Below are 72089 nucleotides of genomic sequence, written 5' to 3' on the forward strand. Positions count from 1 at the left end.
ATTATGAACAGGCCTGTAAAATAAGCTTCTCCCAAATCTACTCCTAACAGGTAAAAAACAAAAACCAAGTCAACGACCTGAAAGAAGGCTTTCAAATTTTTAAAAAAGTGTTTTCAAAATTTCAAACTGTACAAGTGATATTTATTTAAGCCATCAGAAGTAGCTCTGTCTTGCCCTTACTTTTATAGATAAGGAATAAGCCTGGGATGATATTTGCAAGAGAGAGAGCTAAGAATAAACACATGAATAATAGATAAAAAACAGAATTTGATATATTTCTCAGGCCACTTTCCAAATGGTGTTAAAAATTCAGAATCTGGTGTATTTATTAACACTTTGTCATTTATTTAAAAAGAAACTCTGTACCTGAAAATCTAATATGAATTACTTTACAACATTCTAAAATTACTTCACAATTTATACACTGCTTCAAAACATATTCTAACTCTTAATATTTTATTGAAAATGTTATATATTTAATCAGAAGTAGGTATCACATATTTTAGACACTTCTATTAGGAAATACAATTCATGCTAATAACATCTACAAAATACAAAAACTGTTATTCATGTTTTCCATTTCATTTATTCAACAAATATTTATTAAGTGACTAGTATGCGTCAGCCAGTGTTCTAGCCACTGAAGATACAGCAGTTAATAAAATGCCATAGCTAATAAAAAATTCTGCCTTCTTGGAAATTACATCCATGTCCTTTAGGCTCTTATTGAAATGTAACATGAAACGTGATTTTCCATTTATAAGAAAATTATTTTTATTTTACTGTGATTTGCATTAGGAGTATTACAAAAATAATGTAGTCTCACTCCTCAGTAATTCGTTTTTATATTCATCTTTTAGAGTGCATGAAAAGATAATAAAAACTATAAACAGAGACAAAACATTTTCCTTTGTCTTTTAGACTTCCTTTTGTTCTCCTTATTTTCACTGTTTTACAGCAAAGCCCTGGGGGCAGGGAACCATCCATGACTTACTTGTCTTTGTGTTCCAAGCATCCAGCCCTAAACCTGGCACATTCTTGATGCTCAACAAGCTGTACTGAATAAATGAGTAACTTCAATGTACAGGTATTTATAATAAAATCACACCAGGAGAAACCAAAACTATTGCATGGACGTTTAACAAAAGATATCCAAAGTGGTCTGAATGGGAACTATTTGTGTTACCACATTCTTACACCTGTCTGGGATGCCTCCAAGAACACACTAAAGCCTTGAAACTGTTTGATCTCTTCCAGAGGGCCTTCAGAGGATAATCAGACACCATAATTGTTACCTTCCAGGATGGAATGTGCATCTCTTTGCTTTCCTCTAACAAATCCTCAGGGCGTGGGAGTGGGAGAAGACTGTGTGTGTGCTGGAGTCCAGAGGAGGTATTAGGGATGGCATGAATGACAAAAACTGGTAAGGTAGAAAAAAAGAATCCATCGTCTGACTTGTCTCACATACAGGCGATGCTTCAGTTCTTTTTGAGCTACCATATTGACTACAGTGTTGTCATATAAATATATGGAATTGGATGCTTAAAAGCTTAAAATTTTATCTTTCCTTCATTTTCCTTCCTCCCACCACTTCCCCCAGCACCATAGGGCGTTTAAGGCAAAGTAAAGTGGGCCAAAAATGCCATTCTTAATGTGGGAAGAATACACTATCTAAATGTGCCCAGAAAACAAACAAGGATAGATTCCACTGTTTAACTGTAGAAATCAGTTACAAGTCAGAAGAAAAAGTTATCTGCCCTGACACATTTCCTTTTCAGCATCATGTTCAGCCAGACACAGACAAGCTTGGGAAGAGGATTTAATGTTGTTTCTTCCAACTCTGGAAACAATTCCACTTGAAGGCTCAATAGTTCAGGTAAGACTACTAATTTTGTAACTCATGAATCAGTGATTATACATCTTTATGGAAAAAAGTTCTTTTTCTCTAGCTGTTCAGAACCAACAATGTTTGCAAAACATCAAGATTCCAGAGAGGAATTAGAAGATAATTTTGCAGATTTCGTTGCCTGAACATTACCTTCCCCACCAGCCAAGAAATTGGCTCAATCTTCTTTAACATAACCACCTTTCTCTTTAGTAGAACAGGATCCACAGCTGCAAAAACCGCGACAATTAGGGAGACTAAGAGAAACTTCCAGCAGTGATTTCTGCAGTTGAAGAATTTCAGGAATTAAGCAGACTTACTCTTTTGAAATATCAACTCAACTACTCCAGACAAAACCTGTCACTAATATTGAAAAGATTTAACTTTAATTATATATATACCATTGTGGCATTACTCATTTCTATAACATGATTTCGCAAAAAAAAAAAAAGAGGTTCTGTACTTTATTAAAGTCTTTTTCTTTCAATATCATCATCATCCTATCCATTGCTGCAACATAAAGATGTGGTTTGAAGAATTTCCCATCTCAAAGAATGCCTTGTATCCCCATCAGCGAAGTAGGCACACTCTGGGAGGCCAGCCAGGATGTGGGAATGGCCTCCTATAAAACTGAATTTTTATGTGTATGTTAAAATGGGATTCTACCTGTGTTTGCAGTAGTTTTATATTAACGAATGCTCTCTAATCTTCAAGAACACAATGCTAAAATTCTTTAATTTTTCCATTTTTTGCAAAGAATGGAAATATCGATTTAAAAAATAGACTTCCAAAATTTTTTTGGCAATAGCTTAAGTACTTTTTTTTTTTTTTTTTTTTTTTTGAGACGGAGTTTCGCTCTTGTTGCCCAAGCTGGAGTGCAATGGCACAATCTCGGCTCACTGCAACCTCTGCCTCCCGGGTTCAAGCGATTCTCCTGCCTCAGCCTCCCGAGTAGCTGGGATTTCAGGCATGCGCCACCACGCCCGGCTAGTTTTGTATTTTTTGTAGAGAAGGGATTTCACCACGTTGGCCAGGCTGGTGTCGAACTCCTGACCTCAGGTGATCCGCCCGCCTCGGTCTCCCAAAGTGCTGGGATTACAGGCGTGAGCCCTGGCCAGCTTAAGTACATTTTTGAAGGTGCTTTAATACTCCAGTTAGCAAAGTTTATGCAAACCAAAAAATTCTATATTGTGCCTTGGGAACTCTAATTTAACACACACTAGCACTATACTAGCGCCGTAGTTTTTCTACACCGTGGACACAGAAAACATTAAACAATAAAATAAAAGGCAGATTTTCAGGAGGTTAAAAAGGCTGGAATTAAGTTACCCGGCTAGCTCGACAGTTGTCAAAGGTGTACTTCGGACTCCCTGGTTCTATTCCTCCCTCCTCCTCCGGTCCCAATGCCAGGGCGGAGGTGAGGAGGGGGCATGATGGGCGAGGCAGAGATGCTCTCCCAGCCGCCGGTTCTTCCAGCGCCGCGCACCTGCCGCCCCTTCCTCTGTGCGGTCGCTGCCACCCTCCCGCCGGATGCCTCGCCCCCGGGGCAGGGGCGCACCTGGACCACCTGCCTCCCCGCCTCCGCCCCGAGCTTGCGGGGGCGAGGGGAGCCCGGCGCGGTTTTTTTTTGTTTTTTTTTTTTTAAAGTCAGCCTCCTAGGGGATGTTGGATTTGGCGGGTGTGCTCTTTGAAATACTATATCGGGAACCTCACACATAATTTTTTTTTTTAATTGCAAATCTTCCCAGTTCACTCCGCAGCTGGAGAGCAGGCCCGAGGCGGCGTCCCCCACCCGTCTCCCTCCTGGTCGTCCCCTCCCGGCGCCCGGAGCGGGACTCGCGGGAGCCGCCCACTCCCGGCGCCCACTTGGTTCCTCCCAGCTGCCGTGTGAATGGGCCGCCCTCCGGATTCCGCGGAGGGGGCGGCGGGAAGGGGCCGAGCCCCGGGCCCAGCGGCCGCCCCCGCCCCCGCCCGGCGGCGGCCCACGCCGGGATCTGCGTCACTCGGCCGCGCGTGGGCGGGAGCCGGAGCGGCGAATGTAGCAAGAGCGGAATCTCCCAATGTGACAGCGCGGGGTGGGGGAGTGGAGGCGGCGGAGGCGGGCGGGGGAGGGGGAGGAGGGTGCAGCCCGCGCGGGGAAGGCAGGGTAGGGGAAAGCAGGGGAGGGGAGGGCAGGGCGCGGCGGGGGAGGCGCTGCCGCCGCCGCCGCCCGCGCGCCGCAGCCCGGAGGAGCCGCCGCCGCGGCCAAGCGAGCGCCGTCGGGGCGGGTGGGCGGGAAGAAGCGGCGGGCCCGAGCTAGCGGGGGGAGCAGAGAGAGCGCGCCCACCACCTTCCCTTCCCCCCTCGATGGGAGCGGGGGCGTCCCGGCTCCTGCAGCCGCCAGAGGAGGGACAGCCGGGGGCCGTCGCTTCGGAGTTGGGGCTGAGCAGTCCTCGGGGAGAGCGCGCCAAGACCGCTGCAGCCGCTGGCTGAGTACGTACCGAAGCGGACGGTCGCCACTCCCGGTCCGCCAAGTGCCGGACGCTTTCGCGGCAGAGCGGCCGCGGGCGAACTTGGGGCGGCGGAGTCGCGGGGCCGCGCGGGCACTTTGGGGGCGGTGTCCGGGGAGTGGGCTCCGCGCGGCCGCCGCCGGAAGGAGAGGGCGGCCCCGGGCTCGTGTGGGCGATTCCCGGAGACATTCGGTGTGCCAGGGCCGCGGGGAGCGCGGCCCTGACTCGTGCATTTTCACTCCGAGAAAGCTTGGGGTGCCGAGTCCGTTCTGCTAAGGGGGCTGGGGGCGTCTCGCGGCGCTCGGAGGAACCGTGGGGCGCTGTGGGGGTGTGCGATGTGGGTTGTGAGCGCCAGCCCTAGAGTTTTGCAGTCGCCTTTGTCAGGGCGGTCTTTTTGTTTGTTTACTTTATAAAAGTGCTGCACTTACCGTCTCGATTTTCTTCTTGGGTATCCTCCCCTTCCGAATGTAGTTTTCTTTTTAAAAGCGGAAGGAGAGTTTTGCATGGAAGAGGCTTACAGAAACTTGGCACTGAGGTGCAGGGAAGCGAGAAACTCTTTGTGCCTCTAAGGCCGATGAGGAATTTGCAAACATGTGGGACGTACAAGCCTTGGATGCAGAGGTGTGTGTGTGACCTTATCATGGAGAAACCCTGAAAATACTGTCCAATCTTTGTGGTCTGCAAGCTCAGAGTTTCCAAAGCTTGAGTTAGGAAACGACACTTCTGATGAGCCTGAGTGTTGAAGGATATTGGGGAAAGGGATAGTTGAGATGGAATATGCATTTGTAGATGCTGCAGACCAAGTTTTGCAGCAAGTGATCGGGAGGAATCGTAGAGTTGCATGTACTTACCCCTCGCTTCCTGAGATTCGGGAGGCACCGAAAATTTTGGGATGGCTGTTAATTTAAAATTTCATCTGAAAGAGTCGATTTGGAGTAACTTGTCACTACCAGTTGGTTTGCCAGTGACGTGTCTGCCAACTCAAGGAGTGCAAAGATCAGAAGCTGAAAGAGGAATTCTCAGATCTTGTTTAAAAATATTTTGGCAGTTTTAATAGATAATATGAGATTGCATAGGAACAGAGGAACCGAATTTAAAATAGATTAGTCACGTAGGAAATGCTTAGCTGTTGTTAAAGTATTCACGCAATGACTTACCTTCCTAGGTTTTCACTTTTTTGAAAATTTTTCCCTGAACAACATACTCAATTATGATATTTCATAATCTGTGTGTGTATTATGAGAAGTATGAGAAGAGAAGATGCATAGGATTTGCTTTTTCTGTTTTGGGTGGAGGTTGAGCTTTTCCTGAAGACCTGAAAGAGCTGCTTCTGATCTAATCTGAGTGCAAGTAAAAGTGGCTCTTAGATGAAAGGCTATCTTTTTCTCCTCCATATTTGTGTCCTTTAAGACATTTAATACTATCCTTTCATTTTTAAAAATATATTTTGTCATCGGTATTAACATACAAATAAGAATTTTCATGAGACTTTGTAGATGGCTGGCTAGGTCAGCCTTTTTTATCCCTGATTTGGTATTAGATATTGGAACATTAGGTCTTGAAAGAAAATTTCAAGGAACTTCTGGAAGAAGCGTTCTTGTTTCAATTTTATTATTTTTGCCATTTTGCACTAAAGTTAATATGCCATTTCGCTATTAAAAATTTTTTTTTTCTTGGCTCTGATGGTCTCTTGTTACTTGTGAAGGTATCAGTAATAATAGTAATAATGAAAACGTTGAGGCACTGTAGATTTTTATTTTATTCTGCCTGCTAATTATGAATGTAATTCAAATGACAAATTCTTAGGATTACTATGGCTGTTACAAGGACGTTTAGTAAGCTTATATGTCTAGTAAATAACTTGGTCTATCTAATAAATACTTTATCTCATTTCAAAATTATTAATTCATTTGAGTAATCTCTTTTTTGTAAGTGGCAAATAACATCCACTGTCGTATGAGAAAGTTAATAGATGTTTATTCTCCTTAGAGAAACAGTGAAAGCATTAGGTATTTTCATCACGCTATAGCTAAGAGCCTATTGGTTTATTAAATATTTGGGGGGTTTGCACCGTGGATGCTTCTTTGAAAGAAAAAAATTATAAAGTGGGGGACATCTTTGACGAATTTGTTAATGAACTTTAAATATTTAAAGTTCAGGTTGGATGAAAACAGAAGTATGTCAGTTTCTAAAGAAAATATAGACACGGGGTCTCCCTATGTTGCCCAGGTTGGCCTGAAACTCCTGGGCCAGGGGATTAGCCCACCTTAGCCTCCGAAGTTACGTCAGGTTTCATTGGCCTAAGACTTAGGACTCATTTCTTCCATTATAACAAGCCTGGAGCTGTTTTTTGTGAGTGCTATTTATGTGCATTTTGGGAAATGAAATCTTTGTAAAATTTACCTTTAAATACAAAGCTGTGTTTTGGATGGAAGTGACCATTTTATAATATGTTTTGAACAGTTTAAGATCATGCTAATGTGTAATCAACCCATCTATGCATATTTCATTGTGGAATTTGCTAAACATATTATAGCATAAATAATACCCACTTGAGCATAATAGAAGGTTACTAGCCCCTTTACTTCGAATTTATTTTTATCTTACCTGCTTGTTTTATCCTTTTCAACAATAGAATGGTACAGTTACTATATTAAATGCAAATTCCCTTTCTGATCTGACATGTTCAATAAGTCATACAACAGAATATACTCCTTAAACTTAATAATGGAACAAGTGGGAAATTTGAGAAGTTGATGCTTGGAAAAAATAGTGATCCTCGTCTTGTGAGAAATCGCAAAGCTAAAACATACCATTAAGCTTTCAAAGAGTTTGTCATTTCTCACTACATTGTATTTAGGGGGTGACCCATTAATTTGCATAGTATATTAATTTAATGATTTTTACAGAGAAACTTCTGAAAAGGTGAAAAAATTTATAAATATTGCCTGCATACTCTGTACTCAGTGGGTAATTAATGTTTGTTAAATGACTTGATGGTAGGTTGGTTGAGGATTTCCAGCCATTATATGAAATGCTAGTATTTGCTTATTGTTATTATAGTTAAATGAATACATAGTTATTTAGCAAAATAAATCTGGTTTAGTTTTTTCTAATTTTGGCAAGTAAATTTAATCTCACACTGAAAATTTTTATTAAAATTTTAAGGTGTCTCTAAAATTTTTTTTTTTTTTTTTTTTTTGAGACAGAGTCTCGCTCTGTCACCCCAGACTGGAGTGCAGTGGCCCGATCTCGGCTCGCTGCAAGCTCCGCCCCCCAGATTCACGCCATTCTCCTGCCTCAGCCTCCCGAGTAGCTGGGACTACAGGCGCCCGCCACCACGCCCGGCTAGTTTTTTGTATTTTTTAGTAGAGACGGGGTTTCACGGTGTTCGCCAGGATGGTCTCGATCTCTTGACCTCGTGATCCGCCCGTCTCGGCCTCCCAAAGTGCTGGGATTACAGGCTTGAGCCACTGCGCCCGGCTCTAAAATTTTTTTCCAACTTCATTCGGAGTTTAGAAACAAATCAGTAAGAGATGACATTTTAAGTTTCCCAAATTACCCTCAATTCACTAGAAGGTATATGTTTAATTCATAGCTAAGGTCCAAAAGTGTCTTGATTTATATGGTACACCGCTTACTAATATGTGCCTAGGTAAATCATTTGGAACTTGAAACACACATGGGAGTTAGTACTTAGGCCAACCTTGCAATCTTAAGTAACCCATAAAGTGTAGCTGAACTCCATTTAATCATTTTAGCTTGAGTTCTGGGTTCTAGGATGAGAATAAAAGCAAAAATAATTAATTGCATAGAGCAAGCTTGTCCAACCTGAGGCCTGTGGTTGCACGCAGCCCAGGAGGGCTTTGAATGCGGCCCAATGCAAATGCGTAAACTTTTTTAAAACATTATGAGGCTTTTTTGCCATTTTTTTTAAAAGCTCATCAGCTATCATTAGTGTATTTTTTGTGTGGCCCAAGACAATTCTTCCAGTGTGGCTCAGGGAAGCCAAAAGATTGGACACCCCTGACATAGAGGCTCATCCTTCCCTGAGTCAGATTCTTGCTTTTTATAAACCTTTTCAGTTTCAGCCTGTGGTGTACCCATTTCACCCTTCTCCTTCTCCCAGGCCCCTGTACGTTCAAGCTATACTCTCCTAAACTTGGACTACTTCAGAGGCTCTAAGTGTAGTCTTTCTGTCCTCAGATTTCCTATTTTCATTGTCCCCATTTCCCATCTCAATATTTCATTAACGTGCATCAGATCTTGTCTAGATGTTAAGAGGAAAACAATCTGGTGGAACTAATTTACCTTAATCTGTAAATGACTCATGAGCTCTTAACTCTTTCCAAGGTTTTTCACATTTTTTGTAAGTCTGTAAGAGGTTGCTATTGACTCAGATAATTTTAAAGTAAAAATTGCAGGCTGCGTTGGGGGAAGGAATTTCTAGTCTTCTGCATAAATAAGTCAAGCCTTACTAGGATTTTGCCCTTGGTTTCTTCCCACTCCTGGAGGCGTGTGCATATGTGTATTGCTATATATGTTTGTGTATGTGTATATAATAATGATTCCCATAGCATGGAGGGGAGAAGATGCAAGAACAGTGATTATAAATCCCTTTGACTATATGGATTATTAATGAGATAGATATTTGATGATGACTTACACCGTGTTTATAGGAACAGAGAAGCAAAGACCTAGGATCTCATGACTGAACTTGAATTCTTAAAAGGCAGGTGTTGGGGCCGGACTTGATCCATGATGTATAACACTAACCACTTGTAGTTCCTGTATTGGGAGAGCATCTTTTGCTTTCTTGGGAGAATAGCCATGTTATAGGAGTGCACCATATAGCTTTTTAAGAAAGAACAAGTATTAAGGATGAGAGAATGAAAAGGGTTGTAGCTAAAGTAACAGGATGCCCTGTTACTGGATTGGCAATTCATTGAGATACCGGTTTACACAGAAGGCCTCCGTTTTGGAATATGAAAGGTTGCTGATCAGATTCTGACTCAGACATTGGGTTTCATTGCACAGCAACCTTTCCAGAGATGTTATTTATCATAGAAACTTTGCTAGGAATAAAGGGGGACAAAAGAGTAATGAAACCTAATTCTGCCCTCGGGGTGCTTATAACCTAACAGTGACTTGTTCTGCAGAGCCAGGCAGGTTGCCTTCCTTGGGCCATGACTCCTTCACAGCTGCACAGCATTTACCACATCGTGTAAGTCTCTGCTGCTTGTCTTTCTCCTTGCTGTTAACTGACTCTCCATGAAGAGCTGTCTTTCCTCTGTTCCCCGGAACTGGCTTAGTTCATGGTGTATTTGAATAAGTTCAAAATATAAGAGAGAGAGACAAAGTGTTGTGGAGTTGGGAGAAGGGCGAGGACAGTGGCAGCCAGGGGTAGTGGGAAGGACATTTTGGGAAAGGCTGTGGAGGTTGGAGGGAGAGAGGATACCTGGCACAGGAGCAGGGAAGTGGAATGCATATTTGAGGAACGCCTAATGTATCTGCTTGGAACAAGTATATGGGCATGTTAAGAAACAGAGAAAGGCTGGAAAGAGATAGGCTTGGGTCTGGGATGCCTATATGAGTAGTTTGGATTTCTTTATGCACTAGTGGAGAAGTTTGCAACTTTGTAAACTTAGCATTGCAGTGCGGGATCTATTGAAGGTGAAGGAGCTTTTTTCAAAGTTGAATCTGGTGCTTTTGAGGCAGAGAAAGAAGTGGTGTAGCCTAAGGACATGTAGATTTGAGGAAGAAAGAACCAAAAGCAAAAACGGAATCCAAACTTACTTAAATCCTGGAAACTGAAAGACTCGCGGTGCAATTGAAAGAACTAAGAGAGTTGGAAAGAAGTGGACTTGGGAATCTGGAAGAGGGGAAGAAAATGAGAGAATGTACTTGCTTTCAGACACATCAGATTTGAGGTGTTGACAGTGCCCAGGTGGAACGCCAAATTACGGTTTAGAAGAACAATTTGGGCTGATGGTTCTGAACTTTTCAGGTGTGAGGATAGCTTTTTAAATAAATAATAGCAAATATTCATGACTACTCTTATTATTTGTTTTTTGAGAGTACATATAAAGACAAAACAAAACTTCAGTTACACTTTTAAGTGGGTTTTATTTTACTACATAACAGAAGTGTCTATTTACCTTCATTTGCAAAGTAGACGTGTGTGAGAGGCATCTTTTTCACTCAGCAGTCAGTGCTTTGTGTGCATTTGGATTTGAGAACACTTGGAGCCACTCCATGGCCCTGGTCCAAGCTACAAATACAGATTTGGAGGTCATCTGCCTATAGGGATAATTAAAGCCTGGAAATGGGTGAGATCATCAAAAGAAAATTATGGGCACACAATAGAAAAGAGATGCAATATTAAAATTTGGAGAATTCTTAGAATATAATGAGAGAAAGAAGGAAAAACAAATAATGCAGCATTACCAAAGTAAGGCGAAGAGCATCTCAAGGAGTGATACCATGTATCAGAGAGATTAATGAGAGAGAGAGGCCCAGAGTTTGGATAGAATGGTGAGTCCAGAAAACAAGCTGGCCAGAGTCAGGTTCGAAGGAATGGTTCTTCTTTTCCCTAGTGACAAAGGCCTCTGTCCTATCAAAAAATCCTCACATCTCAGCTTGGAGACTGTTAGGGAAATTTTGTTTTCCATAGCAAAATAGCAGTTGACCAGTACTTTGTGGGCCAGACTAGCTCCTTCCTTCACTTAGCACAGTTGGAATCTGGCAGGTGACTGATGCTACCCTGTAAGGAGCCAAAGTGAGTTTTTAAAAAAGTTTTGTAACAAATGATTACTGTGTAAAAGATCAGTGAATAACAACAACAAATGGTCTTAATGCATTGTTTAATTCCTCTTCCCCTGACATCATTGGGATTCTTTTCATTGGACTGAGCAGGGGGAGGAACATTTAAGCTAGTGGAAGTAGAAGTTTGCTGTACATTGGCAGCAAGGCCTCAGAGTTAACTTTTGAATGCAGTTAACTGGTTTCTCTTAACTGGAATTCGTTGAAAAATCAGACTCAGAGTGGTCGTTCCAGGATATCTTGAAAAGGTCAGGTAACAGTAGTTTTCAGCTGAGTAGATTTACAATACTATAAGCTACCTGTATGTAACATGTTAAGGACCCATTTTATATTTACTTCAGATTGGAGGGATACAGGTAGAAGCTTTCTTTTGACTTATTTGACCTTCATGTTGAAGCATTAATGGTTACAGATTTTGTGAAAACAGAAAATCTCTTAAAAGTTTTCTTTCAAATCACATCAAGTTAATGTATGAAGGGGTGGGTGTTTAAATTACCACAGCAGGCTTTGGAAGGAAACTGAAACATTCTCTTAAAGCAAAAGCTTAGTAGGAAAACTCCTTTCCCAGTAGTAAGTGTGGGCCTCTAGAAAGCCTCCAGGACCGAATCGGTTACTTAGTTATCTTGCATCTGTTATCTTGGCTTTGGAAATGTACACTTGGTCCTATCAGTCTTTATGGAGATATTATATTCATAACTACTTTCTTACCCATACAGAGGGCTTTCTCTTAAGAACTAGGGGGTTTCATTTTTTTTAAATCGGTAAAGATGAAAAAGGATAAAACTTGAAAATTGTTTTCTAAAATCATTGCCTTATCTCAGAAGGACAAAATATAAGCTTGGGTGTTTTCGTTCTTAAGTTTCTCTTTTGTATTTGTCTAACATAGATATTTTTTTCTTATTGCTCATAAAAAGATTAAAAAGTATTTTTCTAGATTTCCTCATGTAATCTCTTCTCTATTCCATAATGTGAGAAGTACATATGGTGAGTTAATTGATCACCGTGTAAACCTTGCAAAGTTACAGTCCTCTTATTTAAAAAAAAAAAAAAAAAAAAAAAAGGCTGTGTGTGTACTACTGGGAAGCCCCATGTCTTGGAACTTCTGTGTCTTACACAGTCTATTTTGATCATGTGTATGTATATACACGTCCTTTTTTTTTTTTTTTTTTTTTTTTGTATTCTTGCATCGAAAGCCTGTGGAGGAATTGCATGAGGTATATGATAGGAAAGTAAGTTTCCTTTCTTCCACTTCCAACACTTTATAGCAGGCCTTCTATTTGGTATAGTGTAGTTTAATATAGCCCTAAACTTGGGTCTGTAACTCCTGAAAGCTCTGTTGTTGTGAGTTAGTGCCCAGGTGGATGACAGACTCTCCCTGGAGTGGAAGGACACGCAGAGCCTCCTTTAGGTGATTAGAAGATGCAAGAACGTTTTTTTATCAAGAGTACTGAGGTGGCATGAATGTGAAGGTTGACCTAAAGAATTACCTGGATCATCACAGGACCTGTAGGAGTTTGTGGTGCCTGGAGGATTTATTAAGTAGGAATCTTGTGCAGTTTGTCAGATTTGCCTAATCATGGGAGTCTCCTGAGATGCATCTCAGGCACCTGGGAAACTGTATTTTTCAAAAGCACCCCAAGTGATTTCCTGGATGTTAGTAGAAGCTACTGGGCCCTAATTCAGCCTTTGTTGTCTTTTGGGAAGTCATCAGGTAACCTGGTTATGCCCATACTCGCCCTTGCAAAGAAAGAGACATAAAATTTGAGGAAGTCAAAACAGATTGTGGATGACACACAGGTTCCAGGAGATAGGGCTTCCAGTAGTCAGTGCTTAGAGTGGTAGGGACACCTATTCTCCTGGCTTGGAGTGGCTGAGACTAGAATTTTGTGTAGCATTCTGATTGGTGGCAAAAAACAAAAGTCCCAAGTTCGGTGACTTCTTGGCTTCCAGGGATGTCCCCGTTAACTGTTACTGCATACTGTCAGAGTTGAGAGTGGGCCTTCCATTTTTCTCTGATGCACATGTTCTTTTAGCCTTCTGTTATTTTCTCCATAGAGGGCTACAGGGTACTTTTAATCCTAAGGGTGCGTTTGATTACAAGTTTATTTGTTTCTCTTAAATGGAAGTACTTGGCCAACTCCTCTTTGTATGTGGGAGGTCTCCAGGCAACTGTGAACAACTTTTAAAGGCTGCTAAGAGGTCAAGAAGTACTTTGCTGAGTCTTGTTCTGTCTCTTTAAAAACAGACTTCTTTGTCTTGCTTGAGCTCTAAAAGTATGTTTCGTCTTTGACTCTGTCTTAGGCTTTCTGCTGCTGCTTTGGAGGGATCACCCACCCTCCTTATTTTATCCTACAGCCCTCTCCCTAATACATAGTTAGATTCTAGTCTATTATTTTGCATGCAGGGCCATTCTACATAAGCATTCTACCCTGTGCCATGTGCGAGTGCCATGTGTTTGAAAGGGAATCCCATCATCCTTATTTTTCTGTGTCCCTAATGCCTGTTAGATTTCTGAACTCTCAGATGTAATCTCATAGTCACCTGTAACTCTCCTTAAACCACAGAGTGCAAATAAATGGTAACTGTTTTCTTCATCAATAAATGTCAATAAAGGGAAACTTCCTTCCTCACTTAGATCTAAGTGATCACCACGTCTTGTCACTTACTTGTTTGACTTTTCTCTACCTCTTCTTTCTTGATTCCTAAATATACCACCTTCTATTTCTCACCTCCAATGCATACTGAAAGCTATCTTCCTCTGCCTGCCAGACTCATCTTGCTCATTTTTTCTCTATAAAATGGGAATAACTGGCCGGGTGCGGTGGCTCAAGCCTGTAATCCCAGCACTTTGGGAGGCCGAGACGGGCGGATCACGAGGTCAGGAGATCGAGACCATCCTGGCGAACACGGTGAAACCCCGTCTCTACTAAAAAATACAAAAAAACTAGCCGGGCGAGGTGGCGGGCGCCTGTAGTCCCAGCTACTCGGGAGGCTGAGGCAGGAGAATGGCGTAAACCGGGGAGGCGGAGCTTGCAGTGAGCTGAGATCGGGCCACTGCACTCCAGCCTGGGCGACAGAGCCAGACTCCATCTCAAAAAATAAAATAAAAAATAAAATAAAAAAATAAAATGGGAATAACTGTACCTGTGTCACAGGGCCCTTGTGAGAATTAAGACATGTGTAATGTAAAGTGTTTATTGTATTGCTTGGTGCAAAATAAGTATTCAGCAAATGGTAGCATCCTCTGCTTCTTACCTCCTGCTAAATTTGATTGTCTTTCACTCCACCTGTGTCCATACCTTGGCAGTAGCAAAGTATGTAGCCAAAAATATGGGACATGGAACCCTTGGTTTGAGCCTTGGTTTGAACCTCCAGATTCCCGCTTACCAGTTATTCTGTTTTGGGAAAATAAGTCAGTTTAGTTACTGACCTATAAGATTGTTAGGAGTGCAGAATGAGATAAAGTATGTAGAGAGAATGCTGCCTTCACAGGCAGTCACGATGCAGATGCTTCTTGTTTTTGTTCTTAAAACCTGTAGTCTAACCTATTTGGTGTAAGAAGTTTGAAGCAAGTATGATGAGTTTTTACTTTTTTTTTTTTTTTTTTTTTTGGCAGGTTAAACCCATCCAGAGTAATGGCTGCGGCCTTACCCAGGACCCTGGGGGAGTTGCAGCTGTATAGAATATTACAAAAAGCCAATCTACTTTCTTATTTCGATGCCTTTATCCAACAAGGTGGTGATGATGTCCAGCAACTCTGTGAAGCAGGAGAAGAGGAGTTTTTGGAAATCATGGCACTCGTGGGCATGGCTAGCAAGCCCCTTCATGTTAGAAGGCTGCAGAAGGCTTTGAGAGACTGGGTCACAAACCCTGGGCTTTTCAATCAGCCGCTGACTTCCCTTCCTGTCAGTAGCATACCCATCTATAAATTACCAGAGGGATCACCGACATGGCTGGGAATATCCTGCAGTAGTTATGAAAGGAGTAGCAATGCCCGGGAACCTCATTTAAAAATCCCCAAATGTGCTGCTACCACCTGTGTGCAGAGCTTGGGACAGGGGAAGTCAGATGTGGTCGGGAGCCTAGCACTGCAGAGTGTTGGTGAGTCCAGACTCTGGCAAGGGCACCATGCCACCGAGAGTGAGCACAGCCTCTCCCCGGCAGACCTGGGCTCCCCCGCGTCCCCAAAGGAGAGCAGCGAGGCGCTGGATGCTGCCGCTGCGCTCTCTGTGGCCGAGTGTGTGGAGCGGATGGCCCCCACGCTGCCGAAAAGTGACTTGAACGAAGTGAAAGAGCTGCTAAAAACCAACAAGAAGTTGGCCAAAATGATAGGTCACATCTTTGAGATGAACGATGATGATCCACACAAAGAGGAGGAAATTCGGAAATACAGTGCAATATACGGCAGATTTGACTCAAAGAGGAAGGATGGGAAACATCTCACGCTCCATGAGGTACAAAGCCCGCGTTGTTCTTTCTCTGTGTGTGTGGCATGTTGCTAGTCATTAGAGATAAATTTGGTAATAGTTTGCCGCAAATGTGATACACTCCCTGAAAGCAGTATTAAAAACACTGAGGTGTTAGCAACACGTAGCTCTTTTGTGAAAATAGACCGTGTTTATTGTGTTAGGGGTATATTTGTATTGAACTTGAACATGTTTGAGCTTTGGAACTACAGTATGAGGTGACTTTTAGAAAAATGTCAGAATTTAAGCAGTGAAAGCATAAAGTCTTTGCAATTGAAAGGCAGTTTGTTTTTTAATTAAGAAAACTAGGTTTTAAATATAACTTTTAAAAAACATTTTTGTAGGCTTTTTTTAAAGAAAATAATTTTGTAAAAATAGCGAGAACTTAAAGCAATTTTCAGCTTGCATAGAAAACAATTTGATGAATGTTGGAAGAATTCTTGCTTTGAACATCGTTTTGGTTTGATGTTTGGCATTAAACATTTTTATCTTTATAGTAAGTACTGTAGACATAGTCTGCTTAAGTTCATGTGTGTATATATGTGTGTATAGACACAACATTTTCTGCATATAACATACATACTTTATGTGTGTGTATAAACTTTAACATTTACTCCTTTTCTTCTCGTCTATGTGGTTGACACATCATGTTTAAAACTCAGCCCAGAATAAGCTTAAGTGTTTTCTGTTATCTTTTCCTTCAGATAGAATGACCTTTCCTTTCCATTTTTATCCCTGCATATACTTCTGTCACAATAACTTCAACTTCTTATTGTACTTATTTGTGTACTGGTCTGTGCTTCACAGTATACTCTGGGTTTCTTCAAGGCAGAGATAATGTCTCCTTCATCTTTATATTCACAGAGTCTAATGTACACAGTAAGTGCTTGGAAAATAAATGTGTTTTCAAAAATTAAAAAGACTATTTCATAGCTTATTATTATTATTATTATTATTTTGAGTTGGGGATCTCGCTCTGTCACCCAGGCTGGAGTGCAGTGAGCGCAGCCTCGACCTCCAGGGCTCAAGCAGTCCTCCCTGCTCAGCCTCTTGAGTAGCTTCAACAACAGGTGTGTGCCACCACACCCAGTTAATTTTTTTTTTTAAGTTTTTTATAGAGATGGGAGTCTCTCCATGTTGCCCAGGCTGGTCTCAAACTCCTGGGCTCAAGTGATATGACTGCCTTAGCCTCCCAAAGTGCTGGAATTACAGGTATGAGCCACTGTACCTAGCCTGATCTTTTTAAATAAATGATTTTAGACGTGAATGTTGGAGCTTGAGATCAGATAATTGGTTAGCAGAATGACTTAAGTCATAGCCAGTCTGTGACTTGATCTATTTTGGGAGTATCCTTTGAACCAGTAGAGGAATCCACTAAAAGGGCTATATGGCTGTCATTAGTAGAAAAACAAAAGGCAAAATGTGTTGGCAATTTTAGTTTCATGCTTTAATCTAGTTTTCTTATAATTTTTAAAACATAGCAATGAAACTCAACAAAGTTGAGTCAAAAATACCTGTATTTTTATCAAAGTAAAAGTATTTCTAAAAGATTAACAAACCTAGTTAACCTGACTTTAAAAAAATCACACCCTACTTTTAAAAAATCTAAAAAGAATTATTTTACACTTAGCTTTCGCTGACGGGCTCTTTGCCTCTTTAGATAAGTAGGTACATATGGTATTTAAGTAATGAGACCGTGGGTTTCCCAAAATAAGGAAATACTCAAAATGAATGCCAGTAGGCTGAAATGTGGGGGTGGGGGCTTTGGAAGTTGTGGCTTGTGTTTTTGAAACTTAACTTAGGCCTACTTGTTACTTGTAACTCCAGTATGTGAATCTGGTCCGATAATATAGTTTAGGATAAATGTTTATGAATCAGGAAGCTTTCTTAAAACTAGTAGATATCTAAGATCTTGGAAGAAATGACAGAATCCTGAGGGAATTGAAAGAAGGTACTATTAGGTATATCTTTTAGGTATTATGAGAATTTTACTTTTTTTCTCCTGATTATTTACAATTAGCAGAAGTTTTTTTAGTTCTTCTAAGTTCCTGAGATTAAAGAATGTTGCTAGTTTGTACTCAATTTCCACATAAGGAATATATGACTTATTCTTAATTCATTGTTGGCTTCATCTCACTGTTCTGAGGGTTTTCTTCATATAAATTGTGTGGATACTGTTCTTTTAATCTTTCAAGATATAGAGCTATATGTAGGTCACTAGTGGATGAAATTCAGGAAGCTATCTATACCTGTGAGTTTTTTTCAACTGTTCAGTACATAAGATTATTTTTCTTGTAATAAGAAAAAAATATTTGTTTATATATTTATAATAACATAATTTGTTTCCAAATGTACACCATAAAGAATTATGGAATGACTTATTGTGAAGCCCCCCCCCCTTTTTTTTTAAAGCTAAAGAATCAGTGGTAGTCCTACAACCTGGCTAAGTCTGGTCTGTTATATAGGTGTCAGATTGTGAAGAGAGTGAGTTCTGAGGCTTAGAACCACTCACGTTGCTGGTGTTCAGCAGGTGCTAAGGGACAAACCCAGAAGCAATATCAGAAAAAAAGCCAGCAGGCAGCGTTGCATCTATCATAAAGGGTGTTAACAGATAGTAGGTGGTAAACTAGGCAAGCAGTGTGCCCCCAATCTTAAATCAGTGAATGGATGAGGAGAGAGCAACTAAAACTTGGGAACAGCAAGGCAATAGAGAATGTAGTAACTTGTAATACTCAGAAATGTAAGCAGGTAGATAATTTGGCATTACAGAATATTTGTCAGCAGATAGCAGCTTCTAGTCAAAGAGCTCTAGAAAGATAGGAAGAAGAAGAGGAGAATGTAGTCAGCGGTAACTGTAGACTGAGCAGAAGAAATTCTGCAGGCATTGGGGTGCTGAGCAGGTTACCAAGATAAGGACCCAGGCCTATAGAATAAACAGTGATGCCAAGCTTTGGTCAGTTTCCATTGTAGTGCTGAGAAGTCAAGGCTGAGTGTGTCAGAGGAGGCCAGCAATTTCACCTTTGAAAGAGGAGGAATGCTGAATCTGAGAACAGCATATACTTGGACACATTATTAAGTTAGCTTGTTTTATTCTGAACTCTCAATCTCAGAATTCGTAGATTTCAGCATCTAACAATTGAAATGTTGGACTTTTCCTTCTGGTGATTTTTAAAAACGAATTATGGTAGTCTATTTCTTGAGTCAGTTTTGGTAAGTTACATTTTTCTAAGAATGTCCATTTCATCTAAGTTTTCAAACTTAGTGGCATAAAATTATTTATAGTTTTTTAAGACCTAATATTGACCTAATATTGGTTGTACACTTATCTCTCCTTTGCCCCAAACAACCTTGCCAAAGGTTTGCCAATTTTATTCTTTTTCAGAGATCTGCAAACTAGAGTCTGTGTGCCCAGTCTCACTCACCTCCTGGTTTTATAAATAAACTTTTATTGGCACACAGCTGGGCCTATTTATTTATGTACTGTTTGTGGCTGGTTTTGAGCTACAATGGTGAGTTAAGTAGTTGTGACACAGGCTGTTTGACCCGTAAAGCCTGAAATATTTACTCTCTGGCCTTTTACAGAAAAAACTTGCCCACCTCTGATCTTTTTGAAGAAGCCGCTGTGGGCTTAGTTGCTATTCTTGCTTGTGCTGTGCGCATGTATATATGTGTCTCCTCTTAGTTATTTTATTGTTCTTATCTAACTTAATTTGGGTGCTTAGTTCATTAATTTTTAGTCATTCTTTTTCTAATATGAGCAATTAAAGTATAAATTTTCACTATGTATTGATTCAGTGTTATTCCCAAAGTTTTGTTATGAGGTTATTATTTTTCTATTTTAATTTTATGATTTATTTTCTGACCATGAGTTATTTAAAAGTGTTTCTTTATTTCCAAATATGAGTAATTTTTTTCCTTAATTATTTTTCCTAATGATTTCTGACTTAATTACATTGAGGGCAAGAGTACATGGTTTGTGTGATGCCAACCCTTTAAAATTTGTTGAGAGTTTAGTTATGGTTCACTTTGCGGTCTGTGTTTTTTACGTTTGGAAATGATATCTTAAGCGGTTGTTAGTAGAGTGTTCTGTATGTGTCTGTTCTAACAAGCTTACTAACTCTGTTCTTCAAATCTTAGGTTCTTAACTATTTTGTCTGCTTGCTCTGTCAGTAAAAAAAGAGTTGTGTGCTAAACTTTTACTGTGATTGTAGCGTCTGTTTCTCTTTGTATCATGCAGTAATCTTATCTTTAATAATGAATTTTGCTTTAAAAAGCTGTTTTCTTTAATGTTAATATAAATACCTGAGTTCTCTTTTTGTTAGTCATTGCCTATTATTGCCTATTACATCTTTACATCTCTTTTTTTTTTTTTTTTTTTGGAGACAGGGTTCACTTTGTCACCCAAGCTGGAGTGCAGTGGTGAGATCACAGCTCACTGTATCCTCGACCTCCCAGGCTTAGGTGTTTCTCCCACTCAGCCTCCTAGGTAGCTGGGACCACAGGCATGTGCCACCACACCTAGCTAATTCCTCCCTCCCTCCCTCTCTCTCTCTCTCTCTCTTTCTCTCTCTCTGTCTCTCCCCCCCTATCTCTCTCTCTCTCTCTCTCTTTCTCTCTCTCTCTCCCCCCTTCTCTCTCTCTCTCTGTTTCTCTCTTTCTCTCTCTCCCCTTCTCTCTCTCTCTCTCTGTTTCTCTCTTTCTCTCTTCTCTCATTCTCTCTTTCTTTCTTTGTCTCTCTTTTTGTAGGGACGGGGTTTCCGTGTTGCCCAGGCTGTTCTCGAACTCCTGGGCTCAAGCGATCTATCTGCTTCAGCCTCCCAAAGTGTTGGGATTACAGGCGTGAGCCACCATACCTGGCCTATTGCTTATTATATCTTTATGTCATCCTTTTATTTTCAGCCTTTCTAATCCATGTTTTATGTATATCTTTTATAAATACTGATCAGTTGGATTTTAAAGAACCCAGTCAGACATTCTTTGTTTTTTAACTGGAACATGTGGTCCATTTACATTTATTATATGACTAATATTTTGGATTTTTTCCCATTATTTTATTTGTATCTCCCCTCTAGCCCTGATATACTTTAGTTTTTTTTCTGAGAGGGGCCAGTAATGGTACCCTAGCCTTCCCAGTGCTGGAAATGAAAGTCCTGATTGCTTTTTGAGCCTCCCTAACACACAGTTGTTCACAGTGTTTTTGTGCCAACAGTACTTAAAGTCACAATCATTTAATTGTTGGAGATTATAATTTTAACAACCTGTAAAGAAAGTTTTTTTAGGAATCAGTAAATCACTCTTTTTAAGAATAAAGATAAGTGTAGTGAGGCCACTTTTTAAGTCCAGTTATAAAAGATAGAAAGCTAACTTTAAGAGGCCGTGCGTGGTGGGTCACACCTGTAATCCCGGCACTTTGGGAAGCCAAGGTGGGCGAATTGCTTGAGGTCAGGAGTTCGAGACCAGCCTGGCCAACATGATGTAACCCTGTCTGTACTAAAAGTACAAAAAAATTATCCGGGCAAGGTGGTGCATGCCTGTAGTCCCAGCAATTTGGGAGGCTGAAACAGGAGAATCGCTTGAACCCGGGAGACTGAGTCCGCACCACTGCATTCCAGCCTGGGTGACAGAGTGAGACTCCATCTCAAAAACAAAAAGGAAGCAAACTTTGAGAAATCTTTCAGATAAAGAAATGAGTGGAATTTTGGTATTTTGGGCCACAAAAAGAGGAAATGGAGGAAATAAGTAAACCAGGAAGGGAGAATATCTTGTTACTTTATCCTTTAAACAAAATTAGATTATTGGCATTCAGAAAAAGCTAACAGTGCTGCAGCAAGTGACGAGTTGTTTGGGAATATTTTCATTTTTCTTTTGTAATTGTATCATAATCGTTATTGATTTCATTATTAGCAACTAGGGAGCATGAAATCTAGGTAACACTGACAGAACACATGTTTTTAAGGGAGAGTTATTGATTTGTTCATTATTAGCAACTAGGGAGCATGAAATCTGGGTAACACTGACAGAACACATGTTTTTAAGGGAGAGGCTTCATGAATCAGCTTTTTATTACAACTCGGGGGTGAGCTAGAGTTATTTCTCCAGCCTCAGTTTTTTACCAGGTTCCCTGAGGGCCTGGAGTTTAGTCTACTTTTTTGGTTTGTGGGAGCCTGAATTCAGTGACAATGAATGCATTGTGTTTGTTTTTCTTGGTTTCTGGAAAGGTAATAGAAGGAATACTAGAATATTGTTTTCAATTTGTGTTGAAAAGTTACTTTCTGTGGTTGTGCATAAGCTAGTACCTCTGAAACGTTGTCAGTTAAAACACCTTACTGAAAATCAAGCGTTTCCTTAGTAATGTAGATTTATTAATATGAAAAAGAAATCGCTACATGAAAAGGTATTTGAGAATCCTCTTCAAGGTCATTTAGCTACTGCCATGCTGAAACTGAAGTTGATTTGTTTTGAAAATCATTATTTAAAGTATACATTTCACTTTTAACTCCAGTAACATTGTGCCTTTCAAAGGCACTTAGGGGAGGAATTTATCTATTGATGACTCTTCAGGAGGAGGGGAGAAGGCTGAAAATAAATTCTTCCTTCAATTATGCTTTCATATTCAGCTATGGGTTTAAAATAGGAAACTTGGGTTTATTATTATAACTTGCTGTCAGTGGCCAAATTAATTGTTTCAGAACAATATAAATTACAGTTATAAATTTGGGGAGGAGGATGTTAGATGTCTACATCATACCATATACCATAACACATTCTAGATGGTTTAAATACTTAGGTGGGAAAAGTAAAACGATTAGACTAAATTATGGAACATTTATATATTATTAGAGTAGAAAGAGTTTTTCTGTGCCTGTCACCCACAGCATAGAAACTGTATGGCTGATGACAAACTTTAAAAAAAAAAATCCCATTACATATGATGAAGAGTTGACGCTGTTAATAAAGAATTCCTGAAGTCCTAAGAGAACAAAACATTGTAATGAGTCAAAGATGTAAGAAAAAACTTTAGTTTCATAGTCAAAGAGATGCAAATTATAACCAAATACTGTTTTAGAAATGTAAAATTGGTAAAGTTTTAAAAAGATAATAACTAGTGTTGGTCAAGATTGTAGGAAATGTACTCATCATATAATCATTGTAACAGCATTATGATTTAGAGCAACTTCTCTGAGGGTAGTTTGGTGGAATGTATAAATTTCTTAAAATTTAGTATACCCTGTGACCTAACAGGTCTATTTGTAGGAATGTATTGCAAAGAAATAGTTGGATATGTGTGCAAAGGTGCACACTTAAGAATCTCTTATGCAGCTTTTTTTAAAATAGTACATGGAAAACTGGAGGTAGTTCGATGTCCAGGGCGATGGTAGTTTAAATAATATATTGCTGTTTTCTACAGTGGAATATTGTATGTGTGGGTAGTAAAAGTGATATTATAAAGGATTTTTCAATTCATTCATCAGTCAACAGATTTATATTGAACTTCCAACCCATGCCAGATGCTAATGTAAACAAGCCGTGTCTCTGCCTTAATACATTGGTAGAAATAAAAAATATACTGAAAAAAGTAGATTACAAATTTGTATGTACATATATATTTAATGTTTATAAGTACACCGAAATATTGGAATAATGTATATTAGAATATCGTCATTCTGGATGGAAAGATTGCATGCTATTTATTTTTGTTTTCAAAAATTTTAAGTAAGAAAAATTATTCTAAATAAAGATGAGATGCCTGGCTGGGAGAAAGGGTGACTACAGTAGTCCCCTCTTATCTGTGAGGGACACATTCCAAGACCCCCAGCTGGATGCCTGAAAGTGCAAATGGTACCAAACCTTATATACATTGTTCGTCTCTATACATGCATACCTATGATAAAATTTAACTTATAAATTAGACACAGCAAGAGATTAACAACAATAACTGTTAATAATAATAAAGTAGGACAATTAGAACAATATGCCAGCATTACTGCTCTTGCACTTTGGGGCCACTGTTGAGTAAAATAAGGATAACTGGAACATGAGCACTGAGATATCAGAAGAGTCCATCTGATGACTGAGATGGCCACCAAGTGACTGACGGCCAGGAGTGTGGACAGTGTGTAGACAGTGTAGATGTACTAGACAAAGGGATGATTCATCACTCAGACGAGACAGAGTGAGATGGCACACAGTTTAAAACTTACGAATTGTTTATTTGTATAATTTTTCATTTAATATTTTTGGGTCACAGTTGACCACAGGTAACTGAAACCTCAGACAGCAAAACTGTGGGTAAGGGGGTACTGCTGTACCTGATTTCTTATGAAAAGGAAACAAGAACTAACACTAACCACAACCTTGTGCCAGGTGTGTCTCCTCATCTATTCTTGTTAGAGCCTTTTGGGATAGTGATATTATCCCATTTTGCCTCTCAGAATACCAAATACCAAGCCTCTCAAAAGTTTTGCATGTCCAGAGTCATAGCTGGTAAATGATGGAGCAGGACTCTTCTCAGGTCTGTCTGCCATCACGTCCCATTTTCTTTTTGCTAATCATTGTGCCTTGGTTAAGTTCATCTTTTGCATATTAAAAAAATTTGATATACCTCTTGACAATTTCCTGTATCTATTTATATTGACAAAATTATGTGAAAAATTTTCTACTTTGTTAAACAATTAAGATTTTGTGTTTATGATAACAGAATTTTAGTACAAAGTGGTCAACTAGCAACTCTGTATTGGCAATATTTAATAATTATTGAATTATGAAAGCGTGGTAGAATTAGATGGATCTTAGAGATTAGTCCAAGACCTTGATTTTCCAATATAGCCCTAGTACGTGATAACTCTATTTTTTACTAAGTGATTTGATAAATGTTTAAAATCATATGGTCTTGATTCCTTTTTAAGAATTTTCATGTCAATTCTTAAAAAATCTGTCAGACTATCTACATTGATTTTTGGTTAGAGAAGTGGTGTCAGCAAATCCTGTATTCTGATATTTTGGGTTTTTTATAAGCAAGATGCAGAATATTTTTCACTTTTTATTTTCCTTGTTGTCTATAAACTCTCCTACCTAACCAAAAAAAGCATATAAATAAATAAAATCAAGATGACTATCATGATTAATTTGGGCTCTGTGAGATGGCAGATTGGTTGATTTTCTTCAGAAATTTGGCATTAGGAATAATTAGGAATAAATACTATTCTGATTTTTATGAATTATGATTTCATTATATAATGGTGTGACATTCTTATATTTTAAGTGAAATCTTTTGCATTTTGATGAAATTAAAATGTTCTTAATTTTGAAACTCTGTTTTGGATGTCCAGCTCACTGTTAATGAAGCAGCTGCTCAACTCTGTGTGAAGGATAATGCCCTGCTGACAAGAAGAGATGAGCTTTTTGCCTTGGCTCGGCAGATTTCTCGAGAAGTCACCTATAAATATACTTACAGAACCACCAAGTAAGTATTTAACTGTCAATATTTTTCCGTTGCTTGATAGAAGTAGAGTTTGAAACACTTGTTGATAGAATAAGCATTTCTGAAAAAGTAGAAGTATGATTATTGTTCTAGGAAACTAAACGATGCAGTGACTTTTGAAAACATTGCTAAGGTGATTTTTGTTGTTTAATCCTCCTCTTTCTCTTTTAAAAGGCATCATTCTCTGGGTTACTATAGCATTGTTCTGGTAGTGGTTTTAGACATTCGTCTCTCACACACACACACTTTGGTTTTGAGCGTGATGAGGGGATTTAGTCAGCATTAGAGATATATTTGTACGCCTGCTAACTACATGAACTTGTTGAACTCTGAGGAAATAGAATGGTCCTTTTTGCAAGGTGTTTGCAATCTGATGAGATTAGCTGGACATGTAAAACTACTCTATTGACTAATATCAAGGGAAAATTGAAAGATACTTCTATTACTAGCAAATGGGTTATGGAACACAAGTTTGAAATTTAAAAAACGTGATGTTAGAAAGCAATGGTGGTTTCAAAATTTAATGTAAACACAGCATATTTTTCTTCACCTTATCCTTACTTGAGCCATAAGCATTTTCTACAGGATAGGACCATTTGATTTTGTTCACTTGATTCCACACAGACCCCGATTTCCAGCCCACATTGTGTTGTGCCTGCCACTGCCTCTCTGGATGCAGATGACCACTGCATTAGAGTAACTCTGAGTTTTCGTTGAAAAGTCACATTCTGAGCACCCTCTCCAGCCCTAATAAATCACATTCTTTGGGGATGGATCCCTGGAATCTGAACTTTCACAAGCATCCCAGAGCATTCTTGTGTATCCTAAGTTTGAAAACCAGCACTATAGGCATTTGCCATCATTACCATTATTTTTCCTAACTCACAGGAGTTTTATTTTCTGCCCTACGTCAGTACCTACGTATTTATAACTGACAAGTGAAATCATGTAGACTAAATGAACAGGGTAGGAATATACAGCACATTCTATGGGATTATTTATGAGGTTTTTTTTTTTTTTGGAGTTGGATAATCAAGAGCTGATTCACTGATTTTTAATTTTCTTCATTGTATTATACACCATTTTCTTTCTGAGTATTTAAATAATTTTCTTTAATCAAAGTGATACATGTCCACAATTTAAGAAGTCATACAATACGTAAGGCTTTCAGTGAAACTCGACGATTCCTGTGCTCTGCCTTCCCGCTTCTCAGTTCCACGTCCCAGAGGCAACTGCCTTCAGTGATTTTTAGCTGTTTCTTCTAGCAGTTACCTTCACCTTTCTTTTTTTTTCTTTTTCTTTATTTTTTTGAGATGGAGTCTTGCTCTGTTGCCAGGCTGGAGTGCAATAGCTCAATCTCAGCTCACTACAACCTCCACCTCCTGGGTTCAAGTGATTCTCTTGTCTCGGCCTCCCAGGTAGCTGGGACTACAGGTGTGCGCCACCATGCCCAGCTAATTTTTGTATTTTTAGTAGAGACGGGGTTTCACCATGTTGGCCAGGATGGTCTTCATCTCTTGACCTTGTAATCCGCCCACCTCAGCCTCCCAAAGTGCTGGAATTACAGGCATAAGCCACCGTGCCTGTCCTAATCTATCCTTTTAAAGTTAAATGTACTTTAAAATATATTAACACTTTTACATAATTTAGAAGCCACCTTGGACTCCTAAGGTGCCCTCATTATTTTTTACGACTGCATGGTATTGAATTGTGTGGATGTGCCGTGATTCATTTAGCCCCACACCCTATTGATGGCTACTGGGGTGGTGTCTAGTCTTTCACTGTAAATAATACAATAAATAACATCATACATTGTATGTTTTGTTGATTCTGAGGTGTACTTTTTCACATTTTAACATCTTTTATATTGAAGTATAATGCAGTTGATGGCTTGTCGTAGTTTAATTAATTTCATAGTGGTACATGAAATGATTATGTGTCTTACCATTGATGGAACATTATTTTATATATGTGTAGGTACCTCTGGGATACGTTTTCCCAGCAGAGAAATTGCTGGGTCAGGGTAAATACATCTGTAGTTTCTGTAGATAGACAAAATGCATTTTAATCTCATGTAGCCATAAACATACATCTTAAATGGTCATTTTAGTCATTTTATCCTAAATTATTCCTACTGAACCATAAAGGGATATCCTCCTTGATTTTTTTTTTTCATTATGTGATGATCATTAAATATTTATTAAGTGCTAGGTTGGGCACAGTGGCTCATGCCTATAATCCCAGCAATTTGGGAGGCTGAGGTGGGAGGATCATTTGAGCCTAGGACTTTGTGGCTAGTCTGGGTAACACAGCGAGACCCCGTCTTAAAAAAAAAAAAATTATTTAGTGGCTTTCATACCAAAGCCAGAGGTGGGGAGTTCTTAGGTAGTAGTGGCCTTTTAAAATGTATAGTTGTATCTGTACATTCCCCCGGTGTTAATTTGGAAATGATGAAAGATATTTTCTTCATTATTTTAATGTTCATTATGAATATGTCATTTCTGGTGTTGGAGTTTCAGGGTATATATTTTGGTGGAAGATTATAGGCTGAGATGCCTTTGGAATAAAATCTGTTACTTTCTCAAGTTTTTGGTTTTTTTCCTCTCCCCTTTCCCTTAGGTCAAAATGTGGAGAAAGAGATGAATTATCCCCAAAGAGAATTAAAGTGGAGGTATGGTCATATGTTACATTTTCTTATGCTAATAATGTTTGTTTTTGTTTTAAGATCAAGCAAAATCTTAACTAGCTCAGACAAAACAAAAAAGATGGCCCCATAAACTGGTGAAAAATGGCTTTCAATCTTTAAAAAATAAAGAATTTTGTAACTTTGAAATACAATATTTACAGTAATTTGAATTAGCAGACCAAGAAAAATTTTTTTAAACTTTTTTTTCTTGTAGAGATGTGGTCTTGCTATGTTGCCCAGGCTGGTCCTGCACTCGAACTCCTGGGTTCAAGTGATCCTCCTTCCTTGGCCTCCCAAAGTTCTGGGATTACAGGTGTGAACCACCATGCCCAATCCAAGGAAATTCTTAAATTTGGTGACTAGTCCAGTCAGTTTATCAAAGGTTGATTTGTAGTTGGTGTTTCTTACAGATTTAAAACTTTACTGGTTAAACCATTCCTTTTATAGTCTTATTTACATCATTAGTCATCAAATACAGAGGAGCTAACTTTTCGTTTCTTTATATTAACTATCTAAGGGAAATGATAATTTAGTAACTATAAATTACAGAGACTTTAACTAAAGCCTCTTTTAGAGGGTCACGGTTGAGCCTGCTCTTTTGATTTTAGATTTGCAAGTGGTAAGATGGGAGTTAAGAAAAGCATACTTTTCTTAGGACTCTCAGAACTATAGAATGGTTTCAGAACTATTATTTCTTACAAATACTTTTTAAAAAGTCTAGGTCGCAGCAGAGTGGAAATCTGGTCAGGCGGCTCCTTTCTTTCTTTTTCTTTTAGGCAGGAGATGGAGATCAGTGTTCTCTTAACCATCCTATTATTTAATTTCAAGTTAAAGCAAATGGCTTATATTTGACCACCCTAAATTTCTATAATCAGTTATATCTACAGAGTATCTATTTGTATGGCAGTAATCCTTTATTCATACCTAAGCCAGAGTTATAAAAACATAAATCCCTTTCTTTCTTAAATCTTTTCAGTGGCTTTCTACTGTACCTGGAATAAAATCTAAGCTTTTTTTTTTTTAAAGGATCTAAGACCCCACATGCTCTGACTGCAGCTTGCATCTCCTACCTTGTCTGCTGCCACACTCTCCATTCTTACTGTGTTCCAGCCACACTGACTGACTTTCTGTTCCTGAACTTGCCAAACTCATTTATGCCTCAACACTCACTATTTTCCCCCTACCTAGACTTCTATTTCTTTAGATGGCTTCAAGTTACAGCTGTGTTTCCCCTGACTTCCCTGCCTCTCTTTCTAAAGGGGCACCCTCTCCCCATAATCACACTCAGGCTTATTCTCCTGGTTTGTTTTCATAGCATTTGCCAGTATTTGAAACTATTAGATACTTGTTTTAAATTTATTATCAGTCTGCCCCATTGGATGAGAATAGATCTCTTATCTATGAATCTGCTGCTGTATACTTAGAGTTTATAACTGTCTTGCACCTAATAGGCATTTAAAAAAATCTATAGAATGAATAATGAATGGCTGCAGATAAGCATCTTTGACTTAACACCTTATCCTAAAGCAGTGGCTCTCAAGGAAGAAAAGTATTTTGTCAAAAACAAAAAGCCACATTAAAAAAAGAAATGTGGGCTAGGTATGGTGGCTCACACCTATAATCCCAACACTTTAGGAGGCCAAGACAGAAGGATTGCTTTGAGCTCAGGAGGTCGAGACCAGCCTGGGCAACATGGGGAGACCCCGTCTCTACCGAAAAAAAATAAAAAATAAACTACTTATATTTGTAACCTACCTCACTGTTAGCTCTGGAGTAATGTTTAAGATGGTTAACTCAGAAAATGTTGAAATTATCTAAAAGGCTACATTGAAAGATGATATTGAGGTGTGTTATCTCTTGCTCCCCCAGATAACAGGTTACAGAGGGTCCTTGTGGAGTTGGCTGTTAGTGACTCACTGCTACTTAAAGGGAAAGGCAGGTGAACATAGAAACTGCTAAGAAGGCATGTGCCATTGGAGGGTTGAGAGGAAAGAAAGCACAGAAACTACCCAGGGGCCAAAAAGTTAGTCAGTTGCTAGGCTAGAAATACGTCTATATCTGTTTTTCACTATTGGCCCTAAGTGTGATCATGATTCAGGCTGCTCACATTTAAGCCACACTTGTCTAGCTTTAGAGGTCACTATTCAATATTGAAATTTGTGATCATGAATCTCATGGACTGTTTGAGCTGCAGTTGTTTCTTGATGAGCTTTATTGGTAAGTCTTTGTGACCCTCTCAGAGGCCTTGTATTTCATTACAGTGCTTTCAGTTTCTTATTAGAAGCCCAGAGTATTGGGCTGTGACATTAGATGTGGCCTTTCTGTTCCTTTAAATATACTCCACTAGAGATACTTGAATTATAGTTCTATATGGTTAGTTTATTGGTTTACTGCAGTTCACAAAGCCATTTGAACAGCTCTGGATTCAAAATTAAGATAATCAGTATTTCTTTTTCCTGTGAATAGCTCTTCTAACCCTTCCTAAAGATGACAAGCGACAATCGGCCTCAGGCTTCTTTAAATGCCTTTATAGACACTAGACTCTTGATTTTGTTTCCCAGAAATAAATAGTAACTATACCTTTGAATTTAGGACAGTGGCTCACTTTTTTGTTGTTAGTTTGTTTTTAATTTTGTTTTGTTTCTTTGTGGTTTCTTAAAAAGCACTTGTGTATTGCAGGTCATCAGTATCTCTTGAACATGTGTGTGTCTTGTGTGTATGTATACCTACACATGTAGATGTTGGTATGAATCCTTGTCTGTGCTGTACTATAAGTCAAATTTGAAATACCAGAACTATTGCTGGAAGCTGTTATGAGGTAGATAGTACCAGCTGTATAAAGTTACCATTCCCTTAAAACTTTTCACCAAGTACTGGTGCTTTATGTCTACCTTCTATATGACTTCTGGGGAGTGGGAGAATTTCTGGTATGAGAAGAGATCAGGGGAGACTATTGGGAAGGTGTAATTTGAGCTCAGTTTTTTAAAGAAGGGTAGAATTTCAAAAGGTAGGGATGTGGGGGGGGGATTGGGGTGGTATTATAAAGATAGACTAGCATGGGCAAAGACAGAGATAAGAAAATACTAAGCATGTTTAGAGAACATTAAGTTTGTCTAGGGAATGTGATTGACAAAAAGAACCTCATAAATAAAACTAGAAAGAATTTAGAATACTTTTAACATACTTTTTCTCTTATTTCATTTGAATCTTTCTCTTGTGATTCTCAGCTTATTATTTTCTATTTAAAGAAAGTAATATACAGGGCTGGGCATAGTGGCTTACGCCTGTAATCCCAGCACTTTGGGAGGCTGAGGCAGGTGGATTGTTTGAGTCCAGGAGTTCGAGAGCAGCCTGGGCAACGTGGCAAAACCCCATCCATACAAAAATTAGCCAGGCTTGATGGCATGCACATGTAGTCCCAGCTTCTCAGGAGGCTGAGGTGGGAGGATCACTGCGCCACTGCACTCCAGCTCGGGCAACAGAGCACCCCTGTCTCAAAGAAAAAAAGTTTTAAGTAATGTACAAATAAACTTCAGCTTAGCCCATTTCAGCTTAGCCCATTTTAAAGTGTAACAGATTTCTCCTTACAGGACCCAAACTAATGAGACAAGTTTTTCTCTTTTTTAAATCTTTAGGCGTTCTGAAATCCTTTATAACAAACAATAAGCATACGTGCCGAATTGCTGGCTTTTTCCATCTTAAAAAGATAATTTTTACAGTGAACAAAAAGAAATGTAATGTTGAGCAGATGAATTGACATCAAAATAATTTGACCTGTAAAGGAAAGAGAAACATTTTCTTGCTTGTCATTATTAATGCATTAGGGTACACTAATACGAGTAGTGCTTTGTTCAAGCTCAATAAGATCTTTCGTTGCTCAATACTGTATTTTCCTGATCTATACCTGAAGGCTTGGGTGGAATGAAGTTTTAACTCATTCACTTGTCTGATTTTTCTAGCTGGAAAGCTCTTATTTATGTAGTAGGTTGTTCTCCCTTAAAGGATAGTTACTTATTTGATTTAAGCAACATAGCAGCATACACATTACATAGAAGAACTCAAGATAATCTGTTGTCCTTAAATAGTGTTCTTCCTTACAGGATATGTTGAACATTAAAAAACAGACTTTGAACTTTAATTCCTAGAATATATGAAATGGACATGGAGAAAAAGATCACCTGCTAGCTTAGGTGTGCCTTAGGGAACCTACCATTTGAAATGAAATCTCTAGGGAAATGTGTCTTCAGCCCTTTATGCTACTTAGTAAGTGAGGCTGGGAATCCTTCTGCTTAGCCTGGATGAATAACATGTCCGCTGGAACACAGCCCTCTGTGAGTCCACTTTCAGGTGAAATGAAAATATATTTTGTTTATTCTTACTTATCTTTTTAATTAGATCTTCTAATTAAATCTTCTCGTTCTGGGGCAGTTGTAAAAATCACTACTTTGTATTGCTTTCATTTTGTGTCAGTCCCTACTAGGCATTTGGAATTCATTATCACAAACATTCTTGTCTAACCTATGTGGAGGCTTTATGATTTCCGTTTTACAGCCAAAGAGAGTATCTTCGCCCGTGTTGCCAAATTGCTATCCAGTAGCAGAGCCAGGGCTTCTTATCTATGTCTGATTCCTGAATGTCAAAGCAGTACCACCTTCCTAGGTGCTAATGATCATTCACAAAGCATCTTACCTGTGAAAAAAACACTATTGGGATTATACCATTCCTCCTAGTGCCATGTGAAGGGCGAAATGTGTGCAGAACTGGTAGTCTTTGGAAAGGGTGGATAGTGGCAGTTATTATTTTCTAATGCAAGAAATTTTATCTAGTAAACAGTTATAAGTTTTGAGTAGAAAATTTAGCAATGTAAGTTACAAAATATTTAAATATAAGAAATTTTCATTTGATATGCCGATTGTTTACATCAGAAAAATTAGTTTGATTTCCTTATGTCCTACCTATGAAAGGACATATTTAAGGTGGCTTGACAGCTCATTCAAGGAGATGAAAAATCAAGAGCCGAAGTCCCTAGCTCTCTTGTCTTCTCCTAAATTTTTTTAAATGTTAGTTAAAAGTGAATTCAATTGGTAACCTTTCTTTTTCATTAAGAACACACTGAGGTTCATGAATAAATTAGTCATTAACTCCAATGTTATAAGTAACATCTTAGAAGAGAGGAAGGATATATAAAGCTACAGTCTCCGAGCTGGTGATGGCAGCTGACTAACTGGACTGAGTGCTATATCTCACTTGAGTTTTCTTCATTCGCTGAAATTGCTGGAGACTGGGCAGAGATGGGAAATGACAGCGTTCTTGACCCTGTGGGAGTCAGAGGTGCAAAGCATTCAGAGATAAGTGGATGAAAGAAATGAGGTTTGTTAATAGAGCCCAGGAAGTCAGAGAATTGGGGCTTGAAGAAGAAAGACCTAAAGGAAACATCTGCTAACAGTTCCAGCAGGTGGGGATGGGAGAGCGAGGAAGGGGGAGGAAAGAGGGTCAGAATATCCACCTACGCTGCTACTAAGCTTGTTGAAAAGAAAGCTGGTCTAATTTGACGTAGACTCTTCCCCTCTGGATCAGAAAAACAGAAGCATTACAATGTGCTATTCATACAGAAAGTGTGATTAGAAAAAAGGAAAATGCACGTGTGGGGTTGAGAACATCTGCTGTAACAAGTCATCTAGAGACAGCTAAGCAGTGGCTTTAAAGCAGCTTGCTAGTGTTCGGCAGAAAGGTTGAGGAGGAATGGGGATGGAGACCAATGGGAAGAGAGTAATTAGGTCATGCACCAGCCTCCGTCCTATATCTTTTATTTTCTCAGTGACAGACCCAGAGTCTCGTCAGCAAGGAAAGACTGTGATTAATGGCATCAGCCAAAAATATGACATGGAGATAGATCGCTCATAGCATGGTGCAGCTAGCTGGTGCCTGGGAAACAAGCTTACGAGACATATAACAAAAGTTGTGCACCACACATAATGTGAAAAAGACCGGTTTCTTGGGAATGTTCTCACTTTTATTTCTAAGTCATGTATTTTGGGGACCTTAAATCTACTTTATGTGACATGCAGTGATAGCTACTCGATTTCGTAGTTTTTCCATCCACAATGAACTGTCAAGATTGTGGGAGTAAATAATGACTAACGTACTCAGTTGCAGAGAGATCACTGATTACTTTGGATATTGTTATTTATTACTTATTTTAGGCTTTTATTTATTAATGATGGGATACTGTCCATTTTCCAGCAAGTTTCACATGTAGAGTTTGAGGTTCCCCATCCAGCTTTTTCAGTATTCTCACGGTTGAATAATCCTGACTTTGGTGCTACCATATATTTATATGGCAATGTGTACTCTTCCAAGGTTCACTTATTTGCATTACTTTATTTAATCCCCACAAACTTCCAAAGGGCAGATACACAGTGGTGTAATCCTAATTTAAAAATTTGGATCACTAGAAATAATGAGGTTTACTTTTTTGCCTGAGATCACGCAGCTGGTTCCTAATGTAAAATGACTAGATCATACCTTTCTCCTGCAAGCTCTTCCAGAAACAGTATTGAGGTGTTGGGGCTCATGGGGATTCTGACTGGTGCACTCCACACCCCACTCAGATTCTACTGATGAACTGATAACCCTCTAATCTGGGTCTCCAGCCCTGATTTTACCCCAAGCTCCAAACTCACTGCTCCTGCTTACCTGGCTTATCTGCACACGGAGATCTCACTAGCAAATGAGCTCAACCGAATTTATTAGCTTTTGGGCCCCTCCCAGACCTCGTGATCGTGAGTTCTTTATTCTAGTAAATGTCATAACCAGACTCTCAGTTGCCTTATTTCTGCAGCACCTGCCACTGTCCGGGTCTGGGCCTTCACCAGCAGCCCTCTAATGGGTGTCCCTGTCACCACCCTGAACTCCCCTCCTCCACGTGCATTCTCCCCATCACATTCACATGTGCTTTCTGAAATGCAAATCCGATCAGTCTCTTTCCTGAGACTTTCAATGGCTTCTCTTTGTATTTAAGATAAAATCTAAAATTCTTAACATAGCTTACAAGGGCTTACAGAATCTGGCCCTATGTTTCCACCTTCCCTCGCCACTCCCTCTTTTTCAGTATATATTGAATATTTTCTGGCTTCCCAGAGTGTGCCCTGTTCCTTTTGCCTCCAGGGGTCTGTACCAGCTGCTTTCTTTTAGAACTCAGCCTAGACACCCTGGCCTCTGGGACACCTGCTCTGCCACAGCGCCCTCTGCTGTGCTCTGGATCTCCGTCCATTTCCCTCCCTGGACTGTGTTGTCAGGAGCGCCTGAGGCATGGCCATCTCGTTTGCCATTGTATTCCCATATTGAGTGCAGTGTATGAATCAGCTGGGTGGACATGACATTTTTGTTGAATGTATAAACACATGTTTCTAGATTTCCAGTGTTCTTTTCACTGAGATAGTTCCCCAACAATGTGCTCAATATTCTCTGGTTGATTTTAGTATTAAAGTTTGAGTTCTTCTCTAAGATGTCTATACTTTGTAATTGTCCATAAAATTTCTTCTTTCCCCAGTATCGTGCTTTACTCTGATTAAATCTGGTAGCTTTTTGGATGAACTTAACAGATATCAGTAACAAACATTTATCAAGTAGTTCCTATGTGCCAGGCACTGTGTTAAGTATTTTTCATGAATTTTCTACTTCCTTAAAATGATTCTGTAAGTTAAGTACTATTGTTATCCCCAGTTTATAGATGAGAAAATAGATACAGAGAGATGAAGTAATTTACCCAGTATCACAGCAAATAAGTAGTAGAGTTGAGTTTTGAACTCAGTGCAAGTCATACAGTTAAAGCCTGTTCAGCTTATGAAAAACAGCTATAATTTCTGTTTATAGAAATGCCTGTATTCTTGTGAGTTTCAGAAAGGTTGTAACTGTTTGAATTTATGGACTGAGTGTAGACTTTGAAGCTAGTGTTGTAGCTGTTAAAAAAAAAAAAAAAAAAAAGGGAAACCCAGTCTTGAATGTGATGAAGATTAAATGAAATAATGAACATAAAATATAGAACATAGGGACTGGTACATTGTAGATTCCTGGAAAGTGATAACCGCTCATATTGAAGTTGTTCTAACTCTTCTTCTAGCTTACCTCACTGAACTTGAGAACTTAAGCAGTTCCAGTGGGGTGGGGGTATGCTAAAGAGAAAGTTGGATTTTTCAGTCTAAATAAATAAGAAAACTTATTTATAAGAAAACTGAAATGGCTAAGAAAAAGTGAACTTTGGATTTAGCTTGGTACACTTGTATGAAGTTCATTTTAGCTTGTTTTGTGATTATGTTCCATATACATCTGTGAGCCAACATGGAAACCTAGCAGAGTGGCTATTTTCAGCACTTCAGAAGTGCTAATTACATACTGGCCCACGATAAAGCTATATAGGACCATCTTAAGACATTAAGTTTATTAGCTCTTGGCTGTATATCATGTCTTTGAATTTTAAAAATGGCAAATTAATTATTACTTGAGGAATGTATTTTGATAGATAAAATATTTGAAAATGTGAAATCTGCAGTGGAGAAATAATTTATTGAAAAGACCCTGATGGGGGAAAATTTTTGAACCACTATCTTATATCCCAAATAAGGTAAAGTAGTTTGTTATTATTACATCATTGCATCTTTTTCTGCTGTGTATTGTAAGAACTTTGGTTTTTAAGGATTTGCCCTCTACTGCAAATATATAGTTTATCAAAGAAGGGGAGAAATAATGTTTTGGAGTTTAATTGTTAATGCTAATTTCTGTGAGGAGTCCTTTAGGTGGTTTCACTAAAGTTACTAAAACCATGCTGTCATGATATTTTGTAGTTATAATGTTAATGAACAATAAACAGCAGAAAAAGAAAACTTTGAAAAAAGTAGTAGGTGGAATACCAAGTATAAAATGGAAGTAATTTAAGTTGAAGTATTGTCCACTGCCCCCCAGATAGGCCCTGTTTATTATAGAAATTTAGTATGTATTGATATGCCTGTTTAGTAGTTATTTCATGTTGAAGGCATTATCTCACTTGCTTTATCTCATGTGGTCCTCACAACAATCCTAATAGATAAGTTCTCCTGTCCTCAATTTTCCTATGAGGAAACTGAAGTTCAGAAAGGTTAAGTCACTCATCCGGTGTCACATAGCTAGTGAGTGGTGGAATTGGAACACAAATACAGGCCTTTCGAATTCCAAAACTCCATTTCCTGTGATAGGATATGATAAAGGAGAAATCACAAGCCAACATGAAGGAATCCTTGAGCAATTCAGGTTGGGATTATTGGTTAGCACTTTAAAGAAAATTTAGTTTGGATCGTTAGCCACGTTTCATGTAACAAAATTAATTTCAGATAGGTTAGATGGTTAAATTTTAAAAACAAATCAAAGTTTTAGAAAAACTAGAGGGTAGATTTGAGTACTTACCAAATTTCTGAAGCAGAATTTCCTGAAGCAGAATTTCTCTAAACTTTATAGCAGCAGTTGAAATCACAAAAGTATGTACAACTATAGCGTATACAACAGGCATATAAAAATTAAATGATTTTTTAGTATCAAAAGTATAGATAAATTGGCATAAATTAAGAAAACAAGAATACTTAGTGCTGACAAGGAAATTGTCATATATTGCTTGTGGTATGATAAACTAGTAAAGGCCCTCTATAGGTTTAGCAAAAGTACATAAGCACAAAAATATCATCTCTGCAGTAATTCTGCTTCTGGGAATCTTTTGTAGTAGATAATCTAAGCTATCGAAAATGCTATCTCCTTGAAAATATTTTTGCAGTGTTTTTCATAAAACCAAAAATTAGGAAAAGAATAAAAAATGTCCAGTGCGAGGATAGTGGCTAGTCAAACGCCCCACTGGGTTAAATGTTTTTTATTATGTTATGTTATGTTATGTTATGTTATGTTATGTTATGTTATTTTTTTTGAGACAGAATCTCACTTTGTCACCCAGGCTGGAGTGCAGTGGTGGTGCAGTCTCGGCTCACTGCAACCTCCGCCTCCTGGGTTCAAGTGATTCTCATGCCTCAGCCTCCCAAGTAGCTGCCCAGCCTCCCTAGTAGCTGGGATTTCTGGCATGTGCTACCATTCCCAGCTAATTTTTGTTTGTTTGTTTGTTTGTTTTAGTAGAGATGGGGTTTTACCATGTTAGGCTGGTCTCGAACTCCTGACCTCAGGTGATCCGCCCACCTTGGCCTCCCAAAGTGCTGGGATTACAGGCGTGAGCCACTGCACCCAGCCTAGGTGAAATGTTATATAACCATTGTTATCAATGATCATAAAGCCTACTTTCCAGTGTAAAACAATGGGTATGATGACATTTTTCATCTTATTTATGTTTCTACTAAGGTTACAGCTGTAGAAAATAATGTATGTTTCATAAAAGGCTGAAATGAAATATTAATATTTTATTACCAATGAAAGATTTTATAACCATTAAAATCTTAATCATGATTATTCAGGTAGTGAGATTAAGAGTTTGCTTTATTTTCCAAGTTTTTGATAATATTTTATTATTTACAAACTCTAAACATAAAGGACTTCTTATTTGACCCACAGGATGGGTTTCCAGATTTCCAGGATTCTGTGCAAACGCTCTTCCAGCAGGCTAGAGCTAAGAGTGAAGAACTTGCAGCTCTTAGTTCACAGGTAACATAAACTCCCAATTATTATTTCATAATAGTATCTGAAGGTTAAAAAATAAATGACTACTTCAGCTAGCTTCAGTTTTAAGTGTTTGAGGACTGACTTTTTATTTCCGGTTGTTTTTTAAAACGTCATCTGAGCCACAGCTGTATCAACATGAGAGCAATAACAACTTGGTTTGATTCAGTTTATGAACGGAATCTGATATGATACTACTTATTTATTCTTGTAGTTTTGTAGGAAGTGAGACAGATTCTGTACTCAAGAAAACTTAAACGGTTTGATAATCAGGAAAACCAGCCATGTTGACCCTGGCTGTGTGTAATACAACTCTGAGATAAAATAATACTAGTTCTCAGTAAAATATCAATAAAATATTAATATGAACATTGTAATTATTGTTAAATCTTTTACATTCATATTTATTGAAAAACTGTTAAATGAATATGTGGCTTCAGGTGCTTTTGCCATTAAGTTATTTAATTGTGTCTGTATACTGAAATTAAAATTTTAAAATGCTTTCTGCAAACATCATCTTTTAGAAAGCACTGTAAGCTTTTATTCCTGTTGAACAACTTTCTTGTAATAACTTGCTTTTGGTCAAATTTAGTACTGCTAAGTTTTGTTTTTTTCATGTTAGAATGAAAAATACATTTTTTACTTCAGATATGCTTATTTAAATTTTGTCAATTTAGTAACAATTTCAAATGAAATGAAGCTGTAGTTACTTTTGATTTGGTTTATATCTCCATCTGCATTCAGAAAAATAGTATAAGTGTTTATCATGTTTATTCTGTAAATTAATATATTTTACCTAGTGATTTTTACATTGTGAATCAGGGCTTTTTGTAACCAATTTTATATAGAAGCTTTCTTGTCCTACACTTTTATATAGCATGGTAGTGATTCATATCTGTGCATTTTGACTATTATCTCCTTGGCAAAATACCACAACAAATACACTGCTCTGAATATCACATATAAGTAATTTAGAGCATTGAAAAGGAACTTATAAAACACATGCAGAGATAAATTTATATGTCAGTTGACTAATTGTGTATTTAAAATATGCCTTTTTATGATTGGTTGGGAAATACTGCAGTTTCATGATGAAGGTGAAAATGCCTATTGGCACTGATGATTTTCTGCATAATTTACATTGTTTAATTTTAGTGGGAGGTGTGTTTGTCTTGTTCTTCTAGACAGCCGTTTTACACCTTTTCTCCCCCAAACATATTGTCATCATATCAGAGTCTGTGTCCTGCCAGATCCTAAAATAAAAATGCCAAGATTTCGCCCCAAGTGTTAGAAGTAGTTTATAGCAGATGTTGCTGTTGCTTTTAGATTTCTTTTTTAAAAAATCCTTTAAAGGACTTAGTACCTTGGAAAACAAAGGTAAGGTTATGTTGCTTTTGAACTGACATGGAATTCTCTTGAAAGAATTGAGAAGAAAGCTTTTATCTTTTGTACAATATCCAGCCTTTTATGTTTTAACATGATGATATAGACATCTATGCATATTTATGGAATTTGTATACCACATGAAGTATGAACTAATTTTAATGAATACTAAATATATTTGCTGGAGTCTGAAATTGGCATCTTTAAACCATTAAAAAATCTAGAATGTTTCAGTTACTGATGTGATTTTTGCTTTACTTACTAGCAGCCTGAAAAGGTGATGGCAAAGCAGATGGAGTTCCTTTGCAACCAAGCTGGCTACGAGAGACTGCAGCATGCCGAGAGGAGGTTGTCTGCAGGGCTTTACAGGCAGGGCTCAGAAGAGCACAGTCCTAACGGCTTGACTTCCGATAACTCAGATGGACAAGGTACATCTTTAGAATATCCTAGGCCTTTAGGGCCACTATGTGCACTTCAAAGAGAAACAGAAGACAGTGGCTGATTTTTGAATTATGATATTTTGTAGAGATTATTTTACAGGTTCTCTTACCAAAGTTAATTTTTAAATTCTTCATTTTCTTAAAAGGAAATAATTTATCCTGCAGATTTTAATTTGTAAATGTTTTAATCTTTAAGCAGTTGGCACCTGAGATTGACATGTATTATTTTGTAAGAAGTTGGTGGGAATGTGAGATGTCAGCAGTACAGATTATTTTCCCCAAAGAAACGATTCCAGGAGAGAGGTTTATCCTTTTTAAATGACCAAAACTTCGTATTTTTTTAGACTTCAAAAACAAGTTTGTGAAATTTACAACATTTGCGTCTTAAAAGAATATGGTAACTGCTTCTAAAGTATTATGACAGAGTACAGCTCAGATTTAGAAAGTCATGTGATTCGTGTTTTTACCATTCTACGAAGTACTTCATTCTTTTCACATCCTCACATAGAGAAAATCCCAAGCCATTGTTATTCGCTCATTCAACAGGCATTTTATTAGCATTTCCTACGTGCCAGGCACTCTCCTAGGCACTGAAGATGCAGCAGAGAACAAATCCCTGTTTACCTGGAGCTTACCTAGAGGGAGATGTACAGGTTATAAGTATATACATGTATCCCCTAGTTTCAAATAGTAATAACTGTTTGAAGAAAAAAATAATTTTATAGTGCCTTCTTTTTATATGTTATTGTTATGCTTTTCTAGAGAATGGTTATTATTGTTAAAAAAAAAAAAAAAAGGATTTCTAGGTAAGAATACCATCTTACCAAGGATTCTCAAGCCATGGAGTGAAATATTACATGTGTCAACAGATCAGAGTACTGAAAGAGAAGAAAGTTCTTCCTTTTAAAAATAGTACAGGAACCTTTGAGTTGAGGTCTTGTTTAACTTCTCCAGTCGTCCTTAACATGTTAAGAAGCAAAGGCGGTTATTAAAGATTTGGTGACTCTAATTTGTGACACCAGGATAATTCAGTGTGGGGTGACAGTTTGCTAATGTGGTGGATTTCAGTACACGACAACATGATTGGGTGTATAATTTTTTCCCATATTTGTGCTAAATCTGTTTTTTCATGGATTTTGCTGTCATTTTGTTTTCTTTTTTTTTTAATCTGTGATTGGCTTGAAGCCTTCTCTGTCTTTCTAGTACTTGTTATTATATGATTAATGACATGCCTTGGTAAAATGGTTGCACTAGTAAGAAAATGTCTTATAGAGGAGATGTATTATATGCCAAAACTGGAATGCTCACTGGAATTCTCAGTCTTTTGTTTAGCTCTTAAAAATATCCTGGCAGAATTGTAAACCTTGGGACTAGCATGAAATGACTTGCCATTTTCCTCTTAAATTATTATTTAAAATGTTTTTTCCAAGTCTTATTTAAATTCTTCAGTGCTCGTTGACTTTCCTCACTTTTTTCCTAAGGAGTGTTCAGGCAATTTTTGAAAATTTATTTTTCAGGAAAACCATGGTGTGTTTTTAATATTATGCATATTTCTTTTTTCTTTTCATTAGGAGAAAGACCTTTGAATCTCCGAATGCCTAATTTACAGAACAGACAACCCCATCATTTTGTAGTGGATGGGGAGCTGAGCAGACTTTACCCCAGTGAGGCAAAGTCCCACTCATCAGGTGAGAATGTGCTATATGATGAGAGGGTAACACTTGAATAAAAGGATCTTTAAATTCTGTTCTCCTATTCCCTCCCCCACCAAAAAAAAATGTCATCACTGACAGTGTTCCTACAGGTTGAATATCCCCAGTTGGAAAATTCAAAATGCTCCAGGATCCAAAACTTTTTGAGTGTCAGAATGACACTCAAAGGGAACCCCCATTAGAACATTCCAGATTTGGGATGCTGAACCTTTAGTATAATGCAAATAGTCTAAAATCTGAAAAAACTTGAAATCCAAAGCACTTCCTGGTCCCAGGCATTTTGGATAAGGGATGCTCAGTTGTCAGTTTTTCTCCCCTTGGAAGTGATAGATTGCCATAACACTGGCTGCTCTAGCTAGTCTTTTTGCAAACTTCATATTCCGAACAATGACAGGGAAAACTCATAAAAGTTGAGATTACTTTGATTCACCATTACATGAATGGTGATGTTTATATGAAAGTTTAATAATAAATAGCTGGTTTGAGTTGTGTTACTACCTTTCTTGGCAATAACATAATATGAAATGGATGGACTACATGTTTGCTTTGACACTGAGAAAACCTTGTGTATCAAAATCTAGACTTTTCATGCAGATGCATTTTGGAGGTGATACTCATATTTCAGAAGTAAACTGAATTCCATAAAAGGATGAGCAGCTCCTTATCATAGTTAGATATTTACCTATTTTTACCCAAGTAAAGTGAGTTAGACCTAGTTAAAGCATTAGAGACCAGCACCATTTGAAAGAATCTGTTATCATTCCAAGTCTTAAAGTCGCTTTAAGAGTCACTTAATCACAGTCACTGATTTTATAGATGAGGTAGCTAAAGTCAAATAAATAGCTCCAAATTTGCGTTGTAAGTCAGCGGGAAATGTAGTTTTATAAGCATTAGGATTAAACCTGACTTTACATTAATTCTATCTAGATAGAATGAATTATGTATTTACTAGGAAAAAAAGTTATCAAGAGCATTTATGTCTTTCAATTTTAGATCATACTCTTGGTAGCAGATGCTAAAAAGACGAGTTCTAAATAATGTTCTGGTGCTGTGACTTTATAGCATGCTATTGCATACTTGATTGTAGCCACTTTAATAATGTCAGAGGGAGGTTGAGAAATTGAAATTATCCTAAAAAGCTGACATCTTGGTCTCATGTTTTCCACAGCACGAAAAAAGTGATATATTCTTTAAAGTTTTTTAAAAATGAACAAAAAACCACGTTTTACCAATTTATATTCCTTAGAATATATAACAGGAATACTCCAATTACATTGATCATGTGTCTCATCATGGGGCATATTTACATATTTCATGGAGATACATTACATAGAGATAGAATTGATCTAGGTCTTTATGTGGAACCAAATGAAGAAATGCCTGAAAAAGCCTTTTTCTTTATTTTTAACTGAATAGAAATAATAGAAACAGGTTTCATATAGTGCAAGCCTGGGTCCAGATCTTAGCACCGATACTTGACTGAGTGACCTTGACTAAGTTACTTAAATACCCTGTCCTTCAGTTGCTTCATCTGTAAAAGCGAAGTAATTTCTACCTCATTGGGTAGTTACGAGGATTAAACAATATAGTGTACCTGCATCGTACACTATCTATTCCAGCCAGCAGGAATTCAATAGATAGAAGCTACTTTTTTTATTACTCTTACACAGAATTTAAAATCCCCTTCTGTTTAGAGAGGCTTCATAAATTGAACTGTTTAATTTCAGATAAGCTGTTAGTATTGATTACTTTCTAGAATCCAAGGTGTGAGTGTATGTGATATGGATGTTTGCATGTATATGTGTGTGTACATATCTCCCAGTATTTGTACTTTACATAAAGGTTACATTTGATTGTTATTATGTAGTGTTTGTGTATGGTTGAAATAACTATACACATAGAACTCCATGGAATGATTTCTTATGAAAATAGTGTTCATTATTTTATCCCTATTTCTCCCACCTTAATATGTCATTGTCAGAAGAACTTTAAAAAATAGTTCCAAGGTTATGAAGATATTTTTCAGTCTGATTCCTTCATTGATGGTAAATATTTAACCAGTAACAGTTATATATGAATAATCAGCTTCCTTTTATATATTTATCATGTTGGATCAAGCATTAGATAAAAATTAATGTGTTCTGTATGCTAAATGTTTTATGTGCATTTCATTATTTAACTTTCATGCCACTTTATGTAGATACTATTCCTATTTTATAGATGAAGACAGTAAGGCTTAGAGAGGTGTATAACTTGCCCAGAGATGTATACACCTAGTAATTGGCAGAGTTGAAATTTAAATCCAGAATCCAAGCTCTTAATAGCTCTATGAACAGAAATTTTATATGGAATTGCAGAATCATGAATAGTTGATACTCTGTGGTATGGAGTTTGGGGGTTTGTTTTAAAACTTTGTTTGATTTTTGTAGTCCATTGATTTAAAATATCAACTCACTTTGTTTCCATTTTTATGTAGAGAGCCTTGGGATTTTAAAAGACTACCCTCACTCAGCTTTTACCTTAGAAAAGAAAGTCATCAAAACAGAGCCTGAAGATTCAAGATAGCTGTGATTTCTCTCACCGTTTTCTGGAAATGGCATCAGATTTAAGGATAATACTCCATCATAGAAATAAGCCTTAATAACCAGTGTTGCCTCATTCAGCTCAAACAGATTTCATAGCCAAAGCAAAAGGACTGGTACGGTAGTCTGTGGAAACTGGGAAGATAAAACAACAGCCACAAAAGAGAAAATCAAAAGAGTGTTGCAATCTATAATAGTAATATTGATTCATTCACATTCCTGTGTTGTCATTTTATATGGAAAGGCTTACAGATCAATATTGTAAGCATTCATTATTTAAGAATGTACGATGTATTTGTGTAATTTATAGAAGTAAAATCTAGATGTTGAGACCTGTTTGGTCCAATAGATGTGGATACAGTTTATTTTACTTGAAATTTTGTTGTCTACTTTGTGTGTTCAACGTAAATATATGTCAGAGTTTAAAATCTTTGCCTGCAGTTGTGAAAAAGAAAGCTTAAGTGATGTAGTTATTGGCAAGATTGCAATGATTATGGAAAAATAGAAAGCAAATACTCAGTTTAAGCCAAGGAAAATATTGTGGATTTAGTATTTGATAAAACTGATCTTGTTTAACAGGAAATGTTTAGCATTCACTCATATAACATCTGGTTATCAATGCACGTTTACACAATAAATACTTGAGTGGAGGAAAGTTAAAAAGATGAGCAATAGAGTAGAAAATATCTTTTAAACTAGTTGACCTAGATTGTATTAATAACTACTTGAGATGTTTCAAAGATAGGAAGCTATTACTTGGACAGAGAACTTGAAATAAGTGGACCCATGTATAAAACCTTTGACTTAAACATTGATATTTCAGAATGTGTTAAATAGATTAAGACATAGTAAGTTAACCCTACCTGTTAGAAAGATGGCGACTGTTAACAAAGGCTGTAACAGATTAAGTACTATTTTATATCCAGAAAGTCTTCTCTATGTAGAGAAGTCAGACTAGATGCTTTCACTAGGGAATATCTTCCCACCCAGCCATCACAAGTGTGGACAATCACTGCATCCACATCTGTAGGCATATTTCCATGGAAGTTTAGTTGACAACTATATTCATTATTTATTTTACGATTTCATTTTTCTACACCTTTAAGATTTATGAATGCAGTTTTTTCTTAAAATGTATTTTAACTTGACAGTATGTTTTTAGTTCCCCCAATTTAACTAATGGACCATATGCATATATATGGGAGTATGCTTACATGTTAATAATATACTTGCATACTTACGAGAATTTCACATTGGAATTCATAATGGTAAAAAAACATACATCTGCCAATATACGTTTTTTCTGTTGGTTTAAGAGAAGATAACTGACAGCTTTACCTACTTCCTACAGATGCATCTAAACCCAGATATTGCTGAGAAGAGTGTATTGACTCTAAGACTGAGTGTAAGAGAGTATGTGTTTTTTTGTTTTTAGTTCTGCTCTAGATCATAACTGTAAAAAATATTAAGTCATAATCTGTTACACTAAAATTTGTCAGCCAAATGTTAGATGAAATGTCTGCACTGTAGTCTCAGATCACTGTCACATATATAAATTGCTTCTTCATTTTAATTTGTAGAAGTACTTTACAGTAGGAAACACCAGTAAACAACTTTTATACTGTTAAAAGGCTTTTTTCTCCTTCCTAAATGTTTTAATTGTATCATAGTGTTTTGCTCACTGAAGAAGCTTCTTATGGACCTTGCAACTTTGTTGCTAGCTTGAGGTTGATTATTGTGGTTGTATTGTTCACTGTGTGTAGAAATAGTATGAGTACGATTTCAATAGACTGTTCAGTTTTTAATATTAGCCATAGCACTGGTTAGTATCTCAGTAGTTTCATGAAACGTTTCCTGTATTCTAATCTATTTTGAAACTTTTTGTTTTTTTTAAATTGTGTCTTACAGTCAAGTTTGTAGATTTTCATAAGCCACAATTTTAAAAGATGCAGTAATCTTCCAACCTCCAATATTTATCCATTAGTTGTGGACCCACACATTGCATCTTTAAATTCATAATAAGTTTCCTTAACTATCTTATGTTTCTGGTCTTTTAAGCTTAGTGATAAGGTGGAAGCACAAGAAAAATTTCAGTAGAATACAGTTTTTATTTTGTAAACACTAATGTATTAAACTTGCTATACATTAAAGCAAATAATATATATTTTTATTTGAATTGTATATGTGAATTGGAAGTTATAACTAGTTGATTTTTTCATTTTGTTAGAGGTATTTTCACTGAACAAGGTCAATTGGTTACCTCAGTATTACAGCCAATATAGTCCAAGGGACCATTTCTCCCCGAGTCTCTTACACTTTATTGTGCAATGTCCACGTTTTTGTGACTCTTCAAGCTGTTGGTGAGGTGGGACGAGTGCACTTGCTTCCTGTGGCAATAAAGATTTTCTGTGCCTCACACATTTATGTTTATAGCATTTTCTACATAGCAGTTTTCCAGTGACTAATATTAACCCACTCTGCCTCGCTTATCTGCTTATTTAAGCTGGGTTTCAGTATTAGGGGACAAGAACTTATGTCTTAAGTTGGAACTAAGTATTGTCAGCTACCGTCATTTCTAAGAAGGCATTTGGTAAACAGGTTCTCAGTAGACTCTGGTCTGGCAGAGAGAGGTCAATTTATATTGTTCTCATTTATGAGAAGTTTATGAAGACATTTTTAAAACTCCGCCATTTCTAACTATGAATAAAAGGAGGAACATTAGGATTTAACATCTATAATACATATTTGTAAAATATTAATGTGATTTGGGTTCAGTATTATGGACTAATTATATTAAATAGAGCTAACCTGTAGTAAAGAACCAGAAAGAGCCTTTCAACAAGTATTGATGAGTTCTGTAGATTAATGAAGATCATCAATGTGCCAAGCACTGTGCTAGGTGCCAGGGAAGAGGTAAAGGCCCCAGATGAAATACATGATCCTTGCCCAAAACCTAGTTGGATGGGAACTAATACCACTCACATAAAAATAAAAATTTCAGTGCCTTACATATTGGGATGAGGAGCTGACATTTAAGTGCATTCTGTATTAGGCAGACATTATGGTAGCAGGCACTTTACAGGTGAGAGAAAGCACTTTTAGTGAGTGAGATTCAGAAGAGATCGGCCAGGACTGAAAACATTTAGAGGTGGAATTTGATAAAAAGCCATAGTGGCAGCACATTTCTCTTTGAGGCTGCCTTTTTTTTTTTTTTTCCTTGGTTGAATTACTGCACTTTTATTTTGAAACTGCATGGCAGATCTGCTTGCCTGGTAATACTTCCTTTGACGATCTATTGAATCTGTCAAAAGGTAGTGGGGAAAGGTGCTTTTCATCTGTCCTTAATTAGTGAAACCACTTGGGTAAAAGCTTTAGGCTTTGGTAATTATGATACTACTAGCACCTCGTGTACCTTTACAACTATAGTTGACACTATTTAAGACTTAAAAGCTAAATAAGTATGCAGGGAATTTCCTAAGGTCTGCCCACTTGGGTCTCAAATGGTTAAGTATTACTAACACAATGCCCATTTTGCTTGTGACTTCACTTAATATACGACATCGAGTCTTCAAAAGAAAACCAAGGTATTAACCAACCTGATGAAGCCAGAAGGTCTGCCTCTTTTAGGAAGTGAATTCAATTGGTAAGTAGCTGAAGTTAGAATTGAACAAACCTTGTATGTTTGTAACAGCTTGAATGACCAAATACGGTAGTTGTTCTTTTACTAAAAGCCACCATATGGTCCAGCTGTGCATGGGTGGTGTTTCAGGGAATGCAAGCTTGTTATCTGTGGGTGTCCTCATAAATGAAATTTATAAGCAGACCTCCAAAGTTAATAAAAGAATGATCCAATGTCCTGACATTTTTATTGTAAATACAATTTAATATCAAAAACCTTACTGTTAACTATGTCCGTAGTGATCCAGTAAGACAATTTTTATTTCACGTAGAAGTGATCAAAAGCAAAATGCTGGAGCTAGGATTTTTCTTACTGAGTATGCAACAGTTAAACCTTTAAAACATCTTTGGGAGGCCAAGGTGGGTGGATCATGAGGTCAGGAGATCAAGATCATCTTGGCTAACAGTGAAACCCCGTCTCTACTAAAAAAAAGAAAATACAAAAAAATTAGCCAGGCATGGTGGCAGGCGCCTGTACTCCCAACTACTCAGGAGGGTGAGGCAGGAGAATGGCGTAAACCTGGGAGGCGGAACTTGGAGTGAGCTGAGATCGTGCCACTGCACTCCAGCCTGGGCAACAGTGCAAGTCTCCGTCTCAAAAACAAAAAAAACACAAACATCTTTTGGGATCTGTTTCTGCTGACCTATGACTTTTTTTTGTGGTCACCTCGAAGGTGTTTTTTATTTTTTGTGCAGAAAAACCTAATCAGAAATTTATTTTTTAAGTTCATAATCAACTTATTAGAGTTAGAATGCAAAAATGTGTTGTGCTTAAGGTTAAGTTCAGCTTACAAATCTTTACTAAAAGTTTAGCAAATCTTAATCACTTTTAAGGGAACTGTGAACTGGTTCTGTTTACAAAGTTGGTTAATTAAGCCTTATTCTTCTATAGTCTTCCCATCTGTTAGGTCACACAATTCTTAAGTGTTAAAAAGATGTCCTGTTGAATTCTAGGTCTCCCAGCTGTGTTTGACTATTTGGTCACAATTTCCAAATTGTTATTCTGACTGCTAAGTGATTACTTTCAAAGTATTGCTTCAATAATGTTAAAGGTCTAACTTCTAGCACTTCATCTTAAAGGAATGTTTAATGAGTTTTTTGGGTTTTTTTTGTTTTTTGTTTTTTTTTTTGCAATTGGGATAAAACCCTCAAGGAACATCAGATTCACATAAAATAGTAATCAGTTCTTATTTTAACATCCATATGAAATCCTTAGTTACCATTATTTTTCCATTTTATTCTTTTAATTTTAAAATATTTGACAAAAAGATATTAAAGTATACAGTGTGATGGTTTTTTATACAAGTACATTGTATACTGATTACCACAATCAAGTTAAGACACTAAAGTGGGAAATTACCTCTCCTAATTTTTGTTGACTTTGTATTTAGTGCACTCTAGTCAATTTAGTTATTAAATATCTTAATAAAGAATAACTTTCAGTAAAATGTTTAAAAAACTTCCTCTGCACAGAGCATTATTCTACATTTATGTAAACTGAGAAACCCACCCAAATACAGTTGTAAGTTTTAGAAGTTTCTATTGAAATGTTTGCTTTATTATACAATTCTATTTAAGTTTTCCATTCTAACTTATTAAAAGAATCGGCTTCTTCACAGTCTCTGAGAAGTAGTGATAGTTGAATGTTGCCATCAAAACATAATGTTGCAAAATGTAGATTAAGTACATCACATTGGTTCAAGATGGTAGTGCCACGTATGTTAAAATCATGAACCCAATAATTTTTCTCACTTATTAAGAGTGACAAATTTTGTGAATTTCCTGTTAGTCCAAACAATTTGGTAATCAACCTAGCCTAGTTTTGCTGTGGGTGAGCACTAGTGATGGTATAAATTAGAATGTGCTTCATATGTACACATTCTGAAACCTTGTGAGTCATCTTTGCATTAAAAGTTTGCACCTCATAAATTTGTTTTTTAAAGTGCCATGTTCAACACCCACACATAATCCCAAGCAAGCATGGCCATTCTCTTGTAACTGTCACAGACACCCTATATTGGCAGGTCACTTAGGCTGCAGTATGTAGGAAGCTAGTTAAGTAGTGCACACGTAGGTGGAATCTTACTGGTAACTGTTTCAGCAGAGACATTTTATAATTTTCTGAGACTACCTATCGTCTTCAACTGAACTGTTAAACCAAACATCTGTGGTCTAGCACCGACCATACCCTGCTATTATCCTTCCCAAAAGACAAAGTGGTTTTTTTGGTAGCATGTTCTTACACTGTAGGCTCTTCAGAGTCTCATCGTTTTCATTATTTCCCCCTCAAAAAATATGTATTTTCCATCCCCAGATCCCTGACAACATAATGTAAGCATGTTTTTCATCAGCGGTTAAAATGGACTAGGTCATTCATTTTCTTTCTGAATTCAACCAATGTTTCCATCATCAGAAAATGCTCATATATTGACTTTTCTTTTGTGAGTTTCTTTTGCATATATTGGCTTTCTTTTTTTTTTTTTCAAACCATCTCTTCATTTATTTTTTCTTTTTTTTTTATTATTATACTTTAAGTTCTAGGGTACATGTGCATAACGTGCAGGTTTGTTACATATGTATACTTGTGCCATGTTGGTGTGCTGCACCCATCAACTCGTCAGCACCCATCAACTCGTCATTTACATCAGGTATAACTCCCAATGCAAACCCTCCCCCCTCCCCTTTCCCCCCTCCCCGTGATAGGCCCCGGTGTGTGATGTTCCCCTTCCCGAGTCCAAGTGATCTCACTGTTCAGTTCCCACCTATGAGTGAGAACATGCGGTGTTTGGTTTTCTGTTCTTGAGATAGTTTGCTGAGAATGATGGTTTCCAGCTGCATCCATGTCCCTACAAAGGACACAAACTCATCCTTTTTTAGGGCTGCATAGTATTCCATGGTGTATATGTGCCACATTTTCTTTTTTTTTTTTTTTTTTTTTTTTTTTTTTTTTTTTTTTTTTTTTGAGACGGAGTCTCGCTCTGTCGCCCGGGCTGGAGTGCAGTGGCCGGATCTCAGCTCACTGCAAGCTCCGCCTCCCGGGTTCCCGCCATTCTCCTGCCTCAGCCTCCCGAGTAGCTGGGACTACAGGCGCCTGCCACCTCGCCCGGCTAATTTTTTATTTTTATTTTTTAGTAGAGACGGGGTTTCACCGTGTTAGCCAGGATGGTCTCGATCTCCTGACCTCGTGATCCGCCCGTCTCGGCCTCCCAAAGTGCTGGGATTACAGGCTTGAGCCACCGCGCCCGGCCGCCACATTTTCTTAATCCAGTCTGTCACTGATGGACATTTCGGTTGATTCCAAGTCTTTGCTATTGTGAATAGTGTCGCAATAAACATACGTGTGCATGTGTCTTAATAGCAGCATAATTTATAATCCTTTGGGTATATACCCAGTAATGGGATGGCTGGGTCATATGGTACTTCTAGTTCTAGATCCTTGAGGAATCGCCATACTGTTTAGAATGGCGATCATTAAAAAGTCAGAAAACAACAGGTGCTGGAGAGGATGTGGAGAAATAGGAACACTTTTACACTGTTGGTGGGATTGTAAGCTAGTTCAACCATATTGGCTAACTTTCAAGTTGGACCACATCTTTCTGATTTTTACTGATGAGAAGGCAACAGAAAAATTTGCATACTGAGATAGGGACATCGCAGATACAGCCAGGTACTTAATTCCAATTCTTAGGATAATAAAAGGCAATTTCCACTTTAAAAATTAACATTAAAGGGGAAATTAATTAGAGGTTATGTAATTTATTCAAAGAAGAATAACTTTAATATATTTTAATATTTAAAAGTGAGAAGAGAGGATTCCATTTCTCAAGACTTTTCCATTTCATGTCACAGGTATGTGACAGCTGGCTTATAAGTGAAGTCACTTTTTCTGTGATTCCTTATTTAAAAGACAGGATGTAGTTCTGCCTTGCAAAGCAAAAGATTTAAAACTCAGGCTTATATTCTTAATCTAGTAGGTAGTGCTATATAACAAATCCACCATTTCTAGCACTGGGCCAACTGCTTTACATGTAATCCTCTGCAACTCCAGGAGCTACTTATCACCCCCATTTCGCAGATGAGAAAACAGACGTCTCAAGAGACAATAGTTACTTCACAACTAGTAGTAGGAACTTGGGCCGGTCACTTGTCCATGAGCGCCCGATCCTGTCAAATATCCTTTGAACTGAGTGGCCTGTACTATGTGTAGACATTTTACATGGTAAACACTTTTAAAAATATAGATAAAGCTTGAATACACACATGTAGAAAAAACTAGGCCTTATGTGAGTACTGATCAGCTGGCTGTTAGTGGTGGCTAGACTGCAGCAGAGGCTTCCCAAAGGAAGTAAACATCAAGCCATTCTGAAGGCAGCTACTGAGGTGGAGAACTGAAAGGGCATTGCATGGTTTTGGGATTAGCATGTCTGAAAGGCCCAGGTTGGGAAGCAGAAAAAGACACATTCCAATACCACTGGAAAATGTAATGCACTAAAGCAGAACATTCAAATAAAAGTTTAATTAGATATAAAACATCTAGAAAAGAGTGCCTACTAAAGGAAATCCTTTGAAACTCATACAAAGTTCTCATTCAATCTGGGAAGCAATTAGAAGTTGTTTTGTTTGTTTTTGTTTTTTGAGACAGGGTATTGTTCTCTTGCCCAGGCTCGAGTGTAGTGGTGCAATGTTGGCTCACGGTAACCTCTGCCTCCTGGGCCCAAGCAATCCTCTCACCTCAGCCTCCTGAATAGCTGGGACTATAGGTGTGCACTACCATGCTCAGCTAATATTTTAAGGTTTATAAGCTGTTCCAAGATGCCCCCAAAGGGCTTAATTCTGGCTATGTTATGTGGAGGTAGTGACTAGGAAGCTGTTGCGGTTGTTCACTCTTCAGGTGGTCAAACTTGAGCAGTGACAATAAAGACCAAGGGGAAAAAGGGTGAAGGATATGCAATTATTCAATCGTTCATTCATTCAGCAAGCATTTGTTAAGCCACCTACTTAAAAATGCCCAGGCACAGTGTCAGGAACTGCCCTTGAGGGACACTCACGTCTAATAAAGGAAGACAGAAATTATTGATGATGAAGTGGCAGGATTTGATGACAGATTAATTGTCCAGCTCATGAGAAAGGAACACATCGACCAATTGGAGAAAAAGAATTCATGGTTGTGACCCTAGTTAAAAGAATAGTAGCATCACTTTCCAAAAAAGAATTTAGGAAAGAAAGGGAGTTTGGTGCTCAATAATACTTTGTGTCAGCTCAGTTTTGGGGTCGTTGGTATGTGTGAGTAGGGCTGTCCTGCAGGCAGCAACAAATAACAGACCAAAGAGAGTATACAAGATTCAAGCTGGAGTGGAGGAATTTTGAGAATTCAAAGTCATTTTCCTAGAGAGCTCCACCAAGAGCAAAGTTAGTTATAGATACATGATAACCCTTTTTTTTTTTTTTTTTTTTTTTTTTTGAGACAGAGTCTTACTCTTGCCCAGGCTGGAGTGCGGTGGTGTGATCTTGGCTCACTGCAACCTCTGTCTCCTGAATTCAACCAATTCTCCTGCCTCAGCCTCTTAAGTAGCTGGAATTACAGGTACATGCCACCACGCCTGGCTAATTTTTGTATTTTCAGTAGAGACAAGGCTTCACCATGTTGGCTAGGCTGGTCAAACTCCTGACCTCAGGTGATCCACCTGCCTCAGCCTCCCAAAGTGCTGGGATTACAGGCGTGAGCCACCGTGCCTAGCCTAAAGAAACCTTAAAGAACCCCATGATTAATGGTTGAGGTGTCTTTTGTATGTGTTATTTAGAGGGCAAGGAGGAAGGGGAATTAAATGAAGGAAACAAACAAATTAGCTAGGTTTCAAACTATGGTTTAACTTAATTTGCATCTCCAAATTTCATGCACAAATTAGTTATTAATTGTGCATGGAGACAAGTCAATTTTACAATTGTGAAGTCTAGACTATTTTCCTTTCTTGTGCTAAGTGGAAAATTCTATAAATAACACCTTTATTTAAAAGTTGCAAGGCTATCTTTATCATTAGTTGTAACCTAATTAGTCCTTTACACAAACCAACAAATTTGGTACTATTATCCTCATTTTAAGAGAGATTTAGGAACTCACTGATACCTAGAGAAGAAATCAGTTTGCAGGTGATAAGTATTATTTCTGCTCTGGTTTCTGTCTGTAATGAGAAGGAAAAATCAGATTGTGCATTTTAAAAATACAGGTTTTCTCCAGTTCCTTGATGTGGGCCAGTGTGACAGCCCTAATGAGGCAGTTGTGCAGGGACTGAGGAAGCAACAGCACAGCAGCATAGATACTGATGACTTGAGAGAATTTCAAAATTAAATATAAATATTGTATTTTGCTTGTTTCTTAAATTGAGGGTTTGTTTGTTTGTTTGTTTTTTGAGACAGGCTCTTACTGTCGCCCAGGCTGAGGAGTGCAGTGGTGCAACCACGGCTCATTGCGACCCCAACCTCAACAGCTGGGACTGCAGGTGCTCATGCCACCATGCCTGGCTAATTTTTTGAATTTTTTTAGAGATGGAGTCTCACTATGTTGCCCAGGCTGGCCTTGAACTCCTGGGTTCAAGCAATCCTCCCACCTTGGCCTCCCAAATTGCTGGGATTACAGTTGGGAGCCATTGTGCCTGGCCATTAGAGGTCTGTTTTTAAGATGGAGAAATGTTTTTAAAAACTCAAGAGTTTCCTAAACACAACAAAAAATTATCCTCATTAACATTTTTAGGCACATCTAAGGACAAGGTGACCAGAAGAACAAGTTAAAATATGATTGTTGGGCTTGAAACAGTTGTAATCTAAAACAGACAAGCACTATCCTGAACAAATACAAAGAATGTAATAAAGCATTATAAGCTGCCCACTACTCAGACTCATTCTCTGCTTCCACTCCAGGACATGAATGCGTACCAGGAAATGGGTGCCATTGGGGGCCACCCGGGAGACTGCCTTCCACAGTGAGGGAGACAATGAATTCTATTTGGGACCTGTGGAGTTTGAGAGGCCTCAGTTTATTTCAGTGGAGCTATTTAGGATTCACTTGGAGACAAAAGTCTGGAGATCAGGAAAGCCTTGAATTCAGGTCAAGACCAGGATCTTAGATTTGATAGTCATTGGAGTGTCCTAATTGGCAGCTGAAACCATGGGAGTGAATGAGACAACAGGAAAATAAAAGAGAAGATGGATAAGGCTAGGTGTCTGGGAAATATTAACTATACGGGATAGGTGGAACAACAACTAAAACCATCAAGGATATCAAGAAAGAGCAGTCAGAGAAATGGGAGGACAACCGAGAGAGAAAAACATCCTAGAAGAACAGACACGAAGTCACAGAATAGAGGGTATTGGGAATGTCAAACTAGGTAAGAGTCAAGCAGGATGAGAACAGGCTGTGGAAGTGGATTATTAAAGGGGCTACAGGTAACTTTAAGAATGTTAAGAGAGTGCTACCAAACAGGGTAACTGGGAAGAATAATTGATGCAATAGTTTAATTTACTAAAGTAAAACACAGCATACTGAGAGAAGTAAAAAGGAAGAATATGAAAATGAGTAATGGACTCACTATATGGCATCTTTTATTCAAATGTAAGGGTTGCCTATTCCTCAACAAACACCACATTCCTCCTTTATACAGAGAAGGTTGGAGAGATGTTCTTACAGCTGTTTGACACATCCAAGCTCACTAGGCATGCCACCTTTGCACTGTCTGTACCTAAAAAGGTCAAAGAAGAATCCCATAGAACAACTGATCAGGCAACACCTAAACTTTACAGCACAGGGAATTAGTGTAAAAGGAAACATTTGTTTTTATTTTCTTTGTTTTTCCATAAATTTCAGTAAAATGACTTTTTAACCGCAATCTGTTAATGACTCTTGACCCGTGACACCAGGAAACCTTCACTGACATCTGGCTGTTTGTACTAGCCTGTGTTTCTTTGGTTTAAAACACTTTGCTCATCTTATTACTGCGTACCTGCAGTTGTTATGGCTTCAAAAATATGTAGCAAAAGTCAAGGCATGAAGAGAAGTTTTAGAAGGCAACACTAACAATTCACCATTGATTTTTTAAAAAAGGACTTGAAATATGTTTAAGCCTCTAAAGTAGACTTGTTTTTCTCCTGTTAAGAGCAGGTTTGACTTATAATCAGAACACTTTAATAGCAGTAGTTCAACCTAAACATATTCTTCCTGATCTCACAGAAATGATGAATTTTTATGACATTTATTCCATGAAAGTAAACTACATCTGCTTCTAGCTTCTCCCATCAAAGAGAGTGAATGTATACATGACAAACCCTAGAAAACAGTATGTGTCCAACCACATATTTGGGGAAGAAAAAACCCACTAAAACTCAAAGAATGTTGGAATTGGAAGTAAAGAGCTATCAAATTTTAAAATTTTAGTAGCCTACGATACACTATTCTTGAACTAAGTTGCAAGGGAATTAACTCATGAAGACTCCTGAGTTAAAGAAATTAGACTGATTGTTCTCATCCTTCATAGTTTGCTACTTTTAACTTAATAAAAATGGCTTTCAAAATTCACTTCATTCTCTCAAAAATATCTCACAACGTGTCCATTTTGTTTGTTTGACTGCAGATAGGGCACTAGAATGCGAATTCTGCCACATTATCACATGGGCGATGATACACCCACAGAAGAATCAAAAAAGCCTTTCCTATTGAAAGAGTGTAGAATGTTGAGGTCACCTGTCCCATTTCCCAAAGCAAATCCAGGCCCAGCTATTAAGTGACTTGTCAAAGGTCTCACACAGTCAACAAGTGACACAGCCAGAGACCCCAGGTCCCTGCTTCCCTAGTACAGGTCTTGTTTCCCTGCAGCACCCTTCTTCTCCGATAGGTGAGATTTTTATTACTTAACAAACAACAACAATATAAACACAAACTTTTTACTATTAGTGGTTAGAGATAATTTAGGAAACAGGAGTTTGAGTCCTGGCTCATCTACTATTTATTTGACTGCTATCAAATCATTTTGTATCCCCATATCTACAGCTGCATTTTTCTTGTCCAGAGAGGAGCACTTTGGAAGTTCAAAGCCATGTGCTACAGATCAAAGGACGGGGAGTCAAAAAACCTTCATTTTACAAGAGTTTTATCTTCAGATCATGAGACCTGTAAGCAAGTCATTCAAGTTTTTTGAGCTTCAGTTATCTCATTTGTAAGATGTGAATCATAAAAGATGCCCTCTAAATTCTGAGATTGTGGTGAGATCGTGGCATATACAAGACATAAAGATGCTATAAAATTGTAACCGCCTTTTAGGGGGTGCAGATACTTTCTCATCTGATTCCATGCATATCCCCAAGAATCCATGAGATGAATCTTATAAACGTTTAAGTTGTTGCTAATATTTATTGAGGAAAACAAATTCTTGGAGTCAGCAAGCTTTGTCTTGCCATTGAAGAGCATGCTTTCCCTGCTCGTTACAATCCCACGTTAAAGAGGCTTTTATTTGAGCACTCAGGAGGCACTTCCATGCAGCAGAAGAACCCTGGATAATGTTCTGGATGTGTGGATTTCAGTCTTTGACTCGGCCATTGTATTTATGTGTGACTTATCAAGTCGCATTTTTGCCGTGCCTCAGTTTTCTGTTAAAAAGAGATTGGGCTTTAACTGGTTGTTAACTCTTGTGTCACGTACCCTGTTGGTTAGGTGATGAAACACATTACTCCTTTCCTTATAACAGTGCATGCACTTAAGCCTCAACTTTTGCATAAATTTCACCCAAAACATAATAAAATCCAGGTTAAGAGGCCCTGTTTGATCTCTTCTAGCTTTAATTGTCTAGGAAAGCTATAGTCAAACTGTCTGTATCTACTTTGGACAAAGATGACATTCCATTTTCAGTTAGCTTTTTCTTCATTAAAGTTCAGCCCAACTCCTACAGTTGTCAGGAGCTTTCTGAAACACTGCTAAGCACAGGGTCACTCCACAAATACCTGATATTTGTGAGAGAAAGGATCTGATGGCCTCAATATTATTTAAAATCAGAACTGCTGAATCTGTCATCCCATACTTTAAGCACTGATAATTTTTTGGTTCTCACATTTATGCCTACAACTAATATATAATGCTACTTTTTTTTTCTCACTATGTCACCCAGGCTGGAGTGCAGTGGCACAATCTCAGCTCACGGCAACCTCCGCCTCCTAAGCTCAAGCGATTCTCCTGCCTCAGACTCCCTAGTAGCTGGAATTACAGGTCCACGCCACTACCACCTGGCTAATTTTTGTATTTTTAGTAGAGACGGGGTTTCACCATGTTGGCCAAGCTGGTCTTGAACTCCTGACCTCAAATGATCCACCCGCCTTGGCCTCCCAAAGTGCTGGGATTACAAGCATGAGCCACTGTGCCTGGCCATATAATACAACTTTGTAAAATGAATTCTAAAGTCTCTGTTCATATTAAAAAGGAAAGTCAGTACATCCAGATGCCATTTTCTACTCTGAAGAGATACATGGAAAGGGAAGAAATTAACTTAAATTGTGTTCTTTTTCTCTCTTTAATGTTACCTGTTTTGAGAATCACGTGAATGAGTGACAGTCACATACTCTATCAATTATAGAATGACTGACCCCTATAGTGAGCTACTGGCAAGACTCTGTGATTGAATGGCATAGAGCCCACTCAAACGAGCTTACTTACGCACAGGGAAGTTTTTGAGAAGAATAGAAGGGCATCTTAAGGAACCCCAGGGCAGAAAGTACAGCCCAGCCTCAGGAGGAAGTGGAGTCCAAGAAGCTGGGGAATTCAGAAGCAAAGGTCCTCTGCATACCTCTCTGAGAGGCAGAGTGCTTCCTCATTCTCCCTTCCCTTTGCACACTTGCTTTGTCTCTCTCAGACCAGCAATGTCTGCTGCAAGACACTCACGGTTGCCCAGTCCAGCCTGACAATAACTTTCCATCCAAACCCCGATCAAGACTGACCAGAGTCTCTAAAACCCAATTCCAAATTCTCTGCAGGGAGAATTTGACTGCTCCAGTTTAAGGCAGGAATAGGTTTCAGTGAGCTGGGAGAAATTTGGCTGCATCACTGCCTGCTAGCGATTAGTAGGAGCCATGGGAGCAAAATTCCCAAGAAGGAGGCTTGCACTGGTTCCCTAAAACGAAAGCGTCGGGGCAGAGTGAAAATAATAAAGAGGGAAATTACTTTCCTCCCTAGCATGTGGCAGACCTCGAATTAAAGCGAGAGAGTCAATGGCATCAGAAGCGTCATGGCGGCCGGCTAAGCACGGACCTCTGATGCTTGCTCCCGTGGTCCCAACACACAGAGAGGAAGACTTTACCTGGGGAAGACGTCCATAGCATAGCAACTACCATTTAACAAGAGGGGCAGAGAGAGTCTGTCTTTGTCATAGCTCTTTCCAGGTGGATACCAACATGTAAGACTAATTACAACCACATTCTGAAATCTTCATCAGGGAAATGTTAACTAGAGGGGCAATAAATACCCACTTTTATAACAAAAGTTATAGGACCATTTAACTATTAGTGTTCATCTCTATAGCGATATTTAAAGATAGTTGGGAAAATGTAGCTTAGCTTTGCAACCATGAAACTGTATTAATTAGCACTGTTCCGGTTGCTAAAAGTATAAACTCGAGTTAGCTTAAGAAAAATTATAAATTTATTTTAAGAATAGAATGATGTTTAAGGATCTGGGGATAAAGGACAGCTCTACTTAGACTGAAGTTGGGAATTTAAAAAGTGTCAGGAACCCAGACAGTTCTCTTTCCACTGTTTCCTCTGGTTTTGCTTGTTTGTTTGTTTTTGTTTTGTTTTGTTTTGTTTTGTTTTGTTTTGTTTGTCTCACTCTATCGCCTAGGCTGCAGGGTTGTGGCATGATCTCAGCTCACTGCAGCCTCGACCTCCCAGGCTCAAGGGCTCCTTCCACCTTAGCCTCCCAAGTAGCTGGGACTACAGGCACACGCCGCCATGTCTGGATGATTTTTGTATTTTTTTGTAGAGACAGAGGTCTCACCATGTTACTGAGGCAGGTCTCGAACTCCTAAGCTCAAGCGATGTGCCCACCTCAGTCTTCCAAAGTGCTAGGATTATAGGCATGAGCCACTATTCTTGGCCTCACCATCTCCCCTGTTTGTCTTTGTGAGTCAGCTTCATGATCATCTCTGTAAACTGGCTTATACCCTCTCCCTAATTTACAAGGTGAAATATGACTGCCAACCATAGTGAGTTCACCCACATAGCGAAGTAATTTCTTAAAATATTAATGTGTGTGTGTGCATGTGTGCGCTTCTGTTTTGCATTTCCTTGTGCTCACCCAGAGCCGTCCACACTGACTTAAAGGGAATTAGAGTGGTTAGCTAGAGCTGGTATGCAAAAATAAAGAAACAGCCAATGCTTTTTTGTTGTTGTTGGCAGGCGCCTGTTACAAAATAGGCTTTTTTTTTTTTTTTTTCCCTGAGACGAAGTCTCACTCTGTCGCCCAGGCTGGAGTGCAGTGGTGCGATCTTGGCTCACTGCAACCTCTGCCTCCTGGGTTCAAGTGATTCTCCTGCCTCAGCCTCCTGAGTAGCTGGAACTACTGGTATGAACCACCAGGCCCTGCTAATTTTTGTATTTTTAGTAGAGATGGGGTTTCACCAGGCTGGTCTCAAACTCCTGACCTCAAGTGATCCACCCACCTTGGCCTCCTAACGTGCTGGGTTCACAGACATAAGCCACTGCACACTGCCAAAACAGACTCTTTTCTGAGAACCTATCAGAAACAATAGTTCTGAAAGCCAAAGCTTTTGATTTAAAGAATGAGGTGGGTTTTGCTGAAAGGATTGTGAATTGAAAGGAAAGACCTTGAAGGAAACAAGGTATACAATTTCCGTCCTAACAATAATACATTAGAAAGAGGCTGCAAGAGGACCCTGACTATGACCATCCTCTCCCCAGGGGGTAGGAGAGGTGAGGTCAGTGGGTCCTGGGGATAAAGGAACAGGATCTTGGGGAAGCCATATGGATGAAGACAGAGTTGGCACCCAGAGACTATGAGTACCTCACTCCCCAGGGCTGGGAGCCACACCGGGGCACCTAGCCAGACCTACAGATCAAGGAGCACCTGTGGAGTGAGCCCACACTGCCCCGGTCCTTTTTGCCAAAGTGCCACAGTTAGCTGGGTTTTGTTGCTTTGTGACCTATGGAAGTTATTCCACGGGCAGCAGCCAGCACATTCCCTTGGCCTATCCAGCAAAAAAGGGCTTCCTGGACTCAGGAATTAGCGGATCTCCATCTGTTCAGGCCATTGAGGACAAGCAGTCTTTTGAACAGAGCAGGACATTCCTAAGCCTTACCCAACAGAGGGCAAGTCTCATCCCAGAGTAGGGCTAGTGTTGTGGGGAAAGAGTGCCACTGCCCCGTGCTTGGGTACCATTGGACAGTGGCGAATCTGACCTTGTCACTGGGTCTAGCTACATCAATTGCCACTGTCTATCTCCAAGTCTAATTGGAGACTTGGACTCTGGGACTCTGATTGCCTTATCCTAGGCCAGGTGTCCAGTCCAGTTCAGCCAACTGTGGAAAGCGGAATGGAGATTCATCCACTTTGGGCATGGGAAGAGGGAACTTTAAGGAAGACGCTATGAACTGGACAGATACTCCAATGCACAGTTTCTTTTCTTTTCTTGAGACAGGGTCTCACTCTGTCACCCAGGCTGGAGTGCAGTGGCACAATCATGGCTCACTGCAGCCTCAACCTCCTAGGCTCAAGTGATCCTACCACCTCAGCTTCCTGCGTAGCTGGGACTACAGGTGTGCACCACCATGCCCAGCTAATTTTTTATATTTTTTTGTAGAGAGTGGGTTTTACCATGTTGCCCAGGCTGGTCTCAAACTCCTGGCCTCAAGCGGTCCACCCACCTCGGCCTCCCAAAGTACTAGAATAACAGGCATGAGCCACCGTGCCCAGCCCCAGTGCAATTTCATATGGAACTCTTTTCACAGTTTTAGTTTGTAGTATCAGATCATTGCATGTCTTAGCTTTTAGACTTAGAGTATTCAATCTTTTATAAACTATGATGTAAACTTGGACACAATATTTCTGTGTCCCAGTTTCTTTACTTAAACTATAAAGATACTGGTAAAAGTATCTCTAGGATTTCTTATAACTCTATTTCAGATTCTGTGATTCTCTTCATTTCACCATATCTGTAGATGATGAAGGAGTTAAAAATATGCCACTCTCACATGTTGACTATTTTGAATTAAAGACACTTGAAAATCAGCAGGTGCAAGTAGATCATTCTGACTTCGTTTCTGTTTTTACAAAGCAGGAGATGAAATTCCCACTTGAAAGACACCCTCCTATACGAAAAGAAAAGGCAACATTCTTATCATCAAAGATGAGAAGTTGAGACCAGAAGACCTTGTTAAAGTAACTCTTATTTTTTAAGTCTTCCCAGAAATCTAGTTGCTTCTTCACAACTTGCTTGGTCCAATCTTTTGTCCAATTCAGTATATAAGTAATTGACTCTAATTTCTTCTTTGGGTCTTCATTTCATTACAAGTTTCCCGTGCCATGTAAAACATCTGTTACATTCATTGGTATGCTTTTCTCCAGTTGATCTGTCTTGTGTGAATTTAATTCTCAGGCCCAGACAAAAAGGAACTTAAGAGGGAGCCTCCCTCCCCTACATGGCTACAGGCTGACCTAAATTCTGTTCTAAAATGACCTTTTATACCTGCAAACATGCCACACACCTCCTCACCACACAGCACGCCCCCACCCACCCATACTGTCTCCCACTCCCACCCCGACATAGATTCACATACCAGAAGTTGCTTGTCTCTACTGCTCAGGATTCAAGTCTCTGTCTTGAACTTGAGAGGAAAGAGGGTGTTTTGTAGGATGGACAGGCTGTGGTAGAGGGAGGAGAGGTTAGACAGGGCAGAATGGAGTCTTCCTTTTCCAAGTCTAGGCAGGTTTGGGGTCCTCTGTGCAGTGGGGGGTTGGAGCTTGGAGCTGGACGAGTTATTCAGAGAACTTTGTGAGGCTTGAGGACAGGCCAAGTTGATGCAGGAGCTCAGGTGACAGGTGTGGTTGGGAGCATGGCTGTGACACCCCCAGGACCAGCAACCATGAGCATGGGCCCTGCACCCTGGACAAGGACTCTGGAGGTCTTGGAGGCTGGTGGCCACAGCAAGCCTTCTTCTCCCAGCAGCTTTGTGAGGAGCTGATGCAACGAAGCGAAGCTGAAGTAAAGGTAGAAGAAAGGCTAGGGGGCATGTCGGGCAGTGTTGTTGTGATGTGGGAACACATTTAGGACTCATTTTTCCCTATAGGACAAGGTCCTGCAGTAACTCAAACAGGGACTAAAAGTGAGTAGATCTTTAAGATCCACAGAAATTTGTGTCCAGATGTTATGGGCTCAATTGCGTCCCTCTCCAAATTCATATATTGAAGTCCTAACTCCAAGGACCTCAGGATGTGACTATATTTGGAGACAGGGTCTTCAAGGAGGTGATCAATTCAAAATGAGGTCATTAGGATGGGTCCTAATCCAATATGACTGATATCCTTAGAAGACGAGACAATTTGGACATAGATACATACACAGAGAAGACAATGTGAAGACACAAGGAGAAGACCATCTACAAGCCAAGGAAAGAGACCTGGAACAGACCTTTCCCTCACAGCTCTCAGAAATTACCAACACTGCTGACACCTTCATCTCAGACTTCTGGTTTCTAGAACTGTGAGAAAATAAGTTTCTGTTTAAGTCACCCAGTCTGTGGTACTTGGTTTCAGCAGTCTTAGCAAACTAACTCACCAGAACACTGTTTTCTGAAGGAACTTTCTTGATATCTGCATTTTATGGATTTCCCAATATCAGGGACTAAAAGATTCACTGAGTTACAACGGTAGTTTCTTAGGGACAGAGAGAAGATACTGGTTTTATCCATGTAAAGCTACAGAACAGAAGAAAAACTCCACCTTCAGCTCAGCTGGTGACCAGTGGCCTCACAGGTAGTGCACTGGCCACATTTTCATGCGATTTCCTAACAAAGTTATCTGAAACAAACCAACTAACTGTTTAATTTTTGAGGATTTCCCACAAAAGACATTATTTTAAACTCAGAGCTGGTTTAAAAGGTAAATAGCTTCTTTACTCTGTTGGGACCCCAGTCTTTAAGAATTCATATGGACACACCATAACAAATTGAGAATATTGTGCTAGTTAATGAATTCCTTGCATAATGGGAAAAATGTTAGCTATCCTGTTCCTTTGTGTTCTTGAGAAGAAATACCAAACAAAAATCTCTGAGGAGTATCTTTCAACATATACATGCATGTTGCAGACTGCAACTATAAGTTGGGTCTCAATCACGATATATTAGTCCATTTTCATGCTGCTAATAAAGACATACCTGAGACTGAGCAATTTATAAAAGAAATAAGTTTAATGGGCTTATAGTTCCACATGGCTGGGGAGTCCTTACAATCATGGCGGAAGGCAACGAGAAGCAAGTCACGTCTTACATGGATGGCAGCAGGCAGAGAGAGAGCTTGTGCAGGGAAACTCCCATTTTTAAAACCATCAGTCTCGTGAGACTTATTCACTACCAGAGAACAGCATGGGAGAGACCCAACCCCATGATTCAACTATCTCCTACTGAGTCCCTCTCACAACACCTGGGAATTATGGGAACTACAAGATGAGGTTTGGGTGGGGGCACCGAGCCAAACCATATCATGTGAGATCAGCTGACAGTCTTCTGAGGTCTCAATCAGCTACAGTTGCAACACTGTGCCATATACGCAAAACAAGTAATTTGTTTCAGTCTACAATTTAAACCTGTAATAGAACTCCCAAGAAGTTTCCTACTAAAAAAAAAAAAAAAAAAAAAAAAAAAAAAAAAAAAAAAAAAAAAAAATACCGCAGAAGAAGACTAATGAGAGAGGGGAAAAATCTATAGAAAAATTAGATAATTTTTGCCTTTTTTTTTTTTTTTTAAGTTTTGACATTGGGCTACAGGAGTAAAGCACTAAATGAATGTATTTTTTCCTGTTTCTCCAAAAGTTTCCTTTACAGGCCAGGCATGGTGGCCCATACCTGCAATCCCAGGGCTTTGGGAGGCTGAGGTGGAAAAACTGATTGAGTCTAAGAGTTCAAGACCAGCCTTGGCAACATGACAAAATCCTGTCTCTACAAAATAAAAATAAAAATCAGCTGGGTGTGGTGGCAAGTGCCTGTAGTCTCAGTTATTTGAAAGGATCACTTGAGCCCAGGAGTTAAATGCTACAGTGAGCCATGATTGTGCCACTGTACTCCAGCTTGGGTGACAGAGCAAGGCTCTGTCTAAAAAACAAGTTTCCTATACAAAATATGTTTTATTTCCTGATTATGATATGGAAAAATCAAATAAAGCAGTGTTGGATATCTGTTGGGTCAAATAATTAATTTTACGGCTGAGTAACTGAAAGCTGATTGAAATTGGAAATGTTCTTTTCTAAAATGAAGTAAGTGCCAATTGATTCAGCCAAACAAAATTTGATTGATATTATTGACATGAGTGATGGAAAAACTGAAATGTGAAAATCTTATGCTACAGTTCAAATAACAAATCAACTCTTTTGAACATAAAAAAGTGTACAACTTTTGTTAATAAAAATTCATTTTTCCCTCTAAACATATGAAACAGTATTTAAGTAATATTGGCTTGAATGACTGATATATCTTGGTTGGGCTCCCCTTACATTATCTTCCCTATCTAGTTGGAAGAATTTTGTAATTAAGAAAAAGCTTTATTCTTTCCTTTTTCCTGCTTCAATGGTCTGATTCAAAAATTGTAAGCTTATCAACTTTCATAAAATGATCTGTTCCCACCAACATACGTTTAGAATAAACTTGAAGGAGGAGACGATAGAAACACCAACTATTCTTACTCCTAAATGGTGCCAAGATTTTTGTCTTCACTCAGACTTGAACCCTGAGTCATCTTTGAAACTTATCTTTCTCTTCATGTTTAGTCAGATATGAAGGCCTGCTTATTCTTCATTTGTATTTTCACACACACACACACACACACACCCCTATTTCTTTCTAGTCCCATCATCATTCCTTAGTTCAGTCCCTTTCATCTCATGCATTTTCAGCCTCTCTTTTTTTCTATTTTCCACTCCATTCTGTATATTGTTTCCAGAAAAATTTCTCTCAACACTACTTTTCTCTGCTAAAGAAAAACAAAATACAATACAACAAGCAATGTCAACAACTCTCTACTGCTAATAAAATACAATCCAAATTCCCTAGGCCAGCATGTTTTTCAGGCTAAGTCAGTTCCACTGAGTTTTCTCTTTATCCAGATTCCTGGCTCACTGGAAAAACAAGGTATATGCTTTGCCTCAGAGCATCCCCCATCTGGCACTTCAAACCTTCCGTCCTATGCTGCCTCATCCCTAGATTTTCTTTTCTTTTGTTTCTTTTTTTCCTTTCCTTTCCTTTTTTTTTTTTTTTTTTTTTTTTTGAGACGGAGTCTTGCTCTGTCGCCCAGGCTGGAGTGCAGTGGAGTGATCTCGGCTCACTGCAACCTCCGCCTCCTGGGCTCAAGAGATTCTCAGCCAGGTTCGGTGGCTCACGCCTGTAATCCCAGCACTTTGGAAGGCCGAGGCAGGTGGATCACGAGGTCAGGAGTTTGAGACCTGCCTGACCAACATAGTGAAAACTCGTCTCTACTAAAAATACAAAAATTAGCCGGACGTGGTGGCAGGCGCCTGTAATTCCAGCTACTCAGGAGACTGAGGCAGGAGAATTGCTTGAATCCGGGAGGCGGAGGTTGCAGTGAGCCGAGATTGCACCACTGTACTCCAGCCTGAGCAACAGAGCGAGACTCTGTCTCAAAAAAAAAAAAAGAGAGAGAGATTCTCCTGCCTCAGTCTCCTGACTAGCTGAGATTACAGGTGCCCGCCACCATGCCCAGCTAAGTTTTGTATTTTTAGTAGAGACGGGGTTTCACCATCTTGGCCAGGCTGGTCTTGAACTCCTGACCTCAGGTGATCCACCCACCTGGGCCTCCCAAAGTGCTGGGATTACAGGCGTGAGCCACCGTGCCCAGCCTCCTCATCCCTAGATTTCTTATTGCCTGGCACTTTCAGATTGAGAGTGAGTTTGGGCAACTGCTTGGCTTTAAATTGAGCTTCTAAAAAGGTGCCTTTGGAATCCAGCTCCATACAGTGTAGAATGTGACATCCCCTGGCAAACTTAACACAGCAGAGGAACAACGCTCTGGCGCTAGCCAGCTGGAAAGGGGGATCGGACGGTCTGCAGTGCTCTCTTCAATATGGCCTCCACATAGATATTTTTCACTTTCTCTCATTACACAAATGATTTATTTCAGCAAAGAGTCTAACTGTGGTACCCTAAATCGGAATCCCTAGTCCTCCTCACCAGAGAATGATGAGGCCCCTCCTGTTAAATTGTTCAGGCTGCTCCCTGTTGACATATGGCACAATCAGGGACTCCAGCGTGGCCATCTCTGTGGCTCATCATGTTCCCTGCTTCTGTTGGCCATGAGTCTCCTCATTAATGCCATTACCAGGTAGGACCCTTCTGGTAACCCACTTGGGGGCAAAGTCCCCTCCAGCTCTGTCTCTGCCTAACCTATTGGCCTGTCAGTCTCTACTTGGCCAAAAGAAACGGGGCCTCAGTGACTGTGGGAACTCTTGTGTTGGTGTTGCTTTTTCTCAAGGGAGGGTCAGCTCTCAGGATCTGTCCACAAGGCAGTGTGAGAAGTGCTGGCTGTGGCTCTATCCACATTCCTTTGTTCCACCTGAGGAGAGGTCCTTCCTGACCTGGGCTTTAAACAGAATTTGTCTTCTGGAGATCCATCCTTCCGTGCTTTCTTCCCTCCATCTCTCTGCACTGCCATTAAAGCCCCATCCTGTAACTGGGGAAATTCCTTCCACGTAAGGAAGAGGAAGCTCTGTCCAGGGAAACCTTTTTTGGGTCTTGAAAGCTTGAGGTCTTCAAGCTTTGACAAATTGTTCTCTGGGGCACTGCTATTTATTCAGTCAGCTCTGGAGGGGAGGGATGGGCTCCAGGCCTCTGAATGAGGATAAAAGTGGCTGTTCAGTCTCCCCACCATGAGAGCTACAGTTGATTTCCTCACTGGTTACCTAACAAGTACTCACCTTTTTGTCAAAGAGGACACCGTCTAAACTCACATCTAAAAAAGGTTATTTCTTCTGTTAGCTTGGCTTTTCTCTTACCCTTTTGAGAAAAATGGAACTCACTGTTTGTTGTGTCAAAAAGCACTTGTTTCTTTATGTTTTATTTTTATTTCTTTTCAGAGATAGGTTCTCACTCTGTTGCTGAGGCAGTGGCATGATGATAGCTCACTGCAGCCTCAAACTCCTGGGCTCAAGCAATCCTCCTGGCTTTGCCGCCTAACTAGCTGGGATTACAGATGTGAGCTACCAAAATCAGCTACTTAATTTTTTTTTTTTTTTTTTTTTTTTTTTTTTTGAGGCGGAGTCTCGCTCTGTCGCCCAGGCTGGAGTGCAGTGGCCAGATCTCAGCTCACTGCAAGCTCCGCCTCCTGGGTTTACGCCATTCTCCTGCCTCAGCCTCCCGAGTAGCTGGGACTACAAGCGCCCGCCACCTCGCCCGGCTAGTTTTTTGTATTTTTAGTAGAGACGGGGTTTCACCGTGTTAGCCAGGATGGTCTTGATCTCCTGACCTCGTGATCCGCCCGTCTCGGCCTCCCAAAGTGCTGGGATTACAGGCTTGAGCCACCGCGCCCGGCAATTTTTTTTTTTTTTTAAGAAACCATCTCTCTCTCTTGCCCAGGCTGCTCTTGAACTCCTGGGTTCAAGCAATCCTCTTGCCTTGGCCTCCCAATGTGCTGGGATTATAGGCATGAGCCACTGTACCCAATTGAACTTGCTTCTTTAATCGGTTACCACGCCAGTTGTCTGAGAGGGGTGGCTCAAGCTTCGATCAGCTTTAAATTCCAAGTTTCCCTTTTATAGGCTTAGAACGAGATGGTCATCCCACCTCTCAGTATTGTGCTCAGATAGCAATTACTCAACTTTTCCTTCACAACTTATATGCGGAAGATACCTGTGAACCTTATGGTACATACACAAAGAAATGAGATAATCTGAATTTCAGAAGTATGCAAGCTAACGAACAATGCAATTATGTCAGCAACTAGGCACGATGTACAAAATGAAATAACCAATAGGTTGCAAATGAGGATGGAGGAAGGTTGATTTTGATTGGAGAGGGCTGACTTTGATCAGAAAAGTTTTCTTGAATGTGATGCCATTTAATATCCTTCAGTGTGAGTAGGGTTTTGATTGGGGACAACGACATTAGGGTCAGATGAAATTACATAAGAAAGGCCTAGAGTGTTGGGGAATATGGCATTGCTGGGGAAACAGTATAGATAAAGAATCATGCTAGGAATTTAAGAACAAAAATGCATTCCAGTTTTTGAGCAGAATAATATTCTCACCTAAATTTTGATTGAGAAATACAACTCTAGTATCAGTGAGAAAACCAGACTGGAAAGGTGTACGTATCAAATGCCTCTTGACAGGGCTGGTGAGCTTTGCTTGGACATATCAAATTTCCATAAGGCCACCTGCAGCAAGTAGAAATTCAACTCTACCGTTCTTATGCCTTGGAGAGTCTTCTTTGTTGCTTGAGGCCTTGTGTCTCCACATCAGTGCCATTAACTGGTCTCAACTACTCCCAGCAATCTACAGAGGGGGGCAAAATATCTCTTTGTTTTGTATTACACTAGAAATACCCTTGGAAGTACATAGTAGAAACATAGTTAGTTGTTTACAGACCAAAAGGAAAAATCAGTAAAGCAAATGTATAATGTGCTAATACCACTTTAATATTTAACTTTTCTATTTATGATGGTTATTATATATGTTTGAAGATCCACAAAATTGATTTTCTACCCACTAAGGAATAAATGGGCTATTTAAAACCATAGGCCCACAAACAAATCCCCTGAGGTGCATGAGAGTACATTTCCCTTCTGATAATCACCCACAATTAGAGCAGATGCTTTCAGATACATAAATTAAAGCAATAAAATGAGATAGCTATAAATAGCATTGCCGTTCACACTAAAGGAATTGAGCTGTAAACCACAAATCCTCACCCAAAATAACTTGGTTCTCTAGTTGCAAGCACTGATAAGAATAGGTTATGGAATCACCATATGGGAAGAAATTCTAGTCTAGTGCAAATCTTTTCTTCTAAACTAGATTGGATCAAACCTCACAGAGGGACAAGAATCTGTCTTGTTCTAATCATTCATATCAATGAGTAATTTGCAGATTAGTCTGAAAAGAATTGAGAATGCTGGTGAGCATTCTTTACAGGTCACACCTACACAGTATCCCTCCCCTAAAAGGAGAGAATCGGGCAAAGACTGGCAGATTTCAGGTGCTGTGGCAAGTGCTCAGGGACAAATCTCTTCTCATCCCTGGTTAGGATGCTTGAGGCTAGACGGAGTACCTGAGACCATTTCTTGGAGATGCTTCTGAGGTGCTAAGTCTGAAATCAGGATGCCTAACCAGGGGCTTGAGGGGAGACTGAGGCTCAAGGTAGAGAACCAAAATAGGATGAATAGTCACAATCAGAGGCTCTGAAGGGCTTGGGAGGATGGGCTGCATCATCTTAAAAGATTTAGAATGAGGTGAACCACACTTCCATTTATTGGTATTAAGTACAGACAATTCTTCCTCAGAACAAGTTTTCTTAACATGAATTGCTTGAAAGACAATTGGATAATTAGGGAGCATGTTTTGCATAACACAGATATCTTTGATCATAACAATTACAATCAAGAACTACACCAAAATAAGAAAAATGAAAAAGCTGTGGCTAGCACAGTCTGGGAATACATCACTTCTTTGCTGTGTGGCAGGCTGCTCATTTAACTCTGATTTATTTTGTTTATCTCTCCCTTATACCAATTTTGTGTTTTGTCTATAATAACAATGAAGGTGATAGAATTGTCTTAGAAACCCTCCAGATCCTAACCCCATCACCCATGGAAGCAATTATGTTTATAATACATTTTTGATCATGTGAGCTGTCCAGAGAGTATCAATTATTGCACTATGGCAGAATAGGCATTTTCATGTACATTTCTTGGCTTTAAATTTAGTACTACTTATTTCAAAAATATAGAAAATGACAAAAAGTGTGCTTGGAAAGACACACCCTCAAGGAATTTATAATCCGTTTAGATGAGACCTGCTCATTTCTCTAGCCATTCAATGAACTGCACTTTTCTCAAGAAGCTAAAATTTTTGATCAAGTAAAATGTAGGGCAGTTATTGTGTGTTTAGTGAATGAACTGGGTGATCCCAAAATAGAAGACAAGAAACAGTCACCAGTCACATCACATTCAAACATGAGTTATCACAGATCATGCTGTCCTTATAACTCTCTGTTTTGAGGACCCCTTTATAAGAATGGTATAAAAATAGGACCTGAGTTACTAAGGAGGACACTTTTCGTATTACCTTCTTGAATATTATTACAGTCATTTTCCCTGAGTGTTTAAAGTTTCATTTTCATTGCCTCTTCTAATTGGCTAATAGTGCCTGCCTGGATCACTGAGTTGAGGAGGATGCCAAAGTCATGACTTGGCTCAGAACAATCCAGTGCCTGATTGATTAGTACTGTCTAGCATGATTGTGGGAAGGAAGTATGCAGGTGTGGACACTGAGAATTGGCCTTCTTGGGTTTTAGACTTT

The 72089-nt window shown here is 38.9% G+C and overlaps 1 protein-coding gene across 3 annotated transcripts; it reads left to right on the forward strand.

Annotated features, from left to right (window-relative positions):
* The first annotated feature begins 3889 nt into the window (after positions 1 to 3889).
* On the forward strand, positions 3890 to 47047 carry NAB1 (NGFI-A binding protein 1). 3 transcript variants are annotated; one of them, XM_025405193.1, is made up of 9 exons: positions 3893 to 3960; positions 4846 to 4995; positions 14813 to 15650; positions 24992 to 25125; positions 27763 to 27814; positions 38408 to 38497; positions 40161 to 40323; positions 41907 to 42023; positions 44524 to 47047. In XM_025405193.1, the coding sequence occupies exons 2-9, from the start codon at positions 4949 to 4951 to the stop codon at positions 44610 to 44612; spliced, it is 1530 nt and encodes a 509-aa protein (XP_025260978.1). In that variant the 5' UTR covers positions 3893 to 3960; positions 4846 to 4948; the 3' UTR covers positions 44613 to 47047. The 3 variants fall into 3 exon arrangements, with proteins under 3 accessions (XP_025260980.1, XP_025260978.1, XP_025260979.1); XM_025405195.1 differs by lacking the exon at positions 4846 to 4995 and having other exon boundaries at positions 3890 to 3960; XM_025405194.1 differs by lacking the exons at positions 3893 to 3960; positions 4846 to 4995 and adding an exon at positions 4074 to 4357.
* The last annotated feature ends 25042 nt before the right edge of the window (positions 47048 to 72089 follow it).

This window comes from Theropithecus gelada, chromosome 12 (assembly GCF_003255815.1).
Source record: "Theropithecus gelada isolate Dixy chromosome 12, Tgel_1.0, whole genome shotgun sequence".
Lineage (NCBI taxonomy): Eukaryota > Metazoa > Chordata > Mammalia > Primates > Cercopithecidae > Theropithecus > Theropithecus gelada.

Coding starts and splice junctions, on each gene's coding strand:
- NAB1 (XM_025405193.1), top strand. CDS start 4,949: ATGAGGAATTTGCAAACATGTGGGACGTACAAGCCTTGGATGCAGAG. Junction 4,996..14,812: donor TACAAGCCTTGGATGCAGAG/GTGTGTGTGTGA, acceptor TTTTTTTGGCAG/GTTAAACCCATCCAGAGTAA. Junction 15,651..24,991: donor AACATCTCACGCTCCATGAG/GTACAAAGCCCG, acceptor TTGGATGTCCAG/CTCACTGTTAATGAAGCAGC.